Source organism: Rana temporaria, chromosome 3 (genome assembly GCF_905171775.1).
Source record: "Rana temporaria chromosome 3, aRanTem1.1, whole genome shotgun sequence".
In the NCBI taxonomy this organism is placed as follows: domain Eukaryota; kingdom Metazoa; phylum Chordata; class Amphibia; order Anura; family Ranidae; genus Rana; species Rana temporaria.
In genome coordinates this window covers 242818417-242890505 of record NC_053491.1, presented here as the reverse complement: position 1 = coordinate 242890505, position 72089 = coordinate 242818417, and the positions used below count along the sequence as shown (strand labels likewise).

General features: G+C 42.8%; 6 non-coding genes and 2 pseudogenes across 6 annotated transcripts; 3 read left to right on the top strand and 5 right to left on the bottom strand.

Annotated features, from left to right (window-relative positions):
• Window positions 1–36272: 36272 nt before the first annotated feature.
• LOC120933885 lies at window positions 36273–36428 on the bottom strand. The gene has a single exon (XR_005748147.1). It is a non-coding gene; the product is annotated as a U1 spliceosomal RNA (small nuclear RNA).
• Window positions 36429–36506: 78 nt separating this feature from the next.
• Window positions 36507–36610, bottom strand: LOC120934062 (annotated as a pseudogene).
• Window positions 36611–36891: 281 nt separating this feature from the next.
• On the bottom strand, window positions 36892–37007 carry LOC120934038. The gene has a single exon (XR_005748195.1). It is a non-coding gene; the product is annotated as a U5 spliceosomal RNA (small nuclear RNA).
• An 833-nt stretch (window positions 37008–37840) lies between these two features.
• On the bottom strand, window positions 37841–37955 carry LOC120934036. The gene has a single exon (XR_005748193.1). It is a non-coding gene; the product is annotated as a U5 spliceosomal RNA (small nuclear RNA).
• Window positions 37956–38591: 636 nt separating this feature from the next.
• On the top strand, window positions 38592–38707 carry LOC120934012. Its single transcript, XR_005748172.1, has one exon. It is a non-coding gene; the product is annotated as a U5 spliceosomal RNA (small nuclear RNA).
• Window positions 38708–39419: 712 nt separating this feature from the next.
• LOC120934013 lies at window positions 39420–39535 on the top strand. The gene has a single exon (XR_005748173.1). It is a non-coding gene; the product is annotated as a U5 spliceosomal RNA (small nuclear RNA).
• A 707-nt stretch (window positions 39536–40242) lies between these two features.
• LOC120934014 lies at window positions 40243–40358 on the top strand. Its single transcript, XR_005748174.1, has one exon. It is a non-coding gene; the product is annotated as a U5 spliceosomal RNA (small nuclear RNA).
• Window positions 40359–42939: 2581 nt separating this feature from the next.
• LOC120933870 lies at window positions 42940–43116 on the bottom strand (annotated as a pseudogene).
• Between the last annotated feature and the right edge of the window lie 28973 nt (window positions 43117–72089).

The window sequence follows — 72089 nt, the reverse complement described above, 5'->3', positions numbered from 1 at the left end:
ATGCTTCTCCCCGCTGCACAGCCATTCACTAGGAAGCTCAGTGTGCTGTTGCTTCTCCTCCACCCAACTCTTATACAGCTGAGAACAAAGGGAATGTGATCACTTATAAAAAAGGAAAGTAAGGTATTTATATACCTATGGAAAAGGTTTTGCATTTCATCTCTATATTAGATGGAATGGGTTGTTTTACAATGTAAACCTTTACAATCACTTTTACTTATTTTTGCTAAATAAATGAAAAAAGACAGAATATTTTGAAAAAAGTCTCAAACTTTTTCATAGTTTGTTATAACATTTTGCAAATGGGTAATTTTTCTCATTCGCTGATGTGCACTGATAGGCAACACTGATGGGCATTTATGAGACGGCACTGATGGGTATTGATGAGCACCGATAGTCTGCTCTGAGGAACACTGATGAGGCTTTACTGATGGATACTGATAGGCTGCACTGATGGGCACTGATGAGGAGGCACTGATGGGCATTGATGGGGACTGATAGTCTGCACTGATGGACACTGATGAGGAGGCACTGATGTGGCTGTACTGATAGGTGGCACTCCTGGACACTGGTCAGTTGCCCTGCTAGGTGACACTGATGAGGAGGCACTTATGGGCACTGATTGGCAGTACTGGTGGACACAGGTTGGCAGCACTTATGGACACAGTTTGGTAGCACTGGTGGGCACCGTTGGGACTGCACTGATAATCAGGGCACAGATATACTGTGCCATGATTATCAGTGTTCATGTCCCTTTTTCACACAAGCTGGATGTCAGCATGAAGTAAGGGGTGCCAATAATTGGCTTCTGTGTACATTCGTGATCAGCTGTGATTGAACACAGCTGATCACGTGGTAAAGAGCCACTGATTGGCTCTTTACTTCAATCTGTGATCAGCATTATCCGGAGGACACTGCTATCACAGAGCACGCTGCCTGCTCCCCACTGCGGGTGCGCTATCACGGGACGCTGTCATATGATGGGGTCCCAGAAATAGCTGACCACGCTGTAGTCGTCATTTGACTATAGTGTGGTTGGCAAGTGGTTACAACTTATCTAAACCCAAAAACACAGATATAACATATTGCAGCTTACCATTCCTTAAATCTGGTGGCTGATTTAGTTTTCTGTTTTGGGCTTTTTTTCCTTTATTTTTCACCTGGTGTTTTGGCCAGTAACAGACTTACTGTCTTAGGGTGGATCCACTATCTATGAGGGAGTAGTAGAGACACCATTTGACAGCATCATTGTCTGAAGAGGGTAGTGCCAGATGTACTAGTAGATTTAGATGGACTTTACAAAAGTGACTAACAAATGTAAACCTAATTTCAGCTAGCGCTTTTTAAGCAATTACAGAAAAAGTTTGTGTTTCACTTTTGAGATAAAGGTTTTACATTAATGAATAAAAGCTGACCACTGTAAGCAACCGTGTCAGTGTTAAATGTTTTTTCTCAAGCTTTTTTTCAGAAATATGTTTACAGTTCGAATTTGAATGGAATTCCATGTAAAATTTGATTCAAATTTCCATTATGATTTTGGGAAAATCGGATGAATTTTGTTTTGTTATTCAAAGCATTCGGTAAACTTTGTTTATACTGTAATTCGGGTATCCACGTGTATTCAAATAATTAAAGATTTGTCAGAATATTAATTAGGAACGAAACAAAGGACACATGTCTACACTGCAGTGTTGTCACCTTCAGCAGCCACAAAGGACTGCGGCGCTCCAGATTCTGAATAGCAGATCCTGCCTCCCACCTCCAGTGAGTGAGGTTATCAGAAGCGCCTGTGATTTTTTTTTATCACAAGGACAAAGTTAAAGAAACAGGTAAGATAAAGTGTATGTAACCCCTAATAATGAGCTTCTCTTATTTGCTACCTTTTGGGCTGTTAAATATACTATTGAAAACTATTAAATACCCGTTGACCATGTCAATTCAGAGCTGTCCTGTGCATGCTTTCTGTGTTATCTAAGTCTAATTGGCCCTCCTAGTTCTAATCTTGGAGCTACAAAAAAAGACTGCCATTGTTGTAGTATTTGGAAGAGTTTGAGGGTTTAGGCGGGTAGCACTCTCCTAGGTAGGTGCTATAAGAGAGTATAGTTTTTCGTCTTTCTGCTTACCAGGAAGATAGTCTCTGCCTACCAGGGAGCAGAGCCTATTGGTTCGGTCTGCTCATTGTGCTCAGGTGAAGATCAGCTTATTTGACTTTCCCTCACTGGTCCAATAGGGAGGCATATTGGACAGTGGGGGGGGGGACCTGACAAATGAGTGTGCAGGCTTTGTTACAGTCCTGGCAATTGACAGAGGAAATGTGCTGCATTGCATGGTGGGATACTGTATAGAAGCCCAGGGTACATGTGCTTAGAGTTAGTTGAGCCAGGGAACAGAATCCAGGAGGGATGGGGCGGCTGCCCTCTCCTCCACGGAGGTGGTCGTGCGGCTTTGGGTGGCCTACAGAGAGAGAAACTGAACCCAGAGGTCCTGCAGAGCTGACTAGAAGGGAGACTCCAGGAAGGATCTGATTCTGCCTACTGTGAGTACAGATCTGTGTCAGTGGACAGGTGTCAGTAAAGGGCATGCTAGAGAGTATCCTGAAGTTAATGTAGTGCATCAAGTCTGCTGCTAGTGAGAGCAAGAAGACTTAATCCTCCATACATGTGGCTGTATGGTTAAAGCAGCGTGACTGCTTCCACAAATAATCCGGTGAGGCCAAGTGAGAGATGTCCTTATCTATTGTGAATAGTTACAGTTGGAGTATCCCACTAATCCCTTCTCCCATCTAAGTTCCAAAATAAAATACAAAATACCCAAATACCTTGGACTGGTCATTGAGTAACAAGAAAGCGGGAGTAAGGGTGGGACAAGTGGAAACCCCTAGCAACCAAGTAGAAACCCTTAGCAGCCAGCTGCAGGTACCCAGAGAGAGGCCCATGAAGTCAACACAGTGCTACAAGTGGTTTAACAAAAACTGGGCAAGGCTTGCAGTACTCAGTCCATCAAAATGCTCTGTGTTGTAAGCCCACAACAGGAATTACAATTTGAGTGCATTCCTGGTAGACTAACATGTATTTCTCTGTACTTTTTATAGGTGTGAAGAAATGTACATGTATTGTGGAGATGTATTGCCTTTTTAATTAGCTTTGACATACATTTTAAAAATTAACATGTCAGGAAAGGGATTTGGCCAGAGCAGATAATGAATTTAATAATACCAAATATTAACAGCCTGACTGATCATTAATTTCATATATCAAAAATTCAACAGGGCAGTACCATCTATGGCGTATATCCCTGCAGTTTTACTTGAACCTGCTTATAGCAGGGGTAACTATACGCCGGAAAAAGCCGAACGCAAACGACGCAAAAAAAAAGCGCCGGGCGGTCGTTCGTTCCTGAATCGGCGTAACTACTCATTTGCATATTCCTTGCATAAAAATACGGAAGCACCACCTAGCGGCCAGCTTGGAATTGCAGCCTAAGATCCGACGGTGTAAGACACTTACACCTGGCGGATCTTAGGGAGATCTATGCATAACTGATTCTCTGAATCAGTCGCATAGATACAACTGGCCAAACTCAGAGATAGGAGGGTGTATCAGGAGATACGCCGTCGTATCTCTTTCTGAATCCGGCCCATTGTTCTCAGCCACATCACATGCACTTCCATTGGTAGAATATCTTCTGGTATAACCACTATCACTGCTATTTTTGGATCAGGTTGTACGTGTGTAAAGCACAATGGGCCAGATCCACAACCAGCGTGCTTAATTTAAATGTTCCGATTTAAGTTACACCGCCGCAAAATTTCTACCTAAGTGCCCGATCCACAAAGCACTTACCTAGAAATTTGCAGCTGTGAAACTTAAATCCGTCCGGCGCAAGGCGGGCCCAATCGAATGGGGCGAGTCCCATTTAAATTAGGCGCGCTCCTGCGCCGGACGTACTGCGCATGCTCCCGACGCTATTTTCCCGACGTGCTTTGCGTTACGTTACGTTGCGCCGAGTTTTGTGAATCGTGACGGGTAAAAAAGAGATGCGGCGGAAAAAAATAAAAAAATTGACAGCGACGCGGGAAAGAAGGGTATACTTTTACATGGTGTACTAAGTTTACACTTTGTAAAAGCAGCCCTAATTTTGCGACGGCAAACTAACACTTACGGAGAATTAACGAAGGGAAAAACCTTCGTGGATCTCCGTAAGTGCTAATTTGCATACCCGACGCGGAATTTCGACGAGAAATGCCCCCAGCGGCGGCCGCGGTACTGCATCCTAAGATCCGACAGTGTAAAACTATTACACCTGCTGGATCTTAGGAATATCTATGCGTAACTGATTCTATGAATCAGCCGCATAGATAGAAACAGGGATACGATGGCGTATCAGCAGATACGCCTGCGTATCCCTTTTGTGGATCTGGCCCTATGAATTTAAAATGTAAAATATGGACTCCCAGCAGCGATGCAATTTGGGGCATCGCCACAGCATATGTATAAGTGTACCTGTACCAATAGTACATCTTGAAAAATTGCATGTGATTGCTTTACCCCAGGAATACGATTTTAAAGGGGTGTAGTGAGCTCTATGGATGATGAAAAGTTGGGTCAAACACTGTGCGGAGAATAAAGATACCTTAAATCGATTTTTCAGAGCTTTACCCTATTCCTCATCACTAAGTGTCTCTATATCTCTACGCCACCGTCTGTAACTACCCTCCTGTAAGTTGATTCTAGTTATCATTTGAATACCGGAATATATATTTCCTATTAGTCCATGTTTAGCTTGTCTTGTCATAACTGCCAATGCTAGAATTATTGAAGGATTGTATTTTAATAAAAAGGTCTTCGCTTGACTCTGCAAGGCATGCCGTAAGTGTAAATATTGAAAGAATAATTTATTAGGTAAATAATATTTCTCCGCCAGTTTATCGAACAATTGCAGAACATCACTATCTTAAAGTTGGTGAAGAAACAGAATATCGGACATTTTCCACAAATCAACATTTTTAAGTTTCGCCACTTCAGGCAGTTGTGGATTCTATATGGACATATATTTTGTATAGTCCTCATACTGAGTATCTTGTTGAACCATGGTCCAAACACTATGGGCCAGATCCACAAAGCACTTACGCCGGCGTATCTCGAAATGCGCGAAGTAAGTGTATATATGTGCCGGCGTAACAATGCGCTGTATCCACAGAACTAGATATGTCTGAAACTAGGCTTCTTCCGACCGATGTAACTTTCCCACGCCGGCGCAGCGTGGGCGCATATATACGCTGGACGCATCTGGCGCTCCCATTGATTTTCTATTCAAATATGCAAATGAGGGAGATACGGCGATCCACGAACGTACGTGCGCTCGACGCCGGCTACGCACGCCCCTCGTAAGCTTTACGTCCGGCCTAAAGTTACCCCTCATAAAACAGGGGTAAGTCAGCAGCAGACATGCACAGGTCACCCGGAGAGCAGCTGCAGCAGCACACTTGCAGGACAACAATCTGTATGCCAACATGCCAGGGGCAGCCATGGTCATAGCTATACTACTGGCTTCACAGGCGCGTAGGAGGAGGGCACGGGAGAGGATATACCGACCACGCATAAACGTCTTTGGCATGGGGGATTCGGAGGTGTATCGCATCTTCAGATTCAGCCCTGATGCCATCCTGGAATTAGCCACAGCCCTGCGTGATGACCTCACCAGCCAGACAGATTGCTCACAAGAAGTGCAGCCACTGGTCAAGGTACTGGCAACACTCCATTTCCTCGTCGGTGGATCATTCCAGCGTACAAGTGGAGTCGTGTCTGGGATGGCACAATCCTCCATGAGCAGATGTGTGCACCAGGTTGTCCCCGCAATCCTCAGACGCATGTCCCACCACATCCTCAGACCCACCCAGGAGCATGTGCGGCAGAAGGCAATGCAGGATTTCTACAGAATTGCAAGATTCCCACGCACCGTGGGGGCCATTGATTGCACACATGTGACACTACGGCCCCCCGTGACACAGAGCACATATACCGTAATCGGAAGCATTGGCATTCCATCAATGTACAGGTGATAGCCGATGCCCAAGGCCTCATATGGCACGTCCGTGATAAACACCCCGGGGCCAGCCACGACAGCTACATATACCGTCAAAGCAACATCCCAACAGAATTCTAACAGAACGTGTATAGGGACAGCTGGCTGGTTGGTGAGTGACATGGGAGTCAGGCATGACTGTCCTACCCCATGATGCAGACATCACGAGGGGCACATGCACGGCTAACATCCTCCTGTCTTTTCCCTTCCAGGTGACTCTGCATATGCACTTGGGCCCCATCTCATGACTCCATACCGGAATCCCCAAACCAGAGGAGAGAGAAAATACAATGCTGCACACATACGTACCCGTGCAGTGGTGGAACGCACATTTGGCCTCCTGAAGTCCCGTTTCTGATGCCTGGATAAGTCCGGGGGGACCCTGTTGTATTCCCCAAACTTTGTGTGCCAGATCATCGGTGCATGTTGCATGCTACACAACTTCGCCGTGAGAATGAGCCTGGAGCTTGACATACGTGATGACCTGACCCCCGAACCACACAGTCCTCCCTGACCGAGGCTACCCATTCTGCTGATGGAACAGCAGTCAGGAGATGCCTCGTGGAACGTTTCTTTGCACGTTAAACATACACATTCATCATGGCACACGGACAATGCACGCATGCACACCACTGTGGTCCCTAGCTCACACACCCCACATCCTCATCACATTGGATTAGCCCAAGTCCACCATGCAGGACTTGGGAGCAGCAACGCCACGCCAAGGCCCCAATTATGTCGCTGTCCATTCATACCACATTCACATGGTCGTGGGGATAACTTCTCCCCGACGACCCAGGGTGACACACCTTACTGGCAGGTATGTCACCCCCACATTCATACACCAGTCACACTGTAGCCTGCACTACTGACCGTGTGCTGGGTCTACAAACAAAAACAACTCATAACCTGAGTATGTATAAAAGAGAAAAAAAAAACATAACCTGAACATCCAAAAAAAAAAACGCACTCATCTGCGCTGTCGTGGCCCACGCCTGGTGCCACGGCCCCGGCTCCTTAACTGTATAGTGGGAGCATCAGATGGGGGGATGAATCAGGAGGAGGAGGAGCATCCCCTGGTCTCTCCCTGGCTGGCTGCCTGCCCTCCAATGCCAGGGCGATGCGGGTGAGGACCGCATTGGTCTCGGCCTGCAGCAGCCTTGACTGCCTCCCCTCTGCCTGGATGGCAGCAGTATTGTCCCATACGGCCTCTGCCAGGGTCTGGACCTCTGCCATGAGGCCTGCTGTGGTGGCCTGCAGATCCCCCAGGCAGGTGACCACAGCAGCACAGTTGGCGTTGACATCCTGGATACTGTCATTGATGTTGGCAGAGGAGGCCATGCTGTCTGCCACTCGCTGCATCTGGATGGCAACCTCACCCAGATGGCGGGTCTGGCGGCCTGTTCCCTCTTGAGATGTTCCGGGAGGGACTCAGGCACCCCCTAGTCTTCCTGGTAGCCTTCCTGGGGCCAGGAGAGGCTTGAGGCCGTCTATAAGGGGAGCCCCTTGAGGGGGTAGACCTGTTGGGGGAGGACTCTGAGGGGCTACCCCTGATGGAGGTGGAGGTCTGAGTGGTCCCAGCCAAAGGGGGAGACTCCTCCAAGTAGAGGTAAACATCAGTGTCACTGTTAACCATCTCCTCCTCAACCGCCTCCAGAGGAGAGGTGTGGCCACTCCCCTCCACTGATGACTCATGGCTTCCCAGGGGGTCAGACTCGGAATGATGTTCGGGGGATGGTGTGGAATGGCCACCGGCAGCAGATGGCCCAGCTCCCTCCTGCACATCTGTGGATGACACAAAACATTCACATGTTGGTGGAGCCACACACTTGTCACATGTTCCCTTGCACCCCTCACATGCTACACACCAGATAGGAGATAAAACACACTTACCTGTCCTCAAGGCCTCCTCAATGGAGTCAAAGCCCTCCACTCGATGCCTGTGGAGACACTGGGCAACCACCTGCTCATCAGGAGTGAGCGTCATAGTAGAGGCTGGTCCCCCTCCAGTGCCACTGGCATGAATCCTTATCCTGGACAGCTTCCCTCGGACCAGGCGACGCAGGTCATTGATTTTTTTCTGGATGTCCTTGGAGGACCTGACCTCGTATCCCAGGGCATTGACCTCTGTCGTAATCTGCATTAGGATCTCCGCCTTCCTGGCCTTAGTGGTGTTGGCACTCTCTGCACCATGGAGGTACACATCATACCTGGACATGGCCCTGATGATAACATCCTTCTCCTGGTCTGTAAAATTCTTCTTCCTCTTGTCCTTCTCAGTAGCTGGAGCAGACATGGCTCTAAAACAAACAGCAAACAAAAGTACCTTGCTTCAGGGAGGGAAAGAAGCGGATGTACTTTTGCGCTCGACGGGCGCATGTCTGGGCGTATTTAGGCCCTGGGCGTATCTCAGGGGCTACGCCGGGTCGAGTTGTGAGCATGCGCAGAGGGGTGCGGGACAGACGTCAACATCACGGCGTATGCGCCGTTCGTTCGGCCCTTAATTTGCATGGGGTCACGGTTCATTTAAATGGAACACGCCCACCTCCTTCCTACTTTGAATTACGCCGGCTTACGCCTACAAATTTATGTTTACCCAACCCTACAGGGGGTCAAACACGCCTTGCACTCTGTGCAGAAACTCCCTCCAAGGGATCCTTAGTAGTCTTTAGTGGCTCAAGGAATAGGAAATGATCTATAGCTCCTATTCGGTCCTTCAACAATGCTGCTTTAAATCCACATTTAATGCCGGTAACATGGAAGAAAACGGGAAAAAAAAAGGGCCTCCTATAGTGCAGTATCCGAGGGATTAGGTAATTAACTTCTCCAACCCAGCTAGCAATACACTCACGTTTATTTAAAACTTTAAAAACATTGATAATGGTATCAGAACAGTCTCACTCAGTTACGATAGTAGTCCACCACCAGGCTCTGCCTCTACTAGTTTCACCACCTCCCAAGTAGCTTCATCTGGAGGAATGAGCCAAGCGGCTGTGGCGGGATGAATTTATAGTGTACAATATGAAATCATCCAATTACCTTGTGTATAAGCTGCTGTGGCGTTCCTACGACGCCTGCACTTGGGCAGTAGATAGGCCTCATGTTAGCACGACTCAGTATAAACACACGTCACGCTATTATGACACACTTTTGTGTTAAATCTGGAAGTCGCTATTTCGTAACCACTCTGTGAAAAACAGAGGCTTCAATAAAATGGCTGAATAATGAGGACATGTTTTTAGGAGGTAGAGGCAAAACCCTTAATGGAATTGATATTTCACCAGATATCTATATGATGGCATAAAAATACATATATAAAGAACTTGATTATTAAAAATAACAATTAAATAGTCTAAACAACATAAAATAGGAATAAAATATACAAATGGGACTCGAAAAAAAATACTAGGAGATAACAGTAATCATGTAAGATCTCTAATTAAAGGGCCACACATACTAACTGTGCTAACACGTCCTTTGTCTCCATTCACATACTTAGGTACAATACAGGATAATTAGAGAATAAATTTAAATATTCCATCCATATAATTGCTGGAGTTGGGATGCCAAATTATAAGACCTGGCATTATGGACAGTCAAACCTCCTTCATCTTTAGGCAGCTGCAAAATTTCCAAACTAATCCGAGGATATTTATATCTCCAAATAAGATCTCTAAACTGGGTATCTATTTGTTTAAAGAATTTCCGTGATAACCATATAGGGCAATTATGTAGCAAGTATAATAGTTGTGGCATCCAAATCATCAGCTCCCGATATTAGGATAAAAAGAAAAGACAAGGGGAGGGAGGAAGAAAAAAAGGAGGGGAGGAAAAAAAAGAGAAAGGGGAACAACTTCCACCCCCCCCCCCCCCATGTTGCTCCCACCCTCTGCTTTTACCATATTGTCTATCCAGCCATTCGACAGCTGTCTGTGGCTTTTCAAAAAAAATATATACAGCTTAATTTGCCTCAATTCTCAATTTAGCAGGGTATAGCATTGAATAGGACAGTTGCAGGATCTGTAGGCTCTTTTTTAACTTCTTGAAATTTAGCAAACTTCAGGATAAAAATCTGAAAAGAACATAACTTTAGTTCCATTAAACTTGACTTCCTTCAAAACTATTTTGATAATGAATATCCAAAAGTTTCACTTCATCTTTGCAGGCATGGTGTGTACTACGAGTGACATGACAAATGGCAGAAATTTCTTTATTCACCTTGACCAGGGTAAAACAGTAAAACATACCACCGCTAATGGGCAAATAGTGGAATCAGAAGAAATATGAGACGGTTTTCTTTACCAGAGTGTCACCAGAAAGATACTTGTGAAAACTGTCCTCTATGTCTCTGCTCTTGAAACAAATCGTTCGTCAATAAAGAGGCTCACAAAGCAAGGCAATGTAGTGACCTTCCAAGATGATAGTTGTGACATCACAAAAGGGGATATTTTACTTGCAAAGGCTAAAATTACAGATGAACTGTATCAGCTGAACTGCAATGAGGCGGTTAATACTGCCAAGGAGGAAAAACTAATTCAAACTGCATTCACACATGGCACAGGTGACTTGGACACAAGTCCTGACATAGTAAAGAAATTAACTAAGAATGACTATACAAGTAGAATAAAAATTAGTCCACGTGATCAAACAATGAAATGCACTAGCTGTATAAGAGGAAAAATTACAAGAAAATACTTTCCAAAGCAGAGTAACAGCAAAGCTTAGAAACCTCTAGACTTTATTCATTACGATCTTTGCGGTCCAACTGAAAATTTTAGTCCAGGAAAGAAGAGGTATTTTCTCACTTTTATAGATGATTACATTATAGCGGAGATCTTATGTCCCATTGATCCAATACAAATCCCCTTAATCTTCCTATTTCCCCTAATTGTGCACAGAAAGGGCTCCAGCACCACAGCAAATAACGATGGGACAGTGGGCATCCCTGCCTAGTCCCATTCCATATCTCAAAATAATCTGATAGTCTACCATTAACGTTAAACTTTGCTCTAGGATCTGCATACAGTGCCGTCACCCATCCCATCATCCGCTCTCTCTGACCCATCTCCCTCAAAACTCCGACCATAAATTCCCACCCCACCCTATCAAATGCTTTTTTAGCATCTATTAAAATTACTACACTCTGGGTCTGGTTCTGTCAATTATGCATCCAGTGCAATACATGCAGGGCCCGAATAGTTTTATCTCTAGCCTCTCGGACCTTCCTAAACCCTGTTTGGTCTGGGTGAATCAATTTAACTATATGTTCTTGTAACCTTAGGGCCAGAATTTTAGCCAGGGGCTTAGTGTCAGAGTTAAGGAGGGAGATGGGTCTGTAGCTGGCACAGCCTTGTGGGTCTTTCCCTACCTTTGGGAGAACCGTCACATAAGCCAACATTGCCTCCGGAGGCAATGGGTTAAAGACCGAGATGGAATTGAGGTATCTGCAAAGAGGAACCAACAGGATTGAGGAAAACTTTTTATAATACATATTTGTGATACCATCAGGTCCCGGGCTTTTACCTAATGGCAAAGCCGTAATCGCTCTGCCCAGCTCTCAATGGAGATTTATTTTTCCCTTTCCTCCAAGGCCGCAGATGGAATAGCCTGTAGCCCTGAGGCCTCAAGAAATTCCTGTATTCTATCCAAATGTCAACCCTCCTTCGCCCTCACAGGAACTGAGTCTATGTTATATAGAGACGCATAAAGGCGTTGAAACTCAGCTGCTATTGCTTAGGATTCCACTATCTGCTTATTGCCTGTCTTTATAGTGTGAACATGGCGTGAATCCTGTTTCTTTAGTTGTCCAGCCAATAGTCTCCCACCCTTATTCCCCTGTTCATAGAATCGATGAGCAAAATATATGTTTATTTAACTTTTCGATTGAGAAGCTGTTTTAAGTCTGCCCGCAGTTTCTCCAGTCTCCACGCTTCCCCAGGTTTTAAATGGGCCTTATGTTTAATTTCAAGTTTATGTATTTCCTCTAAGAGCACGACCATTTCCTTCTGTCTCTCTTTTTTAATATGCAAACCCATTGCAATCAACTCCTCTCTGATGACCACCTTGTGGACTTCCCCCACTTGGTCAGACACCTCCTATGATATATTGGTCTCAAAATATAATGCTAATGTGCGGGCCAAGGATTGCACTTTCTGTTTATTATCCAAAATAGATTCATTCAATCTCCATGTTCTTTCTGGGCTTCCAATCAATGCTGGATATATTGTTAAACGTATTGGAGCATGGTCTGACATTGTGATTCAATAGTTGACTAATTTACATAATTCAGATAATATTGATCGATCAACAACATATTAATCCTTGAATTCACATTGTGTATTTTGGAGTAATAACTGAAATCCCTGTTTCGCTCATGCAGTACCCTCCAACTGTCCACCAAATGCAGAGAGCGAAGGCGCTGTTTAACATATCTTAACGCCCTATAAGGCACAAAGGTTTTCCCCGAAGAGGTGTCTAGACTAGGGTCCAAGGTAATGTTAAAATCCCCTCCCATAACCAATAGACCTTCCCTAAACTTCCCCAGGATATCCAAAGTTTTAGCTAGAAATTTAACAGTATGGCTATTGGGGGCATATATAGTAGCTAGGGTATAACACTGGTCCTGGATCTTTCCTTTAACAAAAAGAAAGTGGCCCTTCGGATCTACTCTTATTTCTGTGGGTACTAGGGGACATTGTTTGTGTATAGCTATTGTAACTCCTCTAGCCCTAGGAATAGGTGAATGTGCATTAAACCATTGATTATATGGGAAAAGAGGCATACAGGGGGTCAACCCTGCCACGAAGTGCGTCTCTTACAAAAAAAAACTCTGCCTTAATGTGACGCAGTTCATGCCAGAGGCATGAAGAACTCTTACCAAGCGAACAGAGCCCTCTCACATTATACGATACAATCTTCATCCTACCTGCCATTCTCTTATTACTCCCATGAGTCTCTTATTGTACATCCCCTTAAAGGGATTGTGAATCTGGGCAGAGGTGCAGCACCTGTGCCCGGAGTCCCCCCTTCCGTCTTTTGGCAGAAAACAAAGTCCTGGGACGACCTATTGGGGAAAAGAGGAATAAAAACATGAACAGAGTACCTTGTGCACCCCGGGCTTTCATTTATATTCTTATATCATATTTTTTTGCGGTATTTTAGCGTATTGCCTCATAAATTCCCACCAAAGGGGAGAAAACAAAAAAGTATTTGGGGGGAGGAAGGAGAGAAAAAAAAGATGGGATGGTAAAAAAGAAAAGGGGGTGGGTGGTGGGGGAATAATAGAGGACAGAGGGAAATACAACATCTCCCCCTCCCCCTATCTCCCCCCCAAAAAAGCGGGTAATAAAAGGGATAAAACAAAAACAAAAAATAAAGAAATAGGGCAAGGGTGGTAGAGGATTAAGAGAGAACAAGGGGGAAAAAACAACCTTATGCGTTGCAGGTGGCCCCAGAATTAACTGGAACAGACTGATCACCTCTGGAAGCAATTCAAAATGTTGTTTTATTTCAGGCAGGCCCCTTATATATATATTTTGCCTACGATCTCTATTTTCTTGATTATCCATTTGATCCAACAGAGAGTTTAACAATTCCTCACGATGTTTTGTTCTATCTTGGATATCAGACACTTCTTGTCTTATATCATCCTGGCCCATCTCCATTTCCTCTACTCTGTGCCCCAGTGTGCCTATATCCTTCCTTAACCCCAGCCTTTACTCCTCCCTTAATAACCTGTTTGCAGGATGATTCAATAGCAGTTATAAGTAATTGAATCAAATAAATATAAAGTGCAGCGCAAATGACATAAATGAATAAATAACCATAAATATGTTAGAAAGAGTCCATAAAGTGCACAAGTGAAAAAAGTTCCAAAACGTGCTCCAAAAACAATGGTGACTGTAGTGCGATATTTTTCTCAAGATCAATGACCCACAGGAAAAGATCCTCCACCAGAGACTAAGGATGGCCTCTCACCTCAGCAATTCGACCTGTGGCTAGGTCAAAAAGCATGTAATAATCCTCCAGGGTATGGATGGGATCAGCAATCAATAAACCAGCTCTATGTATCCCCAGATAAAACCAGCAATCAGCAAGACAGCTCAGCAATCTCCCAAATCCATGGACCGGTAAAGCAAATAACAAAAGAGAAGGACTAGTGCTCTCTGTATGCAAAACATTTAATCTAAAAAACAGATGAATAAAAGCACTCACATTTGCAGACAGCGCGTCTGTTCATGGCACGCCCTTCCTCCAATAATTTTTTTTTTATTTGCATAAGTACAGAACACAAAAATATAAGCAACAAAAATACTGTACAGGATACAATGATGTACAGTGCCCAAAAAGTAAATTTTTATGCCGCGTACACACGATCGGAATTTCCGACAATAAATGTTCGATGTGAGCTTTTGGTCTGATATTACGACCGTGTGTATGCGCCATTTCCGACAACAAATGTTTGAGAGCTGGTTCTCAATTTTCCGGCAACAAAAGTTCTTGTCGGAAATTCCGATCTGTATGCAATTCCGACGCACAAAAATCCTACGCATGCTTGGAATCAATTCGATGCATGCTTGGAATCATTGAACTTCATTTTTCTCGGTTCATCATAGTGTTTTACTTTACCGCGTTCTTGATGTTCGGAATTTCCTACGACATGTGTGACCGTGTGTATGCAACACAAGTTTGAGCCAACATTCCCTCGGAAAAAAATCCACAGTTTTGTTGTCGAAATGTCCGATCGTGTGTACGTGGCATTACAGTAGAAATTTAGAGTACAATTTTAGTCATAAAATCCTTCAAAGGGTAATAGTGCTTCAGTGTTACTGAAATAACCAGCAGGGTCGACAGTGTCATCATTGGACTTGCCAGCAGGGTCGACAGTGTCATCACTGGAGTTACCAGCAGGGTCATCAGGAGTTGTAGATGAGGGAGAAGATGACAAGGAAATTATAGAACTGGTAGGGGTAGCTTGCAATAAAAATTCTGTTATCCGTTTACCGCCCGCCACACGCAGATTTACGTCTGCAGCAAAAATGACAATGGTCCCAAAAATGTGTCAAAAGTGTCCGATGTGTCCGCCATAATGTCGCAGTCACGATAAAAATCGCAGATCGCCGCCATAACTAGTAAAAAAAAAATTATAATAAAAATGCCATAATTCTATCCCCTATTTTGTAGACGCTTTTGCGCAAACCAATCAATATACGTTTATTGCAACAAAAAAAATCTAAAATATGTAGAAGAATATGTATTGGCCTAAACTGAGGAAAAAAAAGTTTTTTTATATTTATATATATATATATATATATATATATATATATATATATATATATATATATATATATATATATTTTAGGGGATATTTATTATAGCAAAAAGTAAAAAATATTGTTTTGTTTTTTTTTCAAAATTGTCGCTCTATTTTTGTTTATAGTGCAAAAAATAAAAACTGCAGAGGTGATCAAATAACACCAAAAGAAAGCTCTATTTGTGGGAAAAAAAGTGCCTCGATTTTGTTTGGGAGCCACGTCGCACGACTGCGCAATTGTCAGTTAAAGCGACGCAGTGCCGAATCGTAAAAAGTGGCCTGGTCTTTGGCCAGCAAAATGCTCCGGGGCTTAAGTGGTTAAGGTGCTATGCTTTGTAATTTTATTTTTTTCGTCATACATTTCACGATAACATGACATAAGTTCCTTCATCTGTCGTTCCACTTTAGAGAACCTTTCAACATTTGTGTCCATGCTCTCTAATTGTAATGAAGCTGCATTCACATTTGAGAACACGCCAGCTAACCCTTTGACTGTGAACATCTTTTGCACTTCTTCCATTGTTTCCTCCTTTTCTTCCCCTTCCTGTTTTAAGTGCTGCTGTGCTTCCAGCTCTGTTAAATCTTCATTACTTAGCCCTCCCTCAACAAATTCCACTAATTCTTTAATATCTGTCACTTCAACATCTAAGTCAAGCATGTTAGCAAGTTGCATGCTTTTTTGATTAATAACTTATAACATCTGTTTCATCAAACACTTTGCTATTATTCACAAACTGCTTTAAGCATTTTTCCATATATCTTGTGTAGCACTACCCCCGGAGGAGCTGCTGGATTGTTTTGGGTGGCACATTTACCTCGTGGCTCTTCCGAATTCCTAGGGGTGAATGGTGCATATAGTAGTAGTAAAGGAATGTCCGCAACAAGTGTCTTTTCTGTGCTCTTTATTACCCAGCCGGGTAAAAACAATGAACTGGTGATGAAAGGGATAGAGTTTGAAAGAAGGAGAACAGCAGATTCAGGCGTAGTATTTGGAACAGTCCTGCTCCCATACATAACACTCTCTGTACCACTCCTGACTGAGTGGGCTTAGCGTACCCGGACAGACCTCTCTCATGGACCTGGCAGCCATTGTATCACTCAAACCTTTTTAGGACAAAGTCTCTGCCACAGACCCTCCTTAGAATAGACTTGAACTTGAGGAAGAGTCTCTGCCCTCCTGGAATGAAATTCAGGGAGACACCTCTGCCACAGGCCCTCTCTGATTGCAAATACGGAGACAATCCTCAAAGAATTACGCCTGGATCTCCTTCTTAACGTTGCCCAGGTACCGACTGACAGGTGTTCAATCCCTCAGTGTCCGGCTACCTTGATCCCCGGTGCTTTGTCGAAATCCTTTTGGACTGCCAGCCTCTCATTGGCGCTCCTCAGACGGACTCCCCACCGAACAGATATACAGCTTGGGATCTCCAAAAGTGGGAACCCAGTCGATCACTGGGTCCCCGCTGTTGCTCAAACGTTCTGGACCAACATGGTCCCGGAACCAGGAACACCATGTGGCATGCACGTCCTGGCCAGGTAGACCATAACGCTGGGGTGCCGTGATGTAGTCACCCTAAAGGTGGGTGCCACACTGGAAGAAGAACTCAGACTCAATGGCGTCTGTCCCATAAGCTCCCAGCATGCCCAATGAGGAAACTTCCTCCTGATTGGCTGCTGGAAAAGAACACCCAAGTCTCAACCCTGCTGCTGCCATCTGTCACCCTGGGGTGGGATAGCACCCCAGGAACAACAGAATGAGCCAGCAGCACATCCAAGCTGAAACAGAGGCCCTTTTTGAACATTGTAATTTGGATCAGAGTCATTAGCACTCTGATCACCCTCTAAATTTCAATAGCACCGGTACTTGGAAGTAACCAGGCGCTACACTTGCATACACCTTTCTGTTACTCCCTCCCAAGCTGACGCACTAATTTTAATTCAGTGTAAAATGTAATCATGAAGGGTAACTTCATCATTTTCAATTGCAGCTACAGCTTTGGAAAAGGTGGTGTGTACAGTAAATAGTAGGCCATGAATGTTGCTATTGCACACTGATCCATGAGTTGTAGGATAGCAGTTGTGTTTTTAGGCAGATACATGGGACTAATATAAGGAGTAGTTGTTGAGTGGGGGGTGTTAGAATACATTGTTCAAATATTTTGTGCAACAACTATATCAGGCAGTGTTTATAAGTTTCTAGCAGCATTTATGACTAAACTCTATGGCCCAGATTCACAGAGAGCAAGGCGCACATTACGCCGTCGTGGCGCAAACACCGTACGCCGTGCCAACGTAGCGCGGAGAGGCAAGCATTGCATTCAGCAAGCTAGTGCTCCCAACGCTGCGCCAGCGTGGCGTGGGTTTCGAAGGCGCACGCCGGCGTAGGTGGAAGTGGAAGTGGGCGTGACCCCATGAAAATGAGGCGTGACCCCATGCAAATGATGGGCCGAGTGCCAGACAGGTACGTTTCACGAAATGCGCCGTGATGTGGACACATGCACAGCACCCCCCTGCGCCTGCTCACAACTGCCTAAGCTACACCGGATCACCGCGTACGCCCAGCCAGACACAGGTCCAAAGCACAATACGCCGGCTTGTGTTCCCCTGGTGCAGACCTGTGCATGTCTGTTGCCGGGTTGCACCTCATTTATGGGGAATAACTTAACGCCGGATGTACAACTTGCGCGCATCTCGCGTAGCATGCGCCGGGCACACGCACGTTCGTGAATCGGCGTATTTCCCTCATTTCCCTCATTTGCATGTTTGAATGGCTAATCAATGGGAGCAGCATCATGCGCCAAGCCCATATGTGCGCCCACCCTACGCCGGCGCGCGCAAGCTACGTCGGCAGGGTGTAGCCTGTTTTTAGGCGCATGTTGGTTTGTGGGTCTGGCGCACACATACGCCGGCGCACATTTGCACTTACATCGGCGTAACGTGTTATACGTCGGCGTAAGTACTTTGTGAATCTGGGCCTATGTCTTCTTCCTGTTTTCTGTCTGCAGTCAAAGCGGAGTTCCACCCAAAAATGGAACTTCCACTTTTTGGATTCCCCCCTCAGGTGTCACATTTGGCACCTTTCAGGGGGGAGGAGGGAGCAGATAACTGTGTAATCCAGGTATTTGCTCTCACTCCTTGGCATAGGTCACCGCGGCAACCTACGCCACGTACGACGCCTCCTCCATCCCCCCGCTGTCTTCTGGGAGACACACAGAGACTAGTGGTATCGCGCAGCGCGATTTGCGCATTTGCAGTAGGGAACCAGGAAGTGAAGCCACCAAGCTTCAGCTCCTAATTCCCTTACCTTCAGGTGCCGAGATCGCGGGCGCACAGGACAGGTAAGTGTACATATATTAAAAGTCAGCAGCTGCAGTATTTGTGGCTGCTGACTTAAATTTTTTTTATTTTCGGCGGAACTCCGCTTTAAGCAGCTAAGCCCAGGTGGACTGTGCACTGTCTGTCTATTCTGTAGGGCTATATACGGAATTTCTAACAGGTGTTTAGGTGATCCACTGGGGGCAAACAGAAGCAGAGGACTTGAGCATGGAGTTGAGTTTATAGGTACAACAGAAAGCCATAGCTCATAGCTGGGCCCCCGTTTTTTGCTGCAGCTGTGAGTATTGTGAATGGCCAAACGTAGACTGAAACAGAGGGACAGCACTGGTGTCTAATAGTGATTAAACAGTCTCCTTAAATTCTTGATTTTGAATATGAGCCTAATGCCTTGTACACACAATCGAATTTTCCCTCGGGATAAACTCTGACAGATTTTTCTGACGGAACTCAGTTCAAGCTGTCTTGCATACACACTTTTACAACAAATTCCGACCATCAAGAACACGGTGACATACAACACTACGACGAGCCAAGAAAAATTAAGTTCAATGCTTCCGAGCATGCGCCGACTTGATTCTGAGCATGCATGTTTTTTTCTCCGTCGGAGTTCTCTATAGACGTCTGTAATTTCCGATATAATTTTTTTCGTCTGAAAAAAAGAGAATATGTTCTCTTTCTAAATTCCGATGGAAAAAAGTCAGATGGGGCATATCAGATGAAAAAAATCTGTCTGACTTTTTCCATCGGAAATTCCGATCGTGTACAAGGCATAACTCATTGACACGTGTTTCAATTTTTACAGCAATTACATAACTGCTGTTTTTTGGATTGAGAGGATCATATTTAATATTGCTATTGCTGCTTTCAACAACTATGCTAAATGCTGTAGTTTTTCCTACTGGTCATGCTTTTTATGTAGTTGTGTTTATCATTATTTTTAGAGCTGAACTAAGTGACATAATCTTTTTTTAAAACAAACAAGCTTTTCAACTAATGTAATTGGTTCTGATCTTATGTTTGCACACATATACATAAGTGGATGCACATCTGAAATTGTTAGGGTTTTGAAACATATACTGTATATGGGTACCTGTATCAACAGCAAGCAAATGCAAGTTGATTTTTTATTAGTTGCTATGGGCTTCTGAACATCTATGTGCCATGTACAATACTATTAAAATGCTCAAAACTTTCCTAATATGGTCATTCCTCAGTCTTTGTGAATTAATTTTTGAACAACTGCCTTAGGCTTCAGTATTCTGAGCTGTGAAGATAAGAACTTTAACTGGGTGGCCTGTAACTTTGTAATAAAGGATCTGAGGGCACTGACTGAATGTTTACTTTAAATTGAGATATAAGAATCTACATGCTGACCAAGCAGCCTTAGGTTAACTGTAAAAGGTTGGCCCTGCACATATAGGCCAGGATCCAAAATATTTTTTTCTGTCTATGGGAACTGCTAATTGAAACATAATCTAATAATAATTGGTCTGCCAGCAGAGCAAGACAAAAATAGTACACTGTATATTATATTAAGTATATTTTTAAATCATATACACCTTTGACATATTTTCAAGTGTTTTTACATCTTAAAGCTTCTTTCACATGCACACATAGATGGGGCGTGTGGCAGGCATTATGAATGCTTGCCAAGTTTTCCTCCTGATGTCAGATCAGATAATATACACATTCTTGTAATTTTCAAGCGTTTTTAATGCAGTTTTCAGAATGGTCTATTCAATGTTCAGTTCACAGTTCACTTCAGCAATCTAGCCCCCTTTTTAAACCTTGTCTAATAGGCCAGAAATGCGAACATACTTTTTACATGATATGACACAAATAATTTTATTAGTTATACGTAGGGTTGCTCCAATACTGGTATCGGTACCAGTGCAAATGCTCTGATACCCAAAACCAATACCTTCTGGCACAGTTCTTTCAGTTGTCAGCAGGATTTCCTCGCTAACAGCTGAAATGTAAATAAAAAAATTATGCCAATTATTGGTTTTTAAAGTGGTGGTAAACCCTTGTTTACAACTTTATGCTACAGGTAAGCCTATATTAAAGGGGTTGTAAAGGAAACATTTTTTTTTCATAATAAGCATCCTTTACCTGCAGACATTCCTCTTTTCACTTCCTCATTGTTCGTTTTTGCTCAGAAGTTGCTCTATTTCTTCTCAGTTCTGTTCACTTCCTGCTTGTCTGATTGTTACTCACCACCGTGATGGGAGGCTTTACTGCGGTGGTGAGTAACGTGCTCACCCCCTCCTGGGAACTACATCTGTGCGGCAGGACGCTCTCTACGTGTTAGAGACTTCAAGGAGGTGTGAATTACTGGGCGTGCTTCAATTCATACTGGGAAATGTAGTTCTTACATGAAAAAACGATGCAAACCAGGAAGCGAATGAGAGAACAGAAACTAGAACGTCGGAGGTGATATAGATGAAGGAATTTAATAGGTATTTACTAGTTTTTCAACAGAATCATTACACTATTCTGTCTGTCTACCTTGCAGATATTAATTTTAGGCAAAAAAATGTTTTCCTTTAGTGACCCTTTAAGTTTAAGGCTTACCTGTAGCTAACAAGGATATCTCCTAAACCTGCACGGTTTAGGAGATCAGACAAACAATGGAATCAAGCGCTCACCAAATGGGATGTAAAGATTAAAATACACGCATAACAAAATCGTAAGATAGCTGTGGGATGGATGTGGGGGGCAGGGAGGGGGAAGAGTCAGTTACAGCTATCTTAAAAAAGGGGAATGATATAAGTTCAGTCCATAGGAAGTTCATGGAACGGTAAAGCATAAAAATGCGTATATGTACTATATACTCTTGTTGAGAGGGCTGCCAGCTGCCAAGAAGAAGCAATTTCTGAAACAAAGTAAAGGGAAAAAAAGCGGCGCCCTCTAAGCGTAGTATAAAATTTATTAGAGAAACACAAAGTAGACAACAATTCTCACAAGACTGCAGGGGGTACAGGCAAAGGGAATAAGAGTGTCATCCGTGGCTTGCTTCCGGGGTACATGAGTTCTACACAGCGGAACGCATGTACCCCGGAAAGCAAGCCACGGATGACACTCTTATTCCCTTTGCCTGTACCCCCTGCAGTCTTGTGAGTATTCCCTCATAAGAATTGTTGTCTACTTTGTGTTTCTCTAATAAATTTTATACTACGCTTAGAGGGCGCCGCTTTTTTTCCCTTTACGTTTAGGAGATATCCCTGTATTTGCATGTGCTGACGTTGTGCGGCACATGCGCACTTAAGATAACTGAAGCAATGGCACTATGTTGTACTGTGCCGTTCCTGCGCGCATGCGCGGGAGTGACGTCTTCGCGGCTCAGGACAATCACAGCACCGGAGCCGCGATACACGGAAGTCACTGTAGGACAACATGTCGGTGGCCGGAGGGGGAGACATGGACGGCTGCGGGGCTTTGATCGGAGGTAAGTACTACATAATGAGCTAGTATGCTATGCACACTAGCTCATTATGCCTTTGTCTTGCAGGGTCTTTTTTTTTTAGGAGCAGGGCCTCCACGTCCTTAACAACCAATGGCATTTCAGCTGTCTGCACCCTCCCCACCTCCTCCTCCCCTCCTGCCAGCTGTCACTTATGCTCCCATTTCACCCCATTTCACATGCTCTACATCGCCAGGGAGAAGTGTAACTATTGCGACCTGGTCACCCATCCTGTTCCTGGACACTACTCAGTCCAGAGATGTACTCTACAATACCTGCTCCCATGTGAGTTGATATTGTGTTTTACTATTAAAGTGTTTTACTTATACTTATACCCCTTACTTACTTATACCCCTTTCCTTGTTTTGTAACATGTGATTAGCTGTTTCCAATTATCGATCACTAGTAATCACAGCTGTCATGAATTTTCCAAAAAAGTGTGACCAAAATTTGTACTGTCCTGTTTTTTTAAGGGCCTCAAGAAATGAAATTGCCCATCGGTACATCAGGATAGATCAGTTTTCAAATATATATACCATAGTTTTTAGCTGTTATAATTTTGACACAAACCAATTGCATACACTTTTTGGGATTTTTTTTTACTGAAGACATTGGGCCAGATTCTCAAAAGAGTTACGTCGGTGTATCTACAGATACACCGGCGTAATTCGAAATTCCCGCCGGCGTATCATTGTTTTGTATTCGCAAAACAAGATACGCCGGAATTAGGCTCGGATCCGACTGGTGTAAGTTACTTACACCGTCAGATCCTAAATGCAATACAACGCTGGCCGCTAGGTGGCGTTTACGTTCAGGTCTCATTTGACTATGCAAATGAGCCTGATACGCCGATTCACGAACGAATTTGCGCCGCGTCATCGTCGTTTACGTCGTTTCCGTAAGCATAAGGTTACCCCTGCTATATGAGGGGTAACCTTACGCCAGTCCGCCGTATGCCATGTTAAGTATGGCGTCGGGTCCGCGTCGTCTTTTTCCGTCGGTTACGTTGTTTTACTAAGTCGTTCTTGAATACGACTTTACGTCAATGACGCTCACGTCGGTGTCATTGACGTTTTCCGTCGTGAGCTGGAGCATGCGTATTGGGCTATTTTTCAGCCCGGCGCATGCGCAGTTTGATCGGCGCGGGGGCGCGCTTAATTTGAATAGAAGCCGCCCCCTTTGAATTATGCGGCCATACGCCGGGCCATTTACACTACGCCGCCGCAAATTACGGAGCAAGTGCTTTGCGAATACGGCACTTGCTCCAGTAAGTTGCGGTGGCGTAGTGTAAATGGCTTACACTACGCCAACGCGGGATCTTGGAGAATCTGGCCCATTATCCCTAAGTTGTGCTCAAAATATTTAAACACTCTACTAAGTGCAAACAGTCAGGAGACTCAATATCTAGTAGTATGAGAAACTTTTAAAATTAGCTGCCACTTACAATAAATATCAGTTATACATAAGTGTCACTAGTAAACATATAAACACTATTAGCAGCGTTCCGTCAGTGAACAGGAGTTGCGCATGCATGCTCACAACTCCCATTGGCGATTGTAATTAACATAAAGTCCACCAGACATAAGTGAAAGACAGTCTCTAAATGATTGACATCTGTGGGGTAATGCTCAGATGTTACGTGATACCAATTACCGACACCACACCAAGCTCCCTTTCTCAACACTAACCAGAAAGCAGTGAATACAAACATTTGCTCGCAGTGTCATTTGGGAATTCCTCAAGGGGTAGTTGAACCACACTTCCAGACACTGCATCAATTGCTGTAGATCTTACCCAAGACAAGGCAACACTCCATAGCGTAATCCCATTCAAACCATTTATTAATAAAACCTTCCCCCCTTAAAATCACTCTTACAAACAAAGATAAAATAGGCAATGATCACATCAAACACATCACATCACAATGGCTACCGCTGCTGCCTCAGTCTCTGTGAGTAGGAGAGAGGAGATGCAGCTGTGCACAGCTCTGAATCAATTGAGGACTCATGTAAGTATTGAGGGAGGTCGGGAAGGACAGCTACCTATAAAATGTTTTTTTTACCTTACAGCAGGGAATGCCATAAGATTAAAAAAGGTTTTAGCTTTAGAACCACTTTAAGCTGGCCATACCTGGATTGAAATTCATCAGGTGCAGTGGGAACCAGTTGAATTCTGATCCACCTATGGCCATTTCCATTTAAGGGGAGTTGATCTAGTGATCAACATCTCCTGAAAGGGACGGATGGTATATTTTCACTAAATCAGTACTTGCATCCAATTGGCTGTAACACTGTGATAACAAAAAAAAAAGATCTATCTATGGCCAGCTTTACTGTTTTTTTTTTATTCACTAGGATACAGAGCAGAAAATGCACCACCCCCATATCAAAAAATGTATGATAAGCCCTGTACACACGATCGGTCCATCCGATGAGAACGGTCTGATGGACCGTTTTCATCGGTTAACTGATGAAGCTGACTGATGGTCAGTCGTGCCTACACACCATCAGTTAAAAAAACGATCGCGTCAGAACGCGGTGACGTAAAACACAACGACGTGCTGAAAAAAACGAACTTCAATGCTTCCAAGCATGCGTCGACTTGATTCTGAGCATGCGTGGATTTTTAACCGATGGACGTGCCCACAAACGATCATTTTTTTTTCTATCGGTTAGGTATCCATCGTTTAAATTTAAAACAAGATTGCTTTTTTTAAACCTATGGATAAATAACCGATGGTGCCCACACACGATCGGTTTGGGCCGATGAAAACAGTCCATCAGACCGTTCTCATCGGTTTAACCAATCGTGTGTACGCGGCCTAAGAGCTGGACAATATACTATGAATGGAAGAAGGCACTTGTTTGAAGTCATCAAAATGTTATCTACTTCAGTGAGCACAGTACCATCTCACCATTTTATGATGAAGCACATTCTATACAGGATCTACTGCTGAGAGACAGTCAGATTCCTGCAACAACTGTACTTGTACCCCCTGGATGTACATAGCTTAAAGCTGAATTCAGCTGAACTATAGGCAGATATAAAAGACACAAATTATTTCAGCTCTGTATTAATGCATCATCAAATGTATTTTTAAAATGTGGGGAATTTAAGTATCTGATATTGATTTGATATCAACCTCTTCCAATCCAGTGGATAGCAGTTCTTTTTGGGAACTATATAGAGTATATTTCACAAATCCATTTAGCAGAGTACTATTTGTTTACATCACTTATAGACTGTCTTTTCTGAAGAGTTAAGCTGCTTTTTCCTCAAGACTCAGCTGTGTAAAGCTTGTTTTATGAAAAATACAAGCGTGCACTGCTACCCAAAGACTAAGTAATACATGTGAAACACTTCAGACATCTCCTGATTAGTTGACTTGCAATAAAAGATACACTAAACAGCAAGACCAGATGTGTCTGTAACATGTTGTACTTCTGCTGGTGTACAATAGGCTGTACCAACTATTCAGTGCTGTGAGATGCTTTAGGACTAAGTGCTTGGAGCAGTATGTTCTCTTTGTATGAATAATAGTCTTAAATATTTAAAGCGTATGAAAACCCTATAAATTTACTTTTCTTATCTGATTGCTTTTGGTCTGTTAACTAAATAGTTGAAAGTATTTTATTATATCTGTTTAAAGCGGAGCTCCACTCTAAAGTGGAACTCCCGCTGATCGGAACCCTCCCCCCCTCCGGTGTCACATTTGACACCTTTCAGGGGGGAGGGGGTGCAGATACCTGTCTAAATACAGGTATTTGCACCCACTTCCAGCCACACAGTCTCGGGCAGACTGCGGGCATGACGTCACCTCCTGTCCCCATCCCCCCCGTTGTGTTCTGGGAACACTCGGCTCCCAGTACACAGCGGGAGCCAATCGCCAGGCGTAGCGCGACTCGCGCATGCGCCGTAGGAAATCGGGCAGTGAACCCGGAGCGCTTTACTTCCTGGTTCCCTCACCAAGGATGGCGGGGGGCAGCAGAGTGATGAGCGATCGCTCGTCCTTTGCTGCAGATGGCGCTGGACTCCAGGACAGGTAAGTGTCCTAATATTAAAAGTCAGCAGCTGCAGTATTTGAAGGCTGCTGGCTCTTAATATATTTTTTTTTAGCGGACATACGTTTTGTTGCCCTCTGCACACTTCCTGAGTGAACAAAAGGAAAACTTCTAGTTCCTAGCTTGGGCTACAGAATGATTATATGTTGCAGAGATCTGAGTGGTAGAGTGGGCCACAAAACTGCTCTGTGATGACAGCCCACAATAGGACTTAAAGTGGAGTTCCACCCATATGAAAGTCAGCAGCTACGAAAAGTGTAGCTGCTGACTTTTAATAATCAGACTCTCACCTGTCCCACGATCCAGCAAAACAGGTAAAAACAAAGCCCTGCTCCTCTCCCCCTCTCTACGGCGCCAGCATTCTGACTGTCGGCCCCTGGCTGTGGCTTCAAAATCGGCACGCACTGCGTGAGCCTTAATGTGCGCTGTGATTGGCTTGGCAATTTTCTGGGAATTGTGACGTGAGGGAGAGGGGAGAGGTGAACTTTCTTCCAGTGGCGAGGAGTCCCAGGAGGAAGCGGGAGCTGGGTGCATCTAAAAAGAGGGAATCTGCTCCCGCCCAAAAAACTGACATGCCAAATGTGGCATGTCAGGGGGTCATATTCACTTAAAGCGGAAGATCCATTTTTGGGTGAAACTCCGCTTTAAGCGCAGAGCGCATTTTTGAACTGCATGCCTTTTTTACTTTCCTTGACATAGTCTTTAAAGAATGAGGGGCTGAGTGTGTAAAGTTGTTTTTTTTTTTTTTGAGTTACAAAGGCCCTTAGATATTATACATTCATGTTTATTTTTTGTATAAAAGTGAACTTTCACTTTAACAGCAATTGCAATCAAAAGTTAAATATTACATTCAGGTTAATTTGTAGAGAACACAGAGGTTTTATAGGAAGTGAACAAGAAATTGAAGTCGGGATCGACCTAATCATTCATGTCATCACACTAAATTCTAGGGAATTTATAGGTTACATTAAGGCGATACCATATTGTGAACTGCAGGAGGTAAATGGCACCAGTTACTTGTTCCTTACAGCTATATCTCTAAATTGCATCCTTAGCAAAGAAAATAACTCAGCTGCATGATCCCTATACAGATGAGCTAATGTAAGCTAGAAGTCATAAATCACAATTTTCACAAAAACTGAGTTCATTCCCCCCGCTCAAAAAACTGCACGTGTGTGGAACGGTCCACAGAACTGTGCAGAGAATCAAATGCATCTACACAAGTGTGTACATGTTTGAATTTACTTTGGCACCCAGTGGGTATTTAAACCAAGACTTAAGATCATTGCAGAGTGAACGTCAGCTCCTGTGACCCATGACAAAACCCTTGATCCTGTGATATACTTGGGTTTGCCTTCTGACTACTACACATCTCTATCCCTCCTTTACCTGACCTTTGGCTTGCTTCTCAACTCCATACCTAGCTTATCCCTTACTCATCTTCTGCATGTGTGATAGTGACTTTGGTCTTGCTCCTGTTTACACTCTCTCCTGAATCTGTACCTCTGCAGCCTGTAGCCGACTTCTGCTTGTCTCACTACCTAACTGCCACCTACTTCTGCAAGCCCTGTGATGACATCCGTCACAAGTTCCTGTTCTTCAGCTTCTACTTCATCACAAGATCCAGAGCTTCTGCTGGTCAGATCTTGCTACAGGTACCTGTGCCCATCCATGTTCCTGTTCTACCCTGTCATCAAGCTTGGGGGACAAACAGGAAAGCAGGTGTAAAGGAGACCCCTGTCCTCAGTTCGGCCTCCAACAGATATGAGCCGCTAGGATACACAATTAGCCTGGAATGTGACCTTCTGGCACTGGACTCTGATGGTAGTGATAGATACAGTTTGTTAGATAGCAGCAGAGCTCTTTCCAGCCAAAGAGCTGTGGCACATCCTTGGTGTGACCCAGTCTCTGAAGACTCACACTGTGAGTAAATCTTGGATTATGGCAAAGCTAACCTGCAATGTGACCTTGCACGGGTCTTTGCATCGTGGCCAGGGCAGGACTTAGGGTGGTGGGGGCCCCTGGGCTTGAGTGTTGAAGGGGCCCCCTGGAGCCGAGAATTGGGGGGGGATTGAAGTTGTTGAGCGGGGGGGGGCTGCGCATTAAAGTTGTTGTGATGGGGGGGGGAGTGCCTCTCACCTGTGCCAACAGCCGGGGCCACAGACTGTCATTAGCCCGGCTGTCGGCTTTCTTCCCTTCAGCAGCCACAGTCCTCCACACACCGCTCCGGTTCCTCCTGGGGGGGGGTTTGCAGTTGTTGAGCAGGGGGGGGGGGAGTGCCTCTCACCTGTGCCAACAGCCGGGGCCACAGACTGTCATTAGCCCGGCTGTCGGCTTTCTTCGATTCAGCAGCCACAGTCCTCCACACACCACTCCGGTTCCTCCTGCTTCCGTGCTGCCTCCTCTTGCAGTGCGGGAAAATTAACCCTTTTGCGGGACTGCAGGAAGAAGCTGTCTGTGCGGGAAAGTCCCACAGAATCCGTGCGTGTTGGGAGGTATGCGCAGGGCCGCCATCAGGAATTTTGGGGCCCCTTGCACAGCTTAAGACATGGGCCCCCTGAAGCAGAGAACCTAGGGGGGGGGGGTGCTGCCGCCTGAAATTGAGAAGCGGGGGGGCCTTTACAAAAAAAAAGAAGAAATAAAGAAGAAAACAAATATATAAAAAGAGGAGTAGCCATCCGGGGCCCTGGGGACCTCTGGGCCTTTTAATAAAAAGAAAAAATAAACCTCTGGGCACTTTAATAAAAAAAAAAAACATTTATAAAAAATACATAAAAAAAGGGAGGTTGCCATCTGGGGACCTCTGGGCCTTTAAAAAAAAAAAACATTTATAAAAAAATAAAAAAAGGGGGGTTGCCACATGGGGCCCTGGGGACCTCTGAGCCCTTTAATAAAAAAAAAAAATATATATATATATATAAAAAAAAATTTAATTTTTTTTATAAAAAAATAAAAAAGGTGGATTGCCATCCGGGGGCCCTGGAGACCCCTGGGCCCTTTAATAATAATAATAATAATAATAATAATAATAATAATAATAATAATAAAATATATATATATATATATATATATATATATATATATATATATATATATATATATATATATATATAAAAAATATATAAAAAAACATTTTTTTACAAAAAAATAAATAAAAAAAAAGGGGGGTTGCCGTTCGGGGCCCTGGGGACCTCCGGACCCCTAAAAAAAAAAAAAAAAAAAAAAAAAAATTTTTTTTTTTTTTTTTTTAAAGGGGGCCCCCTATTGGGCGGGGCCCCTGGGCTTGAGCCCAGTCAAGCCCAATGGTAAGTCCGGCCCTGATCGTGGCACTTTTCATTACATTTGTGTACTATATTAGTTGGCCACAGAGCACTTTCTAGGTGCAGAGCTGTGGCACAACCTCTGGCATGACTCATTCTCTGAAGACTCATAGTAAGTAAAACTCGATCAGGCTTAAACACTGAGAGCTGCTTTACATTTGGTACTATTGGGTGCCATTTAAATCTCCAGACACTGCCACTTTTAGTGGCAAAGATTAAAGCTGATGTTGTGATGTCATCTGCTAAATGAAGTGTACACATTTGTTGCTTCTGCCTTTGTTCCCATTTCTCAGTCCTACTCTGCTGTCTACCTTCTGTGACTTGATCACCTCTGCTCATTTCTGAATCTCATCAGCATCAGCTGCCATGGTTTGTATGAGGCTTTGCCTCACTTTGAGCCCAAATGTTTTTCATTAATTTGTTTAACATGTCTTTTTCATTGAAATTAACAGGACAGTCCTGCTGCAATGGATGGCCACAGTCCATATGCCTCCATTGTGAATTTGGGCCATTTCTTGGTATCCCTGGAAAGGTTTAATAGCCAAACTATAGATCTTGAGACCCCTATTACTATGGGGTTGTCCTCATATGAGTCTTATACAGCTTCACAGTTCAAGGCTAAGACCTCACATACATCAAAAAGCCCTTTAACCTCCTTTTCGGTATTCCCGAATGTGGCTTGGGGTGAAATTTCAGTACCATTAGCAGATACCCGCAAGCCACATGGGATTGCATCGCTAACTCCTGGAAGAGGTTACTTATCTTGTCCCTGGGATCCTGCGATGTACTGTCGCTGTGTACGGTGGCCGGATTTTCCGCCCGATGCACCGTGTGCCCTCACTTCCGTTCCCTGCGAGCGTCACGACGCAGGGGGGAGGAACCGGTGACAAATTCAAAATGTATAAAACACAACACACAGATACATTGTAATCCTATTGGATTACATTACTAAATAAAATAAATTGACCTTAGTTTGCCCCCCAGTGCTTTCTCCAGTGTCCTTGCCTGCAGTTTTATGCCGCGTACACACGATCGGAAATTACGACAAGAAAAACTTTGTGTTTTTTTTTCTGACAGGATGTTGGCTCAAACTTGTGTTGCATACACATGGTCACACAAATCTTGTCGGAAATTCCGACCGTCAAGAACGCGGTGACAAACAAGACATACGAAGAGCCGAGATCAATGAAGTTCAATAGGCAGTTTGGCTCTTCTGCTTGATTCTGATCATGCATGTTTTTTTGCACTTCGGAATTGCATACAGAAGAGCGGATTTTCCGGAAAAATAGAGAACCTGCTATACTCTACACCATGACTGTATACAGATTACAGGCTACCTAGGATATGTATACAGTTCAGCTGAATCTCCATATAATACATCACCATAATATTTGTATCGACATACAGTATGTACCTGATATTGTTTATTATTGATTTTGTATTTTGGAATACCTTTATCTCCTCATTGTATATTACCTGTACTTATGTACTCTTCCACTGCTATGTCGGAGCTCAGCGAAGCTGGCCCCCCTACAATCAGCACAAATAAAAACTCAAGTGTGTTTCTTTAGTGCTACGTTTGTGCTGTTTTGTGCTGCTAATATTTCCGTTCTATCTTTTATCGTTTTTGCGTTATTAATGACTTATTAAAGGTCACCAAAGGTCACACAGCCCCCCTACAACGCCCAAATGACACAAAACTGGTTTCGTTGGTTAGTGCTACATTTGTGCTGTTTTGTGCTGCTATTATTTCCGTTCTATCTTTTATCGTTTTTGCGTTATTAATGATTTATTAAAGGTCACCAAAGGTCACACAGCCCCCCTACAACCCCAAAATGACACAAAACTGGTCTCGTTGGTTAGTGCTACGTTTGTGCTGTTTTGTGCTGCAAAAAAAATTATTTGTGCTGTTATGGTTTTAAAGTTATAACAGTTTATTTATTTTTTTCAAACCCCACTCACTTTGCCCACCTTACAATCAGCACAAATAAAAACTCAAGTGTGTTTCTTTAGTGCTATGTTTGTGCTGTTTTGTGCTGTTTAAAGTTCCTTTCTATCTTTTATCGTTTTTGCGTTATTAATGACTTATTAAAGGTCACCAAAGGTCACACAGCCCCCCTACAACGCCCAAATGACACAAAACTGGTCTCGTTGGTTAGTGCTACGTTTGTGCTGTTTTGTGCTGCTATTATTTCCGTTCTATCTTTTATCTTTTTTGCGTTATTAATGATTTATTAAAGGTCACCAAAGGTCACACAGCCCCCCTACAACCCCAAATGACACAAAACTGGTCTCGTTGGTTAGTGCTACGTTTGTGCTGTTTTGTGCTGCTATTATTTCCGTTCTATCTTTTATCTTTTTTGCGTTATTAATGATTTATTAAAGGTCACCAAAGGTCACACAGCCCCCCTACAACCCCAAATGACACAAAACTGGTCTCGTTGGTTAGTGCTACGTTTGTGCTGTTTTGTGCTGCTATTATTTCCGTTCTATCTTTTATCTTTTTTGCGTTATTAATGATTTATTAAAGGTCACCAAAGGTCACACAGCCCCCCTACAACCCCAAATGACACAAAACTGGTCTTGTTGGTTAGTGCTACATTTGTGCTGTTTTGTGCTGCAATTTTTTTTATTTGTGCTGTTATGGTTTTAAAGTTATAACAGTTTATGTATTTTTTTCAAACCCCACTCACTTTGCCCACCTTACAATCAGCACAAATAAAAACTCAAGTGTGTTTCTTTAGTGCTATGTTTGTGCTGTTTTGTGCCGTTTAAATTTCCTTTCTATCTTTTATCGTTTTGCGTTATTAATGATTTATTAAAGGTCACCAAAGGTCACACAGCCCCCCTACAACGCCCAAATGACACGAAACTGGTCTCGTTGGTTAGTGCTACGTTTGTACTGTTTTGTGCTGCTATTATTTCCTTTCTATCTTTTATCGTTTTGCGTTATTAATGATTTATTAAAGGTCACAAAAGGTCACACAGCCCCCCTACAACGCCCAAATGGCAAAACTGGTCTTGTCGGTTAGTGCTACACTTGTGCTGGTTTGTGCTGCTAAAACCCCTTTTCAAACCCCACTCACTTTGCCCCCCCCCCGTACAATCTGCACAAATAAAAACTCAAATGTTTTAGTGCTATGTTTGTGCTGCTAATATTTTTATTTGTGCTGCTATGGTTTTTAAGATATAACAGCTTGTTTTTATTTCATAACAACCCACTCACTTTGCACCCCATGTTATTAAATCTTAAAAACAAACATTCTATTTGTTAGTGCTACGTTTGTGCTTTTTTGTGCCATAAAAATACAAATTTGTGCTGCTTTTATTTTTAAGATATAAGCAATTTGTTTTTTCCCAGACAATGACACCACCCTGCCCTCCTGTCCCATACCTGGTTAGTGATCTCCTGGTTAGACAGCAGCAATTGGAGCACAGCAAGGTATGGGTGCCTGTGATAAGTCCAGTAGACTGCGTGGTGGCAGCAGAACCGGCTGGTGGCATATAAGCTGGCACTGAGCTTGGCTGGCAGCATACTGTGGGTAAGCAGCTGGAAGCAGGAGACAGGTGAGACCTTGCTGGACTGAAGAGCTGTAGCAGGCTTGATTAGCAGGATGCATAATGGTCCATAATGGTCGGACAGATCAGGCATAGACGGCAGACAACAGGATAGTCAGGTCACAAGCCAAATCAGCAACGGGAGTTAGATCAGGCAAGAACAGAAGGCAGAATCCAGAGACAAGCCATGGTCAGGGCAGGTAGCAGTCAAACTCCATTTTGTTTGTTTGTTTGTTTGTTTTTAAGATTTAATAACATGGGGTGCAAAGTGAATGGGTTGTTATCAAATAAAAACAAGCTGCTATATTTTAAAAACCATAACAGCACAAATAAAAATATTAGCAGCACAAACATAGCACTAAAACATTTGAGTTTTTATTTGTGCAGATTGTACAGGGGGGGGGGGCAAAGTGAGTGGGGTTTGAAAAGAACAAAAAAACTGTTATAACTTATAAACCATAACAGCACAACTAAAAATTTTAGCAGCACAGACCAGCACAAACGTAGCACTAACCAACTAGACCAGTTTTGTGTCCTTTCGGGGTGGTAGGGGGCTGAGTGACCTTTGGTGACCTTTAATAAATTATTAATAACACAAAAACAATAAAAGATAGAACATAAATTTTAGCAGCACAAAACAGCACAAACGTAGCACTAACCAACGAGACCAGTTTTGTGTCATTTGGGTGTTGTGGGTGGTTGAGTGACCTTTGGTGACCTTAACGATAAAAGATAGAAAGAAAATTTAAACAGCACAAACGCAGCACTAAAGAAACACACTTGAGTTGTTATTTGTGCTGATTGTACGGGTGGACAAAGTGAGTGGGGTTTGAAAAAACAAATAAACTGTTATAACTTAAAAACCATAACAGCACAAATAAAATTGTTAGCAGCACAAACCAGCACAAATGTAGCGCTAACCAACAAGACCAGTTTTGCGTCATTTTGGCATTGTAGGGGGGCTGTTTGACCTTTGGTGACCTTTAATAAATTATTAATAACGCAAAAACGATAAAAGATAGAAAGGAAATTTAAACAGCACAAAACAGCACAAACATAGCACTAAAGAAACACACTTGAGTTTTTATTTGTGCTGATTGTAAGGTGGGCAAAGTGAGTGGGGTTTGAAAAAATAAATAAACTGTTATAACTTTAAAACCATAACAGCACAAATAAAAAAAATTGCAGCACAAAACAGCACAAACGTAGCACTAACCAACGAGACCAGTTTCGTGTCATTTTGGGGTTGTAGGGGGGCTGTGTGACCTTTGGTGACCTTTAATAAATCATTAATAACGCAAAAACGATAAAAGATAGAACAGAAATAATAGCAGCACAAAACAGCACAAACGTAGCACTAACCAACGAGACCAGTTTTGTGTCATTTTGAGGTTGTAGGGGGGCTGTGTGACCTTTGGTGACCTTTAATAAATCATTAATAACGCAAAAACGATAAAAGATAGAACGGAAATAATAGCAGCACAAAACAGCACAAACGTAGCACTAACCAATGAGACCAGTTTCGTGTCATTTGGGCGTTGTAGGGGGGCTGTGTGACCTTTGGTGACCTTTAATAAGTCATTAATAACGCAAAAACGATAAAAGATAGAACGGAAATATTAGCAGCACAAAACAGCACAAACGTAGCACTAACCAACGAGACCAGTTTTGTGTCATTTGGGGTTGTAGGGGGGCCGTGTGATGTCATAGTCTGGAAAAAACAATTGCTAATATCTTCAAAATAAAAGCAGCACAAACGTAAATTTTTGCGGCACAAAACAGCACAAACGTAGCACTAAAGAAACACACTTGAGTTTTTATTTGTGCTGATTGTAGGGGGGCCAGCTTCGCTGAGCTCTATGTCGGCTGTCATTACTTTCTAATATTTACTTGCATTGGGGAAAAAAGCAATAAAACAAGGATCATGCATAGTATTTATGGGTTTGTATTATGTTATATTAGAATTAAATTAATCTGCTTTACTTTGAGTGGGCAGGAGTTTATCAGTAAAACAGCAAGACTAGTATGGGTTAAAGTGGTTGTGGAAGTTAAGCAAAAGTGATATGAATGACAGAATGTGTGTGCGTTGGCCCTTTCCCTTGACAAAGTCCTGCTGGATGAAAGGCATTGGGAGGATGTTGTGCACATAAGCTACATGTTCACCTACACTGCAAATGGGATATAAACACAGATTGGATGTTTCTGCTGGCAGGTGAGAAATGCTGAAGTGGTGATTGATTTTAGCATCTCCCACTGGCAGTGTTTAATACATACTGTAGATGGATCTGTTAGAGGGGAGAATAATGCTTTTGATGTGTAAGGAGACTATGGGGGTTATTTATTAAAGGCAAATACACTTTGCACTAAAAGTGTACATGGAAGTGCAGTCGCTGTAAATCTGAGGGGTAGATCTGAAATGACGGGAAGCTCTGCTGATTTTATCATCAATCATGTCCAAGTTAAAATGCTGTTTTTTATTGGGGAAAAGGGATAGTGGGATAGTGGAGAGGAGAGTGAAAGAAGTGGTCATTGTGGTCATTGTGGTATACAATGACCAGGCCCTCCGGCCAGGAACAAAAAAATTCCTCCGGTCCTAGCCAAAAGGCCTGACCCAGGAGGCAGGTGCTAGAAAAAAAAAAGCGTGTATCTGGTGCAGTGACCGTGATATCTTTAAATCAAAGTGACCCTCACTCACAGTGATTCTCAGATATCCCTGGACTGCCACTCCAAGGCCACATTGACCATAGGCTTTTCATTCCAAATCCAACCAGCCAGTGCAGCCCTCCACCCCTGCCAGCTAGAGAACCCTTCAAGGTTATCTTAGGGAGAACTGTCGCTCAGGTAGCAGCCTCCACCAATACTAGCCCTTTCAGACCCTCTGTCAACCCGGCAGATTTGCATGGTCCTACCCCGACCCATCACAGGGCAGTACCAGCTCCTCCTACCGGATCGCTGACAGGGATAGCACTTACACCAGCCAGCCAGACTAGAACTCTGCAAAAATACCAGACCAAGTGCAGCCACCCATTCTCACCAGGAGCACCCTTCCAGATGGCTCAGACGCAACCACAGTCCCTGCTAAAACCATCCTTCCAGGTGCAATGACATCATTGGATTGCATCCACCCTCCCAACAAGGATGCTTCAGCGCTCCTCTGACAACTGATAAGAACAGATACTACACTTGATCTTAGCCAAAAGGCAGAGAATCAGCACAGCCGGAGTGCAATGCCTGAGCCTCGCCCTGAGAAAACCACCTTCATGATCATGGTGTCTCCCCTGTCAAGAAAGTATTCATGTCTGTATTTCTCCACAGAAATATTTAGTAAAAGGCAAAAGATTTATTCATTCTAAAGAGAAACCAGAGTATGACATTAGCCAGCAAAAAATTCACCAAAACTCATGTTTGCTCCTCTCCACAGAGATCTTTTGTAAAAAGCAAAAGACTTATTCATTCTAATGAGAAACCAGAGTATAACCCGGCAGAACACAGATGCTATTCAACTCATGGTGACTCCAAGACACCCAAATTTGCATGTGTGCGCAGTTACATGGGGGCGGGAATCAGCAGGCACACAAAACAATCAGCTTCATAAGAACAATATAAGGCACATGGCCATTGAATTGGTGGCAAATATATGCGAAGGTGGATCAAGATCATCAAATCGTTTTCTAGGCCACGTTTACCACCAACACCATTAACGCCGTCTGCGTGCCTTTCCAAATCAAAGGATCTCAAACTATTTTTCACCAAGGAGGACCAGCATTAGCCAGCCATAAAAAAAATTCACCGAAACTCATGGTTGTTCCTCTCCACTAAAATCTTTAGTAATAGGCAAAAGATTTATTCACTCTAATGAGAAACCAGTGTATAACCCGACAGAACACAGATGCTGTTCAACTCATGGTGACTCCAAGACACCCTAATTTGCATGTCTGTGCAGCTGCATGGGGGCGGGAATCAACAGGGATGCGTAACAACCGGCTTCATCAGAACACTATAAGACGCACGGCCCAGCAGAACACAGATGCTGTTCAACTCATGGTGACTCCAAGACAACCTAATTTGCATGTCTGTGCAGCTGCATGGTGGCGGGAATCAGCAGGCATGCGTAAGAATCGGCTTCATCAGAACAATATAAGACGCCCGATCCGGCAGACCACAGATGCTGTTCAACTCATGGCAACTCCAAGACACCCTAATTTGCGTGTCTGTGCAGCTGCATGGGGGCGGGAATCAGCAGGCATGCGTAACAATCGGCTTCATCAGAACAATATAGGACACACGGCCCAGCAGAACACAGATGCTGTTCAACTCATGGTGACTCCAAGACAACCTAATTTGCATGTCTGTGCAGCTGTATGGGGGCGAAAATCAGCAGGCATGCGTAACAATCGGCTTCATCAGAACAACATAAGACGCACGACCCGGCAGACCACAGATGCTGTTTAGGTCATGGTGACTCCAAGACACCCTAATTTGCATGTCTGTGCAGCTGCATGGGGGCAGGAATCAGCAGGCATGCGTGACAAAAGGCTTCATCAGGACAATATAAAAAGCATGGCCATGGAATTGGGGGCAAATATATGCGCAGATAGAACAAGACCATCAAATCATTTTCTAGGCCGTGTTGACCACCAACAACATTAACGCCGTTTATGTGCCTTTCCAAATCAAAGGATCTCAAACTATTATTCACCAAGGAGGCCCAGCATTAGCCAACCATAAAAAAAATCACCAAAACTCATGGTTGTTTCTCTCCACAGAAATCTTTAGCAATAGGCAAAAGATTTATTCATTCTAATGAGAAACCAGAGTATAACCCGGCAGAACACAGATGCTGTTCAACTCATGGTGACTCCAAGACACCCTAATTTGCATGTCTGTGCAGCTGCATGGGGGCAGGAATCAGCAGGCATGCGTAACAATCGGCTTCATCAGAACAATATAAGACGCACGGCCCGGCAGAACAAAGATGCTGTTCAACTCATGGTGACTACAAGACACCCTAATTTGCATGTCTGTGCAGCTGCATGGGGGCGGGAATCAGCAGGCATGCGTAACAAACGGCTTCTTCAGAACAATATAAGATGCACGGCCATGGAATTGGGGGCAAATATATGCGTAGGTAGAACAAAACCATCAAATCGTTTTCTAGGCCGTGTTGACCACCACCACCAACAACAACAACATTAACACCGTCTGCGTGCCTTTCCAAATCAAAGGAACTCAAACTATTTTTCACCAAGGAGGTGACATGCAAATTAGGGTGTCTTGGAGTCACCATGAGTTGAACAGCATCTTTGTTCTGCCGGGCTGTGCGTCTGATATTGTTCTGATGAAGCTGATTGTTACGCGTGCCTGCTGATTCATGCCACCATGCAGCTGCACAGACATGCAAATTAGGGTGTCTTGGATTCACCATGAGTTGAACAGCATCTGTGTTCTGTCGGGTTATACTCTGGTTTCTCATTAGAATGAATACATCTTTTGCCTTTTACTAAAGATTTCAGTGGAGAGAAACTACTATGAGTTTTGGTGAATTTTTTGATGGCTGGCTAATATCGGGCCTCTCTGGTGAAAAATAGTTTGAGTTCCTTTGATTTGGAAAGGCACGCAGATGGCGTTAATGTTAATGTTGTTGTTGTTGGTGGTGGTGGTCAACACAGCCTAGAAAACGATTTGATGGTTTTGTTCTACCTATGCATATATTTGCCCCAAATTCCATGGCCGTGCATCTTATATTGTTCTCATGAAGCCGTTTGTTACGCATGCCTGCTGATTCCCGCCCCCATGCAGCTGCACAGACATGCAAATTAGGGTGTCTTGGAGTCACCATGAGTTTAACAGCATCTTTGTTCTGCCGGGCTGTGCGTCTTATATTGGTCTGATGAAGCCGATTGTTACGCATGCCTGCTGAATCCCGCCCCCATGCAGCTGCTCAGACATGCAAATTAGGGTGTCTTGGAGTCACCATGAGCTGAACAGCATCTTTGTTCTGCCAGGCTGTGCGTCTTATATTGTTCTGATGAAGCTGATTGTTACGCGTGCCTGCTGATTCACGCCACCATGCAGCTGCTCAGACATGCAAATTAGGGTGTCTTGGAGTCACCATGAATTGAACAGCATCTTTGTTCTGCCGGACAGTGCGTCTTATATTGTTCTGATGAAGCCGATTGTTACGCATGCCTGCTGATTCACGCCACCATGCAGCTGCACAGACATGCAAATTAGGGTGTCTTGGAGTCACCATGAGTTGAACAGCATCTGTGTTCTGCCGGGTTATACTCTGGTTTCTCATTAGAATGAATACATCTTTTGCCTTTTACTAAAGATTTCTGTGGAGAGGAGCAACTATGAGTTTTGGTGAATTTTTTGATGGCTGGCTAATGTCGGGCCTCCTTGGTGAAAAATAATTTGAGTTCCTTTGATTTGGAAAGGCACGCAGACGGCGTTAATGTTGTTGTTTGTTGGTGGTGGTGGTCAACACGGCCTAGAAAACGATTTGATGGTTTTGTTCTACCTACGCATATATTTGCCCCCAATTCCATGGCCGTGCATCTTATATTGTTCTGATGAAGCCGTTTGTTATGCATGCCTGCTGATTCCAGCCCCCATGCAGCTGCACAGACATGCAAATTAGGGTGTCTTGGAGTCACCATGAGTTGAACAGCATCTTTGTTCTGCCGGGCTGTGCGTCTTATAATGTTCTGATGAAGCCGATTGTTATGCATGCCTGCTGATTCCTGCCCCCATGCAGCTGCACAGACATGCAAATTAGGGTGTCTTGGAGTCACCATGAGTTGAACAGAATCTTTGTTCTGCCAGGCTGTGCGTCTTATATTGTTCTGATGAAGCTGATTTTTACGCATGCCTGCTGATTCCCGCCCCCATGCAGCTTCTCAGACATGCAAATTAGGGTGTCTTGGAGTCACCATGAATTGAACAGCATCTTTGTTCTGCCAGGCCGTGCGTCTTATATTGTTCTGATGAAGCCGATTGTTACACATGCCTGCTGATTCCCGCCCCCATGCAGCTGCACAGACATGCAAATTAGGGTGTCTTGGAGTCACCATGAGTTGAATAGCATCTATGTTCTGCCGGGTTATACTCTGGTTTCTCATTAGAATGAATAAATCTTTTGCCTTTTACTAAAAATTTCTGTGTAGAGGAACAATTATGAGTTTTGGTGAATTTTTTGATGGCTGGCTAATGTTGGGCCTCCTTGGTGAAAAATCGTTTGAGTTCCTTTGATTTAGAAAGGCACGCAGATGGCGTTAATGTTGGTGGTGGTGGTCAACACGGCCAAGAAAACGATTTGATGGTTTTGTTCTACCTACGCATATATTTGCCCCCAATTCCATGGCCGTGCATCTTATATTGTTCTGATGAAGCCGTTTGTTACGTATGCCTGCTGATTCCCGCCCCCATGCAGCTGCACAGACATGCAAATTAGGGTGTCTTGGAGTCACCATGAGTTGAACAACATCTTTGTTCTGCCGGGCCGTGCGTCTGATATTGTTCTGATGAAGCTGATTGTTACGCATGCCTGCTGAATCATGCCACCATGCAGCTGCACAGACATGCAAATTAGGGTGTCTTGGAGTCACCATGAGTTGAACAGCATCTGTGTTCTGCCGGGCCGTGCGTCTTATATTGTTCTGATGAAGCTGATTGTTACTTGTGCCTGCTGAATCACGCCACCATGCAGTTTCACAGACATGAAAATTATGGTGTCTTGGAGTCACCATGAGTTGAACAGCATCTGTGTTCTGCCGGGCCGTGCGTCTTATATTGTTCTGATGAAGCCGATTGTTACGCATGCCTGCTGATTCCCGCCTCCATGCAGCTGCACAGACATGCAAATTAGGGTGTCTTGGAGTCACCATGAGTTGAACAGCATCTTTGTTCTGCCGGGCCGTGCGTCTTATATTGTTCTGAAGAAGCCGATTGTTACGTATGCCTGCTTTAGGATTACAAAGATGGATCTAGTCGTGCACCCACACAAATATTTTTATGTATGTATTATGTTGTATGTATATGTTAAAGTATATGTCTTTTATGTAAGAAGAATCTATGAATTATATATGAGATGTTGATTTTTTAAAAGTTTTGTAAAGATTTTTTCTATGAGAAAAGAATAAAAACAATTTAAATAAAAATAAATCTTTAGTAAAAGGCAAAAGATTTATTCATTCTAATGAGAAACCAGAGTATAACCCGGCAGAACACAGATGCTGTTCAACTCATGGTGACTCCAAGACACCCTAATTTGCATGTCTGTGCAGCTGCATGGGGGCGGGAATCAGCAGGCATGCGTAACAATCGGCTTCATCAGAACAATATAAGACGCACGGCCCGGCAGAACAAAGATGCTGTTCAACTCATGGTGACTCCAAGACACCCTAATTTGCATGTCTGTGCAGCTGCATGGGGGCGGGAATCAGCAGGCATGCGTAACAAACGGCTTCATCAGAACAATATAAGACGCACGGCCATGGAATTGGGGGCAAATATATGCGTAGGTAGAACAAGACCATTAAATCGTTTTCTAGGCCGTGTTGACAACCACCACCAACAACAACAACCTTAACGCTGTCTGCGTGCCTTTCCAAATCAAAGGAACTCAAACTATTTTTTCACCAAGGAGGCCTGACATTAGCCAGCCATCAAAAAATTCACCTAAACTCATTTATTTCTTGAAAAGCCTATGGCGTGTGAACACACCCAAAAACTCCACCCGGTGAGGAAAAAATGTGCACACACATAAAGAGTGTTCACAAAAACGTGCAGACGGGTGCAACGTCAAGTGCTCCTCCTGTGAAGAGGGACCCAAACCCTGATCCCCCGGGGTGTTAGGCTCCAGACGGGGACTGAGGTACTGTGGTCCGAGCAACCGAATCCGACACGGACCCAACTTCCTCAGAGGGACTGCCAAAACAGAACCCTCCCAGTACTAGGTGGGGCTCCCCCGAAGGGAGACCCCATGAGAGCAAGTGAACTAAGCCAGAATGCCATGTCCACCTACTCCCAAGACGTTCAGGGCTGGGAGTAGCGTGCACAAACAAAAATAAGACAAAAACGTGACAAACATAGGCTTAAATAAAAGAAAGTGGGGGAAAGGGATAGTGAAGAGGAGAGTGAAAAGAAGTGGTCATTGTGATCAACAATGACCAGGCCCTCCGGCCAGGAATAAAAAATTCCTCAGGTCCTAGCCAAAAGGCCCGGCCCAGGAGGCAGGTACTAAAAAAAGTGTGTATCTGGTGCAGTGACCGTGGTATCTTAAATCAATGTGTCCCTCACACACAGTGATCTTCAGATACCCCTGGACTGCCACTCCAGGGACACATGCACCATAGGCTTTTCGTTCCATATCCGACCCCCCGACCGGCCAGTGCAGCCCTCCACCCCTGAGAGCTAGAGAGCCCTTCAAGGTTTTCTTAGGGAGAACTGCCGCTCAGGTAGCAGCCTCCACCAATACTAGCCCTTCCAGGCGCTCCGTCAACCCGGCAGATTTGCATGGTTTTACCCCGTCTTACCACAGGGCATTACCAGCTCCTCCAACCGGATCGCTGACAGAGATAGCACTTACACCAGCCAGCCAGAAGGCCAGACGAGAACTCGGCAAAAAGACCAAGACCAAGCGCAGCACCCATCCTCACCAGGAGCACCCTTCCAGATGGCTCAGACACAACCATGGGTCGGCCCCCAGTATCTGTCGGGCAGCACGGCGTAGTCCCTGCTGAAACCATCCTTCCAGGTGCAATGACATCATTGGATTGCATCCACCCTACCCATGTAGAACGAGCTTCAGCGCTCCGCTGACAACTCATAAGGACAGATATCACACCTAGTCCCAGCCAAAAGGCAGAGAAGCGACAGGGAAGACACCACAATCAGCACGGCCGGAGTGCAAATGGCGAGCCTCGCCCTGGGAGAACCACCTTCATGATCATGGTGTCTCCCCTGCCAGGTAAGTAAAATGTATACAATGGGATTCACTCTCATAATACACTTTTTTAGACCTTTCAAAAGGTCAAATGCGTTCGGTGAGTGATTCTAGACACCTGTGTGAAGGCTCATTGAGTGGAGTGCATTTATTCACTGTGGAGTTTATTATTGAAGATCAAGAAGAAAAAAAAAGACTAGATTCTGAACATTTCATGCATTGTCTGCAGAGTCAGCACATTGACACTCCATTGCTGGATGTGCCCACATTAACTCATCACATTTTTCATTATTTATTCTCTCTTTCCTCTCATTAACACCTGTTTCCTTGTCAACACACAGTATGCACTTTTTGAGGCATCATAGGTGCAGTCACATAAACTTCATACACCTCCCATTTTTTAGTTGTTGCTTTTCCACCTTGATTTTCAGCACTTTGGTTGTCACTCATTGATTTTATTTTACTTCATTTATTCACAGCAATACATTCGTATCCTGGGTATGTATACCTCCAACCCTGAGGCTGTGCTGTGGCTATCCGGTCCATTGCTGGGTCCCATGGCCCCCCACCTGTCAGGTTACCATCTCCCTGGTAAGGGCTCCAGTGCCCAGGGCATGTGTCCCTTCTGCCCCAGCCAGGGACTAAGGAAAAAAAGACTAGATGATGCTTAATGTTCTGCAGATAGAAAATGAGACAGGCTTCATCTGACAAGCTGCAACTTCTAATGCACACTCTGAGATGATCACAGTGTATAATAGAATCAAAATAAGCAATTTTAGTTCAGGCGAGGAGCTTTAAAACTGTGCAAGACTGAAGGAAAGGCTGGAGTTTAGATTTAACTATAGTCATATAAGTTTTTGGTAGTACAAGAAAACATGTTCATGTGTACAGTTCCTATGTACTTATATAACTGATGGTCTACAAGTTTAACACGCCCACACTTGAAGTCCCACCACTGCGCCAAAAGAAAAAAATGGAAATTTTGTTGAAGCTTCCACTTTAAAAAAATCTAACTGAATACTGTATTTACCCTCTACCTAAAAGTAAATAGTGGCGCTGATGTCAAAGTACTGTAAGTAATAACAATCAATACTATAGAATAACACCCAGTGACAGTGATAGTCATTGTATCACCAGTTACAAAAAAATTAAGTCTGTCATTTAAATGTATTTTTGTATTAATCCAAATCTTCCACTATACCGCATGTGAAGGTGCTTCTGCTCCCCTTAAGAAATGCACTAACCGACTTGCAGATGCTTCGCACTCTCATGCTTGGCACACAAACTTTTACCCTCAAATGGTTAAAACATCCCAACAATATCCAACCGTGCATGGGGTATAAAATGCTCTCCACATGAAAATAAAATAAGTGCTCCAATAGTGTGATATTGATATATTTTAATGAATAAAAACGAATCTCCAAATATTGCATTCACATAGTTCCAAGTAAATGAAGCATAAAAAATCCTCTGCTAATAGCAAGTGATGGTATACTGTGGACACAGCGGACCCTCGGTGTATATCTTGTATCTCACCCACACTGACTCATCAAACTCGGATCGTCACTTCTGGTTTGAAGTCAGATGTGACAGCTGGTTGTCGTATAGCCACACACCAATGTGTTTCGTCATCATGACTTATTCATGGGATTCTTATTCATAGGATTCTAACTATGGGGGGGATGGGACTGCCTGGGTGAGGAGACCGATCGCTGTTAATACATAGTATGAACAACAGATCAGTCTTGTCTCCCCTGACAGCAAGGAGATCTGTCTGCTTACATTAACAGATCTTCGTTCTGTCTTTGTGTTGAGCGATCGAAAATAGTTTGTTTGAACCAGCTTGAAGTTCACGAAAACAATTTTATTTGGCGCACTTATGTGCATTTAAAATGTTAAATTACAAATATGAAGGTAGGGGAAACTGAATAACTCCTTTACTCGAAAGAACAAAGGTATGTCTGCAGGATCACTTGTATATATTATTTTTCATGCTGCCTACTCAGATCAACAACGAAAACCTTAAAGTGATTGTAAACAATTACCTTGTAAAACAACCCATTAAGTTTAAACTTCATATGAAAGGCAACATTTTTTTGTATAGATAAAAAATAACAAATAAAATGATAAATACCTTTTTTATAAGTGATCACATTCAATCTGTTCTCAGCTGCATAAGATCTGGGGGGAGGAGGAGCGACAGCACACTGAGCTTCCCAGTTACAGGCTGTGCAGGGAGGTGTGTCAAAACAAGTCGGATCATTGGAGTGGAGCAGGCTGAATTCCCAGCACAGCTAGAGAACTGACCATGATGTGTTCTCATGCTTATTGTGGTCAGTATTTAATATGAAAGCAGAGGGACTGCCAGTAATGCCAGGGATTTTACAGAAAGGAAGAAATACAAAGAGAACAGGATACTTTCTGATACAAGTACATGGTACAGCAGGCATAATTCAGGAATATGAAACATTGGGGTAACAAACCCTTTAACCACTTAAGGACCGCCTCCTGCACATTTATGTCGGCAGAATGGCACAGCTGGGCACTTGCACGTACAGGTACGTCCTGTGCTAGTGCCCAGCCGTGGGTCGCGGGCCCGCGACTCGGTCCGAAGCTCCGTGATCGCGGGACCCGCGGACCCGATCGCCGCTGGAGTCCCACTACCGGTCCCCAGAGCTGAAGAACGGGGAGAGCTGTGTGTAAACACAGCTTCCCCATTCTTCACTGTGGCGGCGTCATCGATCGTGTGATCCCTTTTATAGGGATACACAATCGATGACGTTACAACTACAGCCACACCCCCCTACAGTTACAAACGCATATTAGGTCATACATAACCCCTTCAGCGCCCCTTGTGGTTAACTCCCAAACTGCAATTGTCATTTTCACAGTAAACAATGCATTTTAACCACTTAAGACCCGGACCAAAATGCAGCTAAAGGACCTTGCCCCTTTTTGCGATTCGGCACTGCGTTGCTTTAACTGACAATTGCGCGGTCGTGCGACGTGGCTCCCAATCAAAATTTACGTCCTTTTTTTCCCACAAATAGAGCTTTCTTTTGGTGGTATTTGAGCACCTCTGCGGTTTTTATTTTTTGCGCTATAAACAAAAACAGAGCGACAATTTGAAAAAAATTCAATATTTTTTACTTTTTGCTATAATAAATATCCCCCAAAAATATAAAAAACATTTTTTCCCTCAGTTTAGGCCAATACGTATTCTTCTACATATTTTTGGTAAAAACATTTTATACGTATTCTTCTAAATATTTTTGGTGTCGTGACTGCGACATTATGGCGGACACTTCGGACAATTTTGACACATTTTTGGGACCATTGTCATTTTCACAGCAAAAAATGCATTTAAAATGCATTGTTTATTGTAAAAATGACAGTTGCAGTTTGGGAGTTAACCACTAGGGGGCGCTGTTGGGGTTATGTGTCCCCTGAAGTGTGTTTACAACTGTAGGGGGGTGTGGCTGTAGGAGTGACATCATCGATTGTGTCCCCCTATAACAGGGATGACACGATCGATGCAGACGCCACAGTGAAGAACGAGGAAGCCGTGTTTACACACGGCTCTCCCCGTTCTTCAACTCCGGGGACCGATCGCCGCACTCCAGCAGCGATCGGGTCTGCGGGACCCGCGGTCCCGGTCACGTAGCCCGCGACCCACGATTGGGTACTAGTACAGGACGTACCTGTACGTACATGTGCACAGCCGTGCCATTCTGCTGACGTACATATGCAGGAAGCTGTCCTTAAGTGGTTAATTGCATTTTTTGCTGTGAAAATGACAATGGTCCCAAAAATGTGTCAAAATTGTCCGAAGTGTCCGCCATAATGTCGCAGTCACGAAAAAAATCGCTGATCGCCGCCATTAGTAGTAAAAAAAATAATAATAAAAATGCAATAAAACTATGCCCTATTTTGTAAACGCTATAAATTTTGCGCAAACCAACCGATAAACGCTTATTGCGATTTTTTTTACCAAAAATAGGTAGAAGAATACGGAACGGCCTAAACTGAGGAAAAAAAAAATGTATATGTTTTTGGGGGATATTTATTATAGCAAAAAGTAAAAAATATTGAATTTTTTTCAAAATTGTCGCTCTATTTTTGTTTATAGCGCAAAAAATAAAAACCGCAGAGGTGATCAAATACCACCAAAAGAAAGGAAAAAAGAAAAAAAGGACGGCAATTTTGTTTGGGAGCCACATCGCACGACCGCGCAATCGTCTGTTAAAGCGACGCAGTGCCAAATCGCAAAACCTGGCCGGGTCCTTTAGCTGCCTAAAAGTCTGGGGTCTTAAGTGGGTAAGCTGGCCATACACTGATGGCTCAAGTGACATATTCCTCCATCCACAAAAATGTAATAATAATAATAATACAAAAAAAACAACCTTAAATATTAATACAATCTGCAGGTCTTTTTGAAATGGAAAGGAATTGTAAAAAAAAGGAAGTACCTGTTTGTATGGCATTTATGGGGCTATCTTGTTTTTAATTAATTTGTTTATAAACAAGATGGAGGTAGCCAAACAACCTTGATATACATCTTCATGGTTCCCCACTAAAGCCTTGGAAACATGATCGGATTTCCATTGGACAGAGCCGTGGAGCTTTGTCCAAAGGGCGTTGGCCATGAACTTGTTCTGCATACACACAGCAAAAATTTGTCAGCCAGCAAACATGAAACTACGTGTTTTTTCTGCTCTTTAGTGCCACCCTTTGGGCAACTTCTGCTAATGTTGTGCTATGGTTAGCATTTCTTCTGAGCATACATGTTTGTACTTTGGATTTTTTTTTCGACGGACTTGTGTACACACGATCGGATAATCCGACATCACACATTTGTTGTCGGAAAATTGTGGTGTGTATACCGCTCCTCCGCCGCTCCTGCCCATTGAAATCAATGGGACACCGCGGCTATACCGCTGGCTCTGCCGAGGCGCTTTGCAGCAGTTTTTAACCCTTTCTCGGCCGCTAGCGGGAGATAAAACCGCCCCGCTAGCGGCCAAACAGCGCAGCAAAATTAGCGGTAAAGCGCCGCTAAAAATAGCAGTGCTTTATCGCCACTTCACCTCCCGCCCCAGTGTGAAAGGGGCCTAAGTGTTTTGCTAAGAATAATTTCAGAATTAGCATCAGCTTTGCTAACAGTGATTTTATCATTTTTTTACCCTAGAAAGTTGGTTCCATAATTTTTCAGAAATCATCCAGAATCAGCAACTACAATTCACTCCGATATGTCACAATTATGAAAATCCTTGTACTTGTGCAGTGATTTTTATAGTCTCTTCTATGTATTCACAGATCTTACAGTGCTCAGTCTGCTGCTATTGTCCCTCACCTTGTGACTAGATGAAAACATTACAATGCTGAAATCTGATTACTCGGAAATAAAAGACTGAGGAAATGCTTGTACCGTATTTATCGGCGTATACCGTGCAATTTTTTCCCCTTAAAATAAGGGGAAAATCGTGAGTGCGCGATATACGCCGATACCCGCTTCCCGCACTCAGTTTGAACGCCTCCGCCGACATATACCGAGCGCAGTACACGCGGGTACATTCGGCCAGGCTCGGCTTCACTCGTGGTCACGCTCTGTGATGTTTATGCGTGAGAAGCCACTGAAGCGTGGCTGAGCGTGCCCGAGTGTACTGCGCTCGGTATATGTCGGCGGAGGTGTTCAAACTGAGCGCAGGAAGCGGGAATTCGACACGGAGACAGCGCGGAAGAAGCCGGGAGGACACCACCGAGGCCGCAGACGGACGCCGGACCGGACAAGGCCGCCAATGGACGCCGGGCAAGACACCAAAACTGTAAGTAATAAAATGTTTTTTTTTACAGGAATTTCGGGTCTACATTAGGGCCCAGATTCTCAAAGGACTTACGACGGTGCAGCGCCATGTACGCCGTCGTAAGTCCTAATCTGGCCCGTCGTATCTATGCGACTTATTCTTAGAATCAGTTACGCATAGATATCCATTAGATCCGACAGGCGTAAGTCTCTTACGCCTGTCGGATCGTAACTGCAATTTTTTTTTGCCCGCTAGGTGGCGCTTCCGTCGATTTCCGCGTTGAGTATGCAAATTAGCTAGATATGCAAATTCCCGAACGTATGCGCAGCCGACGCAGTAAAGTTACGACGTTTACGTTAGGTTTTTCCCGGCGGAATGTTGCCCCTGCTATATGGTGGCCTAAGTGCGGTGCAACAATGTTAAGCATGGCCGTCGTTCGCGCTTAGAAATTTGAAAAAATTACGTCATTTGTGTAAGTCGTCCGTGAATGGGGCTGGACGTCATTTACGTTCACATCGAAACCAATGACGTCCTTGCGACGTCATTTGGAGCAATGCACACTGGGATATTTTACGGACGGCACATGCGCAGTTCGTTCGGCGCGGGGACGCGCTTCATTTAAATGATACACGCCCCCTACCCGCCGAATTTGAATTCCGCCGGGTGATTTATGCTATGCCGCCGCAACTTTACAGGCAAGTGCTTTGTGAATAAATCACTTGCCTGAAAAACTTGCGGCGGCTTAACGTAAATCGGTTACGTTACGCCGCCGCATAGATACGCCATTCTACGAGAATCTGGCCCTAGGGGTGTGCGCTATACGACGGAGCGCGCAATACCCCGATAAATACGGTATTTGTCTGTAGCCGACTGATGACATCACTCCTCCATATATTGCCACTCAGCCTTGGCTTGGTCATTTGCTTGGAATTCAAGCACTACCTTTTTAATGATATTCTGCGCAGTTTACATTTTTGTTTTAATTACACTGTTACTGGAAATTATGACATGTCAGGAATTCCGCCTTTCAGACTTTTAAGCATTCCCCACATTTCCTTAGAGATATGATCATGATGATATACAGAATTATCATTGCTTAAAGCTGGAATTGTCCAGAGCTAACTGTGGATTCAGATATTTGGAATGTCCAGTATTACGTGTCTTTCATCCTGTACCTTTTGCCTCACCTCCACATGCAAAGAATGAGTCATATTGCACTTCACTCAGTGTACCTGGAATCTGTCCATGTTTACATAAGGACGGATTTTTAATCGCCTGCTGATGCAGCTTCATCTATCTGTTTATTTAAGGTTGGCAGATCTCCCTCAGCACGGGCTGGACTATGTAGCTGGACACACATGGAGCTTACACTGCGGTTACTTCTGATCTCTGAATGAACACCTTGCTGGCGTGACAGATTGCATGTTCCTCACCCTGTCCGGACAATGACGCTAATCACAACTCCCATCCTGCTTCCTGCCCTTCCATCTGTCAGGAGACAATTATGTTATTACCACCCTTAATTCTGCAAATATTAAGTGTCTAACATTTAATAAGAAAATGTAATATTATACCTCAAAGGGATCAATTACACATAATGTAATAGTTTGCAACTTTTGAAAGGAGTAAAAAACATTTGCTTGAGAAAGGACTAAAATATTCTTGTTGCTTGTGCTAATGGTACACTACTAATTAGTAGTGGATGGCAAAGTAAACAAATACTACACCACTATTTGTGCATGAAAACATGATTTTTACTGCATAGTTGATACCACTTTGTGGTAAAATACACTATATTACCAAAAGTATTAAAGTATTGTACACGCACATGAACTTTAATGGCATCCTAGTTCTAGTTCGTAGGGTTAAATATTGAGTTGGCCCAGCCTTTGCAGCTATAGCAGCTTCAGGAGGGAAGGCTTAGGAGTGTGTGGGAATGGGAATGTTTGACCATTCTTCCAGAAGCTCATTTGTGAGGTTAGTCACTGATGTGGACAAGAAGGCCTGGCACGCAGTCTCCTCTATATTGTGGTGCCTGGGGTATGAGGTTAACCTCCTTGGCGGTATTCCAGAGTGTGGATCGCGGGGAAATTTCAGTACAATTAGCAGTAGCCCAGAGCCACACTCAGGATTGCATCGCTGGATCCTGGAAGAGGTGACTTACCCTGTCCCTGGGATCCCACAATGTACTCCCTGCACTACATTGTAACCTTATTGAATTACATTACTGTATCAAATAATTTGACCTCAATTTGAACTGCCCCCCCAGTGATTTGTCAAGTGCTCTTGCCTGCAGTTTTACTGTACTTTCTGCCTGGAAACTGGAGAATGACCATGGCATCCAAAAAGCGTGCCTCTACATCAAAAGCGGTTTATGACCTGCTGGAAAATAGCGATGCACAATCACTTGCAGAATTGAGTGATATCGATTTATGGGGAAATTCGTCATCAGACACAGAAAGTGGATGTTGAAGATGACAACCCCTTGGCATACCTCCAACTATTTTTGACTGATGAGGTTATTGAAAAAATTGTTACAGAGACAAACCGGTATCAAGAGCAACAAGCTGCTATGCATCGGAAGTTTTCAAGGAGCAGAAAGTGGGAACCAGTGACCAAAGAGGACATATGGAAATTTATAAGCCTAATAATTCTTCAGGGAGTGGTGAGGCAACCCCTGCAGAAGTGGTATTGGACAACCAATAAATTACTATCCACTCCATTCTTTGGCACGGTCATGTCAGAGTACAAATTTCCCCTGATAATGAAGTATTTTCACTTTGAAAACAATGAAGAATTTGATGAAACTACTCATCCAGCACCAAAACTCAAGAAAATTTGGGAAGTATATCAAATGATTCAGAAGAATTTCCAATGGAGCTATGTGCCAGATAGAGACATAAGCATAGATGAAAGTCTAATGGCCTTCAAGGGAAGGCTCAGCTGAATACAATACATGGCATCAAAGAGAACACAATTTGGCATAAAATTCTTCATGCTATGTTAATTTGACAACTGGTTTCATTTGGAATTCTGTCCTATACACTGGAAAGCAACCAAATTCAACGCAAAATACAGTAATTATGGAATGACAACATCTTCCGTTCTTTCACTGATTGAGCTATTGCTAAATCAAGTCTATTGTGTAACTACAGACAACTTTTATACATCTCCAGAACTTTATGAGTTCCTTCTGCGGAACAAAATGGATGTCTATGAAACCGTTAAGGCTAACCGGCGTCACATGCCACCAATCTTTGGCAAAAAGAAGCTCAAGACAGGAGAAATGGTTGCCTGGCAGAAAGGCAAAATGATGGCACTGCGATGGCGTGACAAAAAAGATGTGTGCCTAATGAGTACAATCCATAATACCTCAATTGTCATAGTACGCACAAAAGGTGGGAAACACATCATGAAGCCACAGGTAGTGATAGACTACAACAACACCATGGGAGGTGTTAACCGAGCCAATCAAGCAATGACAATTTATCCAGCAATGAGAAAACAACAAAAAAGTATTACAAGAAGATCTTCAGATATCTTCTTGAGCGATGCTTTAAGAATGCCTTCATTCTGCTAAAAAAAAAAAAAGTGACAAGCCTGTGGCTCATGCCAACGGCTGTGAATAGAGCTGGATGTTGTGCTGCTGGCGTTGTCAACCCAGAATACCTGACTGGTTGTTACTCCATGGACTACATCCCAACAACTAAAAAAAAGCCAGCACCCACAAGGATGTGCGTGGTTTGTTGCTCAAAGCGTGATGACAGTGGAAAGAAAATCCAAAAGGAAACCAAGTTCCACTGTCCTGATTGTGACGTCGGACTTTGTGCAGTCCCATGTTTTAAAATGTATCATACAGGGATGTTTATTGAAGCAATATGACTAGTAATATTGCACCCTTGTTTGGACAAAAAAAATCAGTGTTTTTGATTTGATTATATTATTGAATAACATTTATTATTATTATTATTAATAATAATAATAATAATAATAATAATAATAATAATAATAATAATAATAATATTATATTATTATGTGTTATTATTTATAGTTATTTATTATATTATAATTTATGATTTTGTGTTATTATACCCGGGATGTCTACTAGACTCTGGTTTGGACAGATTTAAGTGAGTTATTCCTAAGGATTACAGGCCTACAATATAAATTGCCAAATTTCCATGCAAAACAATTGTACCGCTTTCAGCATCAAAAAGCTGACATAATCATACTGCCAGGGAGGTTAAATATGCCAATAAAAATGCAATAATTCTGCGAGCCAGAAATAAAGAAAAAGAAATAAAGTGGGGGGAAAAAAATCCATTCAAATAAAGTTGAAGGAGTTGTAAAGGAAAATGTTTACATGGTATAGAGACATAATAGTTAACTGATTCCTTTTAAAAATAGATAAAAATCAATCATATAATGTGCCTGCAGTTTCAGTTTCGCTTTTCATCTAGTTTCATGCTTCTGTGAAGGACAGAGACACAGAGCCAATGCAGGGCAGTGTTTGTTTTTAAAATGAAACTGATTGGTTCTGAGGGGTTTTAGACACACAGTAATCACACCTTCTTGATTAGAGACCACAGAGAGAAGCTCCCAGTACTTTTTTTCATAAGGAAACAGACAACCAGGAAGTGTGCAGAACAGAGAAGGATTACAGCAAAAACGAACAATGAGGACATGAAACCATTAGGGTAAAGGAAGCTATTTAGCTAAAAAAAATATTTCCTTTAGTGACCCTTTAAGTAAAACCTTTTTCTGCTTAAAGTTAGCAATTCTTCCATCACTTCCTTTCCTAATAATAACCACACCAGGAAGTCACAGCCAAACGTATTTAACCTGAACAATCCTAGTAAGTATTAGTTAATGTGTTTTTGGAGTACAGAATACAATATATGTAAAGCTATTGTTTAATGAATTCTTACTCATAGCACATTAATCATGTAAGCACAGTAAGGTCAGGAAATTATGATTACCTGTAAACTGACCAAATCCCGAATGTAATGTCCTGTCAGGTCACAAGAAAGAACAGATGGTTAATATATTTACTCAGTTATTACACTACCAGTAATCTTGAATGTTCCCATCAGGAAAAGTGTCAAGTGTGCTAGCGATAATAATTTCTCTAAAAATAAATGAATGTCTGGCTGGCAAGTTTGGCATAATTATCCAACCTCCTTGCTTGTCTATTGAGCCCCTAAAATGTAATCTTAATACATCACCAATGCACTAAAGAACTCAGACAAGACAGTGTGGCCTCTTAAAACAGGACTCTTTTAAGCATTTAATATAACCACCTTTCCAGAAGTGATCTCCAACTATAACTGTCACATAAACCACTGTCTTTTCAAAGCTTTATAATATGAAAATAATACACAATCAACTTGAACACAACATCATTTGTAGATTTCTCACACAGTATAACAAGATTATATATACTGTATCAAATTTGTTAGAAGTGTGGCTAAATACTGCACAATCTCCTTGGTCTCACTTTAAAGTGTAATTTCTCTTTTGCTAAGAAAAAAAGATAAAATTCTCCCAAGCTCACTTCCCTGCTTTGCAAGTGTAATGACCTTGCTATATGCGGTAAGTGTCTTAAATATTTATGCGATCTGCAGAAAGCAGTTAGGTTGCATTCAGCTTAATTGTTCCTTTTTTTCCCCTAAATGTTTTAAAGCTCTGATTCAGGAGACTCAGCAGTGTATGTTAGAGGGGTTAATTGAGTAATGAATGTTTATCAGCTTAGCCATTAACTAAAAAGATTTTCCTAGGCACTAGGCTCACTATGCCTTCTCTATTCTGCTGGGTACTCATGCCCACTGAAGGGAAATATGTCATTACCTCTTGCCTTATGTGATATTCTACACTGTTCATGTACAAGCCTCTATGCATACTTCTCATTCCACTTTTTCTTTTCTTACATATTATGTTTTGCTGTGATGTGTTGTTATTTACTTTCACTTGGTTTGTTTTTTCTTGCCGTTTCATGTCATGTGGTCATCATGGCCTTCTTGTACCAGTATAAAACCCAATACAGGCATACCCCACTTTTAAGTACACAATGGGGTTTATTTGTGTATATAGGTGCTACAGCGCTACTAATAACTAATAATTATAGCACACGATTAATAAACAAATGATAAAGCTGCAACAGAAAGGTGAACCAAACCAAAAAAGACAAAAAAACATATATTATATTGCGCTAAAATCAACTAATTGTGTGATGAAGTGCATCAGCAGTAACTGGGGATGGAGATCCTAATGATAAACATAGAGTTACCAGTTCATGTTAGTAATACATTAGTCCCATTCACACTGAGATCATGGATCAGCTCAGCGGCACACTCCCACACCACACAGGCACTGTGTCTCGGGTGATCAGACTGATAATCACTTGCAATGATACCACCAAAAGTCAAGGATCAAGTCAGGGTGCGCGTTCCGCCAGCACTCAGATGCTCACAGGTATATGCAGGAAAAAAAGAGAAAACCAACATAGCATAATACTGCATGAGCGAAGAAACAGCAAAAATGCAGTGATAGCACTCACGAATCCTCAGGCTATAAACGATGTCTATGCTGCTCAGTACATCAGGTTCCTCATTCGGCACATCCGTGCGTCCCGTCACTGAAGCTCCTCCCCCATGCGTTGCGTCACTGGTCACGTGACTTACTCATGGGTCATACTCAATGGGGTTTATTTACTATTGCTGGAGAATGCAAAATCAGGCTCACGTCTGCATAGAAACCAAAGCGCTTCTAACCCCAGCTTTTTCAATTAAGCCTGGTAATAAAACCTGGAAGCTCATTGGTTTCTATGTAGACGTGAGCCTGATTTTGCACACTCCAGCGATAGTAAATAAACCCCATTGTGTACTTAAAATTGGGGTATGCCTGTAAAGTCCTTATGAAATTACAAAGATTCTCCTAGGGGTATAAGCTGTAGAGGTAATAAAGATTTGGAACAAGCTTTTTTTAAGAGTGTTCTTTTGCCCTAAACTCTTTTTTCCCTCTTCCTTGGGAAGTGAGTTGCGTACACACGATCGGAAATTCTGACAAGAAAAGTTCAATGTAAGCTTTTGGTCGGAATTTCCGACCGTGTGTAGGCTCTATCTGACTTTTTCTGTCGGAGTTTCCGACAGCAAAAATTGGAGAGCTGGTTCTCAATTTTTCCGACAAGAAAAGTTCTTGTCGGAAATTCCAGTTGTCTGTATGGAATTTCAACGCGCCTAAAAATACGCATGTTTGGAATCGCAATCATTGAACTTTATTTTTCTCAGCTCGTTGTAGTGTTGTACATCACTGTGTTCTCGACGGTCAGAATTTTGTGTGACCGTGTGCATGCAACACAAGTTTGAGCCAACATTCCGTCAGAAAAAAATCCACTGTTTTCTTGTCGGAATTTCCAATCGTGTGTACGCAGCATTAGAGTATGCTCTTCTAGAAGATTGCAACAAGATGCAAAGGATAAGTAGTTAAGACTTGAAGTGATACTAAATTCTTCTTTTTTTTGTGTTTCAAAATGACAAATATGTTATACTTACCTGCACTATGCAGCAGTTTTGCACAGAGCAGCCCCGATCCTCCTCTTCTAGGGTCCTGCTTCCACACTTCTGGCCCCTCCCTACTGTTTAGTGCCCCCACAGCAAGCAGCTTGCTATGGGGGCACCCGAGCCGAGCCACAGCTAGGCTCTGACACTTTCTTTCCTCATTGACTCACTGACTTTGACTGCAGGGGAAGCCAATGGTGCTTCCGCTCCTGTCTCAGCCAATCAGGAGAGAGGGGCAGCCGAGTCTCTCATACAGCATAGCGGGATAGAGATGGGCTCAGGTAAGTAATAGGAAGGCTGAGGTGGGCTGCTGCACACAGAAGACTTTTTATCTTAATGCACAGAATGCATTAGGGTAAGAAAAACCATCTGCCATTACAACCACCCTAAATCGGAGTTCCACCCAAAAATGGAACTCCAGCTTTAATTTCAGGTGACCCCGTGACATGCCATATTTGGCATATCAATTTTTTTTGGGGGGGGGCGGGTACCCTGTTTTTAGAGGCACCAAGCTCCCCTTTCTCCCCCTGGTGCCACAGCGCCGGATTGAGGATCGCCTCTCCCCCCTCCCTCCCTGTAAACTTCTGGGACACATCCCAGAAGATTTCTGGGCCAATCACAGTGCACAGCATGGCTCGTGTAGCCACAGTTGGGTGCCCACAGTTAGAATGCCACTGACTGGGGACAAAATGGACACAGGAACCAATTTATCACTTCTACCATTGAAATTTGCTTCCAAGATACCACATGAACCTTGGAATCCAAATAGATGAAGCTCAATAAGTTTACTAGCCAGCATAGTCTGTATAGAAGTTGGCCTGTATTTTGAGTGCATTGGGATATTCTAATTGTCCCAAAGGCTTCTTCCCATTTTCTTTAGTCTGCATTTAAATTGTTGTTCAATTTGTTTCAACAAAGTGACTGGCACCCAAGATATTTATAATAACATCCTAGAGAAAGTACCAGCCACCAGGTAACATGTCTAGAAATTACAAAACTGTAAGTGAACTATGACATTTCAGTGTGGTATCTGGAGTTGATTTGCTGTGACCTCAGGTTAACTTGTGCTAAGCTGGCAATACATACTGTAGCTCAAATTTTATGTGAATCTGTAGAAATTTAAGCTATGGTGGCCCTGATGACACCACCCTGCTTGACAAACTTCGACTGAGGAATTTAAGAAGCCACATTATGTTCACATTCTACTTCCTACAGCCACATCCTTTCTTCTGAGTGGGAGGCTTCTGACTATCAACATGTTTTCCGTCAAGGCACCCTTTAAAATTATACATAGTCTTGAGGCACCCCATTATAAAATGTAAAAAACTATCGCAGCAACATGCATACATGTAGGCCACCCAACATTAGAGGTGATTGTTCTTCCACCTTTAAACACTGGTACTGACTAGTATTTCAGTGTTTCCCTTTTTCTTTCAGTTTCTCTCCCTTGCTCTGCTAAGGTGACCCACCCCCAGTACTGACAGAGAAGGGCAGGGGAGGGTAAAACAAGGATGCAATGTCCTCCTTAGCAATCAATGATGGTTTTGGTTGTTTGGATGTCAGTGGCTGACAAGTGGGAAGATGGCTAAACCCAGCTACATAGTGTTCTGCACATTGTAACTACTGTCAGAATGTTGTTCTAATATTACTGGTGTTCTGCACTGCAAGTCGGTAATCTGGATATAATATTATGCTGTGTTGGAAATGTGTATGAGTAGATCTGAACAGTTGCAGCAAAGTGTGAAAACACTTTTGGAGTGGACATTCATTTATCTCTAGCAATTGGCTTCAGGCTGGGTATATAGTATGTTGGCCTTTGGCCAGGAGACTGTGTACATAATGGCTGACCAAAGTCAGGTATGGCGTTGCTCTATCCCAAGAAGAGGGGCAGGACCTAAAAGAAATGCTTATCAACATTAAATGACAAAAAAAGTGTGTGTGGGATTTACATGTTATGGAGAAAAAAAAGTGCAATTCAACACACATTATGCCGCGTACACACGATCATTTTTCGGGTTGTAAAAAACGATGTTTTTCAGGCTCTAGAAAAAACGACGTTTTTTTCAACGACGTTGCCCACAAAAATGCTCTAGCAAAGCACGGTGATGTACAACAGAAATAACTCACAGCACAGGCAAGCTGAGACAGAGACCCAATTTGAACATTTTAACCAGATCAGAGTTTAACTACACTCTGATCTCCCTCTAAATTTAAATAGAACCGGTACTTTGAAGTAACCAGGCGCTACATAAATAAAGCATATCTCAGTTCTGTCAGGGGGTAAGAGACCGATCTTGTGTCTCTGCAAAGCAGGGACTATAATTGATCTCTTTCCCTAGTGAGAGTAGCACATTGTGTACACAAAAATGCTGGCTAGGCAAACAGTTAACCTTTTGATCACCCTATATGTTTAACCACTTGACCACTGGGAACTTAAACCCCCTTCCTAACCAGACCAATTTTCAGCTTTCGGTGCTCTCACATTTTGAATCACAATTACTCAGTCATACAACCCATATGAAATTTTTGTCCTTTTTTTCCCACAAATAGAGCTTTCTTTTGGTGGTATTTCATCACTGCAGTTTATTTATTTTTGTGCTAAAAAAGACTGACAATTCTGTTAAAAAATGCATTTTACTTTGTTTCTGTTAAATGGTTTTGCAAATTAGTAAATTTTCTTCATAAATTTATACTACATATCTTTGGTAAAAATAACCCAAATCGGTGTATATTATTTGGTCTTTGTGAAAGTTGTGAGAGTCCACAAGCTATGGTGTCAAATTGATCACACCTGAAGTACTGACGGCCTATTTAATTTCTTGAGACCCTAACATGCCAGGAAAGTACAAATACCCCCCAAATTACCCCTTTTTGGAAAGTAGACATTCCAATGTATTTAGTACGAGGCATGGTGAGTTTTTTGAAGTTGTAATTTTTTCCCACAATTCTTTGCAAAATCAAGTTTTTTTTTTTCTTTTGTTTTCACAAAATTGTAATTTTAGCAGGTTATTTCTCACACACAGCATATGCATACCACAAATTACACCCCAAAACACATTCACTACTCCTCCTGAGTATGACAATACCACATGTGTGAGGCATTTACATAGCATGGCCACATAGAGGCCCAACATGTATGGAACACCATCAGGCATTCTGGAGCATAAATTACACATCTAATTTCCTGACTACATCTTACACTTTTGAAGGCCCGGGAGCACCAGGACAATGGAAACGCCCCAAAATGACCCAATTTTGGAAAGAAAATACCCCAACGTATAATCTACGAGGCATAATAAGTCTTTTGAACATGTCATTTTGTTCTAAAGTTTTTGAAAAATGTGGAAAGAAAATGAAAGCGCATTTTTTTTAACAAAGTTGTCCATTCATACAATATTTCTAACACATAGCATGTACATACCAGAAATGACACCCCAAAATAGATTCTCCTACTCCTCCTGAGTATGGTGATACCACATATGGGAGACTTCCACAACCTGACCACATAGTACGACTGGGTACTGCTGAGTACAGCTGGGTACAGCTGGGTATTGCTAAGCATGGCTGACTACGGCTGGGTATGGCTGGGTACGGCTGGGTATTACCGAGTATGGCCGGGTATCACTGAGTATGGCCGGGTACCGCTGGGTATCACTGAGTATGCATGGGTATGGCTGAGTATAGCTGGGTATCACTGAGTATGGCTGGGTAACACTGATTATGACCAGATACGGATGTGTATCACCGAGTATGCCCGGGTATGGCTGAGTATGGCTGCGCTTTACCAAGAATGGCCGGGTATGGCTGGGTATCACCGAGTATGGTTGGGGGAGGATGGGATGGATGGCTGAGCATAGCAGAGTATGGTGGAGGGATGGCAGAGTATGGTGGAGGGATGGCAGGATGGCAGAGTATGGTGGAGGGATGGCAGGCTGGCAGAGTATGGCAGAGGGATGGCGGGATAGCAGGATGGCAGAGGGATGGCAGGATGGAAGAGGGATGGCAGAGTATGGTGGAGGGATGGCAAGATGACAGAGTATGGTGGAGGGATGGCAGGATGGCAGAGTATGGTGGAGGGATGGCAGAGTATGGTGGAGGGATGGCAGGATGGCAGTGGGATGGCAGGATGACAGAGTATGGTGGAGGGATGGCAGAGGGATGACAGGGAGATGGCAGGATGACAGAGTATGGTGGAGGAATGGCAGAGTATAGGGGAGGTATGGCGGGATGGCAGGATGGCAGAGGGATGGTGGGATGGCAGGATGGCAGAGTATGGCAGGCTTAGTATGAAGGGATGGCAGAGGGATGGCGGGCTTAGTATGGAGGGATGGCAGAGGCTGCAATTGTCAAGGAGCAGAGCTGTGGGCACTACAGATCCAGCCCACAGCGCTGCTGCATCCGTTCTCTCTCCCCTTGCACTGTACGATTGGTACAGAGAGGGGAGAGAGGAACCGGACATGACGCCGGCTTGTTTACAAGTGATCGCTCCGTCAATTGACAGAGCGATCACGTGGTAAACGGCCACTGTCAGCGCCCATTTACCGTGATCCGTGATGCCCCGGGTCCTCTGGATATTCCCGTATGCGTGCCCCAGGGGGCGCATGGGAACACGATTCTGGGAGGACATCAATGTACGCCCTCCCAGAGTTATCGAGCCGCGCTGTAGCTGTCATTTGGCTACGGCGTGGTCAGAAAGCGGTTGACCCCTTCCCAGCCAATGTCATTAGTACAGTGATGGTGCATATTTTTAGCACTGACCACTGTATTAGTGTCACTGGTTTCCAAAAAGTCTCAGTTAGTGTCCGATAGTCCGCTGTAATATCGCAGTCGCCGATTGCCGCCATCACTACTTATTATATATATTTATTACATAAATATATACCATAGTTTGTAGATGATTAACATTCACCTAAATCAATCAATATATGCTTACTCAAATTTTGTTTACCAAAAACATGTAGCAGAATACATATTGATCTACATTCATGAAGAAATTAATTTTTTTTACATTTTTTTTCTTTTTTAATTCAATAATTTTTATTGTTTTAGCAAGTAAGCATATATATTCATTGGTTGAGGTCGCAGCATCTAGTTGCAGTTTACACATTTTCGAATATCATTAAGTTCAAAAAGTGTAACAAGGATGAAGGTAGTGGGAAGTACTTAGGCAAACTTATTTTCAATTTTCATTTATAAGGCACTTATTTAAATGCATCCACATTTTTTGTTTGCAATGTGTTTTATAGCAGAAAGTAAAACATATTGGTTTTTTGTTTTCAAAATTGTCATATTCCTTTGTTTATAGCGCCAAAAAAAAAAAAAAAAGCTCTATTTGTTGGAAATTAAGGCATAAATGTTATTTGGGTACAGTGCCGTACAACCGTGCAATTGTCACCTAAATTAACGCAGTACCGTATCACAAAAAATGGCCTGGTCATGAAGAGGGGTAAATCTTCTGAGGTCAAGTGGTTAATTGAACAAGCTGAAGTTAGAAGCTGATTGGCTACCATGCACAGCTGCACCATGTTTTGCACTCTCCAGTTATAATAAATCAAACCCTAAGTGACATCAAGAAAATTGGCTTAAGTAAATGGATTAATGTTCTCATCTTTTTGTGTGGTAGCAAAACTAAACACTGTTTTCCTGTGGTAAATACATTCTTTTTCTATTTGCTAGCTCTTCAAAGTTGTATCTGATCAATATCACCTCTTTAAATGGTTTATTTAAAAGTAAAAAGATAGAAAACAGTAAATGTGCACATTTTATTATGGCAATGAACAAAGTGTGGATCACTACAAAATATGACATGCTGTAAACACTGTGAGTAATAAAAATAATAACCGTGACCGATCTGCAAGCTTGTATTCATAGTTTGTGTCTCTTTCACTAGCGTAATAGACAATAAGTATGAAAATTATTACGCAATATGTGTCACCCATGAAAAATTAGTTTCTAATTAGTGAGCAGCTGAACATGGCACTCACAATATTTAGGAACAAGGTGCTATTCATAGAAGGATAGAGCAGCCTAGCCTGTTTGCTGTTGGCCATACCAAAGCAATGAAGTTGGCATTCTTATATCCAAACACAGACTATGTTTGAAAAATAAACGTGACCCATCATCTCAACAATGGGTAGAGTTTATGAGGATTACTATATATACAAATGGTTTAGTGACTCAATATAATCTATTTGACCCAAAGACGCCACAAATCTCCACACCCAGCCCTTTCTTAGTATTTATAATCCTTTCCTTGCTCAAGAGTCCGCAAAATTTCACTTTCTGGGACTCCCTGGAACGATTCCTTGCGCCTTAAGACGTGCCAATGATGACACATATTGCAATTAAGGAGTTATAACACTAAATAGGGACAGCTTTTCAAAGATAAACCTAAATTCTGGGCAGTTATGACACAAATTAAAACGGTTGTAAACGGCTGCATGTTTTTTTTTTTCTCCTTACCTGCAAGGCAAAGGCAGACTACTGAAAGAGGAAACAGCACAGTGTGCAAACCAGGTGTGTTGTAGTGCATAGAAAGAAAGAGAAATACAAAAGAGAGATGGGTCATTCATATACCACTTCACCTTTCACTGTGTGTGTGACAGGGGTGACCTATAAGAAAAAGTTAAACCGCGGTAGACAAAGATCAGGTCTCCTACCCTACTACATAGTGCTGTGCTTTATGGCAAAACTGTGTAAATCTTACACCAGATGGAAATACAAACCATTTGGGTAAGTAGAGAAGCTCTTATCTATTTCATCTGTGTACAGGCATACCCCATTTTTAAGTACACAATGGGGTTTATTTACTATCGCTGCAGAGTGAAAAATCAGGCTCACTTCTGCATATAAACCAATGAGCTTCTAACCCCAGCTTGTTTAATTAAGCCTGGTAATAAAACCTGGAAGCTCATTGTTTTTTATGTAGAAGTGAGACTGATTTTGCACTCTCCAGCAATAGTAAATAAACCCCATTGTGTACTTAAAATTGGGGTATGCCTGTATTAAGCTGTTTGACTGCAGTTCACCTTTAAAATATCCCTTGAAGAAGTCACGTGACATGTGATGCAACACGTCGGGTGGGGCCGGTAACGTTACTTCCGGTGTCTCGCACACTCAGAATTAGCGGTGAGGAGACAAGCTCTTAACTTGGACATAATATTTGCAATAATCACAAGATGTGGAAATTGTGAGTGCACATTTTATTTATGTTTTAATAAAGCTGATTTTAAACGGGATTGCACAATTAAATTTCACTATATATTCTGAGCATTATCAAGAATCGATCTTCAAATTACTGTATTTTTTGGCGTATAACACTCACTTTTTTACCCTGAAAATAGAGGGTAAACTGTGTCTACATTGTATATGCAGGGGGCTGTGAATTTTTATTCCCTGAAACATCCCTCTAAGGCCCCATACACACGAGAGGATTTATCCGCGAATACGTTCCAGCGGAACGTTTCCGCGGATAAATCCTCGAGAGGATTTCAGCGGATTTCTCATGCGATGGAGTGTACTCACCATCGCATTGAAATCCGCGCCGAAATCCTCTGGCGATGACTTGTCGTGCCGTCGCCGCGATTATGACGCGGCGACATGCGCGACGCTGTCATATAAGGAATTCCACGCATGCATCGAATCATTACGACGCATGCGGGGGATCCCTTCGGACGGATGGATCCGGTGAGTCTATACAGACCAGCGGATCCATCCGTTGGGATGGATTCCAGCAGATGGATTTGTTTAGCATGTCAGCGAATATTCGATCTGCTGGAATCCATCCCAGGGGAGATATATCCGTGGAAACAGATCCGCTGGAGTGTACACACCATAGGATCTATCCGCTGAAACCCATTCGCTGGGATTTTTCAGCGGATGGATTCTATTGTGTGTATGGGGCCTTAAGGTTAGGGTGCGTGTTATATGCCTGTGCGTGTTATACGCAGATAAATACGGTAGGTATGTTCCTAAATACTTGAGCTAGTGCTCCTGATAATTGAAGATATCCCTACATCTATACACAAGGTTTGAATAGCCCCTAAGGGTCTTCCTCTAAGGTGAGTTGACAATTCACTCAGGGATGGATGGTAGAGGTATTTGCAAACCAATTGTTTTTTGGCACAAATTGTATTTATCATTTGTGATTGAGAGGGATATCCACAAATCTCAGAATCATCAGAGATTTGGACTTGTTTCATTATTGGACTTTTCATTTCACTCTTGCACTTTATGATAATTATATACTGTTTAGATGTGGAGATAGACTAATTGGATACAAGGTTTTATTTATTGAAGGATTTTAGTGCTGAATAAGAGCACCATTATTTATATATAAATTCGCCTTTACACCTGCTCATTCAAAAGCCATTTATAGGTTAGACAAAAGGTGCAAATGGTAAAATTTTTATTGAAATCAATACATCAGACCAAAAAAATGCAATAATTGAGGATGACAGAAGGACAGAGGAATTTTGATCCAACAGAACAGCTTTTACAGAGATCGATAACTTACACTCAAATTTGCCCACAGAGTTAAAAACTCATTATGAGGGGCCCAGCCCTTTATGATTAGCTCAGCCCAAAATATTAGTAAGGGTTCCTGTCTGAAAAGAGCTGGCTACTGCTGTGCTATCTCTTTAGCTAACCTACTGCAGTGTTCTTAGAATCATTTGTCATGTATTAAATGTTTATTTGTAAAATAAAGAATATATATATACTGTTAAAAAAAAAAAAGATACAGGACAATAGTTTAAAAAACATTAGTTTTAGTCTGAAATGTTTACTTTTTTTAAATAAGGTTTGAAAACTCTAAACATTATTTTGTGTTATGCTGAACAAGGTATAATTACCGGTAATAGCAGATAATTAAATCTTATTATCAGTTAGACCTCACACTGATGCTTGGCTTCCCATAAAGATACAATCAGCTTGGTTTCATAATAAATAAAATACAAATACATATTAAAGGCTCATGAACCATAACACTGTGACGCTGTTTGATGCTATTTGTGACGTCATGTGGCTAATTCTAATAGTGTGGCGTGACAGCTTTTCCTGCAATCATCTTGTCAGAGAACAGTAAGTTTATCTTTAAACATTGTGATTTCTCTTTGCTTTAAAGAGGAACTGCTTGTCACAATAATAAATTGAGGTAACTGGATCTAGACTATTCTTTTCTATAACAGTAAAGTTACCATGCAACTGAAATAAAAGGAATTACACTATGCTAGCTGCTGAAAATAACACAACTATAACAAAACTAGAAAACGATATCACTTGTATTTTAAGGAGAATAATTATGAATCATAGGAAGCTTTAAAGCAAAACACTTCCACTTTGGAATTTCTTGGATTCCCACATTTGTTGACCTTAAATTGTAGTAAAGGGTTCAGCTTAACTGCTGCGACCTGTTCACCATTCTCTCTCTCTCTGAAATCCCTTCTGTAAAGGTTGGCTGAAGCGTTGGAGGGGCCCCCCTTTGTTTGATGACCACTTGCTGTGGAAAGAAGAATGATGGTTCACCTCTGTGGCTCCTTCAACGACCTGAACAACAGTGGCCTGGGTCACAGACTGGTATTTCAGAACATGTACTGAAGCAGCCGAGTCCAACCACCTGGGTACAACCAGGGTACAACAGCTTCCAGCATACAAGCAACTCGCCAACCCCTTCCGTTCCCAGTGATACACAGCACAGCACCTTTTCCTCCCCACTCTCAGGTTGGCCCTTTCCCCAACCGCCCTTCTCCTTCCTGGGCTTTTTCTATTCATATTGCCTCTCCTACTCTCAGGTATCCCTGGGTACAGTAGTTGAATACCCAGTATTGGCAATGACTCCATCCAGACTCCATCTCCCAGAGTGCTGCAGTCTAAAGTCACTCTCAACAAAAGCACACCTGTTGCTGCCACCTTCTGGATAAAAAAAGTCGTGCATAGCCAGTAACATTCCACATGTTACATGGTGGAAAAAAAAATAGTTAGCCTTTAACCACTTAAAGCGGGGGTTCACCCCAAAAAAATGTTTTAACATTACATTCAGGCGAGTTGTGATAATGACATTAGGCTGTTTTTTTTTTTTTTAATCCTTGCCGTACATACCGTTTTATCTACATTTTCACTGCGGCTTCCGGGTATGTAATTTGCGGGACTGGGCATTCCTAATTGATTCACATGCTTCCGACCGGCGCATACAGTGCGGCACTAGTTGCCGAAAGATTACATACCCGGAAGCCGCGGTGTAAATGTACATAAAACGGTATGTACGGCAAGGATTTTAAAAAAAAACAGCCTAATGTCATTATCACAACTCGCCTGAATGTAATGTTAAAACATTTTTTTGGGTGAACCCCCCCTTTAAGGACTGCATAACGCCGATATACGTCAGCAGAATGACACGGCTGGGCACAATCACATACCTGTACAGCCGTAAATAAAACTATCCCCAATTTTGTAAACGCTATAAATTTTGCGCAAACCAATCGATAAACGCTTATTGTGATTTTTTTTACCAAAAATAGGTAAAAGAATACATATCGGCCAGAAATGTCTTGATATAAATAAAAGCACAGGTATTCATAAATGCCACCTCTCACATAGGTCTTTTGTTAACTGTTATAAATGTTTAACTTATTTTTTCAACTTTTATATTTTTTATTGAGAAGTATTTGAGCCAATGATCTTGCGAGATCCACCACTTCCCTTTCCAATAAAGCTCCAAAGATGCCAAACATATAGAGAAAAAAGAAAAAGCACAACCACACGTAAATAGTGTGAAATCCTAAAATTATATTAAAACAGTTAAAAACACAGATGATGCAGTAACAGCTCTGTAAATAAAACGACACATCCCAGAATAATGCGCTCCAAAGTTTGCATGCACAGTGACATCATGAGCTCTGGCTCCACACAGTGTGTTTTGTCATCTCTGACATCATGGGGGCATGGAGGTCAATTGATGCTGCATGCATTATATAGAGCTGCCCTAATTAGGCTGAGGGGAAACATCAGAACCAGACCGTGAAAGCAAACTAATGAAGTGCTTTTGAAATTCTGCCATTTTCTGGCAAAAAACAAATGAGGAATCAATTCCCAAATTGAAAAAAACAAAACAAATGGGACTTTAGTAATCCCTGGGTAGTATAGGGGAAAATACACCCCTCTGATGGTGGTATAATATAAAATATGTTTAAGGGCCAGTTCACACCACATGCAGTCCAGTGCATTTTTTTCTGCATCAAAAAGCATGGAAAGTAGGTTATATGGTTTCCAATGGCATAGTTCACACAAGTGCAGTCAGTTCCGGGGCTTTTCAGTTCCAGAAAAATAAGTAGAATATGCTGCATTTTTCCTGCACTGGACTGTACTGGAACACAGTAAAACGCATAAAAAATGCACTGAAACAAACTTGAAAGCATCAAAAATGCACTCTAGTATAGTTTAAAAAACAGGCAAAAAGGAAGAAAAAAAGCACCTGGAATGCATCCGGAAATGCATAAAAAATTCGATTTAAATGCATTAAAAACGCACATGCAAAAATTCATACGGAACGGATCTGGAGTGCCTTTTTGTGGTGTGAACTGGCCCTCAGTGTTTCTCCTTTATAAGTGTAGCGCCTGTGTATATTTCAGTATAGGTGCTATGTCAAATTTAGTGGGGGATGAGAAAGTTACCTTGCTCTCATCCGTGCTGTTTTACTAAATTGGGTTTCTGTCGGTTCTAGACTGTCCTGTGGGTCATTCTGTGCTCCAGAGATGTAGTTCCATCTCTGGATGGCAGGTGGCGCCAGAGGGGTCCAGGCGGAGCCGCTTATCTCCAGCAGCCAATTAGAGGAGTGTTTCCCTCACAGGGCATGCTGGGGGAGGGTATTTCAGATGCCATTTTGTGGGGTTCTTCGCGAGTTCCTGGTTCCAGGTGCGGCACCCACCTTTAGGGTGTGCGCATATCACATGCCCCGGCGATATGGCCAACCAGGCCGGGGCGCACATGCCACACGGATTTCCCGACTCTGGGCTCTCATGGCCCGAAACAACTGATGCTGCCAAGGGGCCCCAGTGACTTACTGGGTCCCCCAACTTTATTAAGAAGATCCTAAGCGAGTTGTGCTGTTCGATGGGGAGTCGGTCTGAGGTGAGCCCAGAGGCAGGTGATCCAATAGGGCTTAGACGAACCATCGGGGATCTGGGTGACCGGACACTGACAGGTTGTATGCTGCAAACTGTCAGTCGGTGACCCCAAAGCTAAGAAGTCTACCTGAGGGAGATTCAGGCAAATTATAGACTGGGAGGATTCGCTCTACTATCCATGCTTCCAAGTACTAGGCCTGTGGCAGAGGTCTCATCACTAAATCCTAATCCTATTAGAGCCAAGTCTGTGGCAGAGACTTGTTCCTTCCCAGAAGTTCTAGTGATGCTCCGGCTGCCAGGCCTGTGAGAGGGACCTGTCCGGGGCACTACACCCACTTCGGCTGAAGTAGCGACAAAGTAAAAGCTGCTACTAGAAGCAGGACTGGTTCAATCTATCCATAGGCCTGAATCTGCATGTTCTTCTTTCACCAACCTACTTCTATCTACCTCAGTCGGATTGTTTGTTCATGTTGGACCAGTAATAAAGCATTGAAAACGTCACCCTGCTATCTGGACATCCCGTCATTGCTTAACACCACCATCATCATCCCTAGACACATCGTAGAGGTAACATAATTACGCCGATCCCAAATCTAACCAGCGGCTTCTGAGGGGGTAGCGCTACATAAGCAATCAAATAAAAATTTCACAAATAATTTTTTATTAAAAAACAAAACTATGAGCATAAAACAGAATGAGGATGAATAGTTGTTCAGTATATAGACATGAAGGGATCAACTATTGTTATTAAATGCATTAATATTCTATTCAGTGTTTAATCCATGTGGTATACATTTTGGTAAATAGCAAATCTATCTGGATTCTATTTTAGATATTTCTCTCCTAACGTAGCTTTCTCTCCAAAATTACCAATCTTCATAAAAGAGGTCCCAGAAGGGTCTTTACTATAAACAAGAGAATAGTGTTTCAAGACACTATGGCCTCGAAACCCACATTTAATATTTGCAACATGTTTATTCAGGTAGACATGCAGAGCCCTAATAATCCTGTCAACATACTGCAGGCCACAAGGGCACTGCAGTAATTAAACAACATTATCGGTGGTGCAAGCGATAAATAATTGTGTTGTGTAGTGTGTAAGAGCTGCAGAGGATTGAATAGTAGTTACCTTAGTGTTCTTCAATGTGTTAATCTGTCACACTGAACATTTCTTACAAGGGCAGAAACCTATTGGAGTGTCGTATATGTTTATGGACCAATTTGGGGATTGGACTAAGGACTATATGTCCTGAGATCCATGACCGCCGGACCATTGGACCCAATCGCCGCCGGTGTCCCATGATAGGGTCACAGAGCTGAAGAACAGAGAGAGGTAAGTGTAAACAAACCTCTCCCCGTGCTTCCTAGTAAACCTGTCACTGATCGTCTGTTCCCTGTCATAGGGAACGGCGATCAGTGACATCACACGCCTCCCTACAGTAAGAATCACACACTAGGGCACATTTAACCCTTACAGCACCCCCTAGAGGTTAAACCCTTCACTGCCAGTGTCATTTTCACAGTAACAGTGCATTTTTATAGCAATGATCGCTGTAAAAATTATAATGGTCCCAAAATAGTGTCAAAAGTGTGTCCGCCATAATGTTGCAGTCAAGATAAAAATCGATGATTACTGCCATTACTAGTAAAAAAAAAATGTTAATAAAAATGCCATAAAACTATCCCCTATTTTGTAGACGCTATAACTTTTGCGCAAACCAATCAATAAACGCTTATTGCGATTTCTTTACCAAAAATATGTAGAAGAATACGTATCGGCCTAAACTGAGGAAAACAATATTTTTTTTAATATATTTTTTGGGGATATTTATTATAGCAAAGGTAAAAAAAATATTGATTTTTTTTCAAAATTGTTGCTCTATTTTTGTTTATAGCGCAAAAAATAAAAACCACAGAGGTGATCAAATACCACCGATAGAAAGCTCTATTTGTGGGAAAAAAATGGCACCAATTTTGTTTGGGAGCATTGTCGTACGACCGCGCAATTGTCAGTTAAAGTGACGCAGTGCTGTTTTGCAAAAAGGGGCCTGGTCCTTTAGCTGCAAAATGGTCCGGGGCTTAAGTGGTTAAATCAACTCTTAACATCTCAACTTATTTAGTAAATTAGCCTCCCATGTCAGAATTGTTAATGTCAAATTTCAAAGCTTTTACTTTAGGTAATTAGCTCCAATGTGTTATAAATTTGTAACAGTAAGGCTGATTTACTAAAGTGAATATTTACTTCAATCATTCAACCTAAAAAGCGAAAGGTTTGTTTACTTTAGTACTTGGTTAGATAATCAATTTAAATATTAATGTAATTTAGTTTGTGCAAATTCTCAGCTTCTTTAGCAAATCACCTAAAACAAAAAAACACAATACTCTGTTATAGTAGGGTTCGATTACCAAAGGAATATAAACTTTTCACTTAGCAAAGTATTTGTTTACTGAGCTTAGTAAATAAAATTAAGTTTTAACCAGTCTCGTGCTAGCAAAAACCCTGTTCTTTTTTAAATTTCCATTTGTACATGCATGGTCACTCATAATAAACAAAGGTTATTTACTATCATTCACTTTTCAAAGTGAACATATACGGTACACATTTAAAATGGAAGATTCACTTTCTAGGTGAACACTCTCTGTTTCTTTGGTAAAATATACCTCACCCTCTCATAATTTTAAAGTTTTTTTTTTCATATGTTTGTCTTCCATAGATAACAATATACTTTGATTTTCCTTTTCCTGTTCTCATTCCAGAACACAGCGGGGGTCATCTACCACCAGCAGTGCATGTGATGTCAGGGACTTTCCCTGCTATCTTATGAGTATCATAAGTTTCCTGTTCAGGTTTTTTAGGGAAAAGAACAGGTGATTTTAGAGGTGTAGCAGCTGAATAGGCTTTATTACCTACATATTACTTTGCTAATTAAATATAGTATATTATAGCAGAGCCAAAGCAGAAGTCGTCAAAAAAGTAATGGTGCAAAATTGGGATGAGGCTTGGGTTAGAAGCCACCTTGGGTTTGTTTCAGATCTCCCAGTTTTGTAGGTCAGTATAACTTTAAAGTGGTTGTAAACCCACTTTTTTGACTTTTACCTACAGGTAAGCCTATAACAAGGCTTACCTGTTGGTAAGGAGAATATCTCCTAAACCTGCACGGTTTAGGAGATATTCCCCTCGCAATGCGCCGCGGCGCATGCGCAGGGGGGATCTACGGCGAAAGGACCGGCAGCCGCCGGACCTTGCCGAGTTTTAAATCTCCCGCGCGCACGCGCAGGAGTGACGTCATCGCCGCTCCAGCCAATCACAGCGCTGGAGCGGCGATACCCGGAAGACACGCCGAGGCAAGATGAAATCTCGCTCGGCGTGGACCAGGTAAGTGCTACACACCTCGTTCCAAGGTAAGTATTTCATAATGAGCTAATATGCGGTGCATATTAGCTCATTATGACTTTTGCCTTACAGGAGAAAAAAAAATAATAATTTGATGCGGGTTTACAACCACTTTAATTTAATGAATAGCTG